This window comes from Hyalella azteca, unplaced genomic scaffold (genome assembly GCF_000764305.2).
Source record: "Hyalella azteca isolate HAZT.00-mixed unplaced genomic scaffold, Hazt_2.0.2 contig2499, whole genome shotgun sequence".
Classification (NCBI taxonomy): domain Eukaryota; kingdom Metazoa; phylum Arthropoda; class Malacostraca; order Amphipoda; family Hyalellidae; genus Hyalella; species Hyalella azteca.
In genome coordinates, this window is record NW_025932772.1 from 137,956 (window position 1) to 191,732 (window position 53,777).

General features: G+C 35.5%; 2 protein-coding genes across 2 annotated transcripts; both read left to right on the forward strand.

Annotated features, from left to right (window-relative positions):
- The first annotated feature begins 2,961 nt into the window (after positions 1 to 2,961).
- On the forward strand, positions 2,962 to 20,316 carry LOC108680392. The gene is made up of 10 exons (XM_047885601.1): positions 2,962 to 3,060; positions 9,698 to 9,827; positions 13,021 to 13,077; positions 13,429 to 13,533; positions 13,929 to 14,063; positions 15,331 to 15,468; positions 16,477 to 16,561; positions 17,136 to 17,278; positions 18,270 to 18,305; positions 19,114 to 20,316. The coding sequence occupies exons 1-10, from the start codon at positions 3,026 to 3,028 to the stop codon at positions 19,231 to 19,233; spliced, it is 984 nt and encodes a 327-aa protein (XP_047741557.1). The 5' UTR covers positions 2,962 to 3,025; the 3' UTR covers positions 19,234 to 20,316.
- An 11,561-nt stretch (positions 20,317 to 31,877) lies between these two features.
- Positions 31,878 to 46,570, forward strand: LOC108680389 (uncharacterized serine-rich protein C215.13). The gene is made up of 4 exons (XM_018169198.2): positions 31,878 to 31,980; positions 42,596 to 43,758; positions 44,297 to 44,470; positions 45,093 to 46,570. The coding sequence occupies exons 1-4, from the start codon at positions 31,953 to 31,955 to the stop codon at positions 45,372 to 45,374; spliced, it is 1,647 nt and encodes a 548-aa protein (XP_018024687.1). The 5' UTR covers positions 31,878 to 31,952; the 3' UTR covers positions 45,375 to 46,570.
- The last annotated feature ends 7,207 nt before the right edge of the window (positions 46,571 to 53,777 follow it).

Consider the following 53,777-nt stretch of genomic DNA (forward strand, 5'->3'; position numbering starts at 1 on the left):
TTCTATTCAGCGTTCGTACGTCGTCGACACGAGCTCTTGCGTCCGTCCGGACTCCGCGGATTTCCATAGGTTAGTTGGTGTTGTTCTGGTGGAAAGGGAGGTTGTGCGTCACAAGTTCTTTGAGCGACCCATGTGCTTTGGACGCCTGCAAAGAGAACTGTATTCTAGTTAAAAATTGTGAACAAATGGCGTGCCCGCGCTCTCTCTTTATTGTGTCTGTATGCTCCAGTTAACGTTGTTGTGACGCATTTGGTTCTGAACGAGTTAAAAACGCGTATAGCGTCGATTCGGATCGTTCTGACCTGAAGAGCTTCCAATGCCACGTCATTTGCATTGGCCAGCTACCTCTAAATACATAATTGTGTTGTGTTCAATATGGGCATAAATGTGTCATTGTAAACACCGCACTTCATGTAAACAAAGGAACACGTTCATTTCGTTTTATATCTCGTTTTCCATGCTTCTCGTGTCTGACTCAGCAAGACTAGGGGTAGAGGTGAGGCAGGATTACGATAAGGTTTGAAGCGGACGCCGGAAAGCGGTTCGTTCTTAGGCTATATGTTTTATTTTGACAAAGAAGCCTTTTGCTTCTCGAGTGTATCATTGAAATCATGTGGGCTTAGATATTGTTTCTATGTTATTTACTAAACTTGAACGCGAATCGCTTCCCAAAGAATTCAATTGTAGAGTTGAAGCTATTAGTGCGATCAAATAGTCTTAGACTCTAACCATTTTTCAGTTCGCTGTTGAGTCGTAAATTTTCTATTCATTTATGAATACTGTCGCATCAAGGCTATTCGGCTAAATTATGAATAGTTTAGTTCATATCTTGATCTATCCATCTGCCTTTATTTGACGTAGGTACCTACATAAGATTCCGTGAGAGAAGTCAGATAGGGTAACTTGATCTTAATTTGATGATGCTATAAAGATTAAAGATTATAAAAAGATTAAAGATTATGAAACTTCCAAGCCTCCATTATCGACGTCTGCGTGGGGACCTCATTGAAGTATACAAGTATACTCATGGCTTATACAAGGTCCCAGAAGGATTACTAGAATTTGAAACAAGAATAAAATCTGACACTACACCTTGAGATCACAGACGCGGAGAAAAATGCAAGCAGTCTAATAATAAATTTTCAAAAATGAGACGCTTTTCTCCAAATGAGACCGTCTTTTCCAAAAATGACACCTTTTTACCTAAATGAGACCGTTTTCTTGAAAGTTAGACAGTTTTTTTCAAAACTAAACCGTTTTTCACCGCACGAAATTATATGTGCAGTGACCGGCGGCAATGTCCGTCATCAGCGAACCACATCTGCTACTATCGATCATTTGAACGTCGATAATACCGCAACGATAATTTCTGAAACGTTAATAGTCATAAAAAAATAATGTAAATAAAAAATCACTATGCCACTGATTTCTCAAAACTCATCCCGATTGCCTTGATCTTGATAATTTTTTTTTATCATCTGCAGGTTTTACATTGAGAAATCCACCTCGTTACGTACCGGACAATTTAATTACATTTAGTAAACGTAATCAAATTTACATTAGCATAGGCTCTGAATGCTGTACAAAAACAGTTAATTACTGTAAATATAATTAAGAAGTTTTAATAAATTTTATTGAGCTCCTAATAAATGCTCTTGAGCAGCAAATGAATAAAAGCAAACCGTATTTCAGCATAAAGTTGATATAGGTAGTTATAAATTAATTCTGCTGGTAGCATTGCCGAATGTACCTGATATACTGTGACGCTAGGATATACAATTAATATCATTGGTTTACAGCCAGAACTATAAGTATATAGTATCTCATTAGTAATCATTGCGTGTACAAGACCACAGCCTGCTAATAAATCTAGAACGGTTATTTTGCTACAGTCTTACCTGTTGGATATAATAAAGGGAGGAATCCATAAGGTCATCTACAAATGTCGTGTATATAAAATACACTGCTCGAATAAATACAATGATTTTTTTTCAAATATTAAATGAGGATAAAAAAAATACTTTTTCTTACAAGAATGCCGACCAATTTAAGGCTATTTGTCAAAAACCAATTTTTGTTTGACGGTCTGGCAATAGCTTTATAGTTAAAATCTATTCTTATATAAATTTTCCCGGGCAAAATTCTTCAAATAAAAGAATATTAGAAAACATTCTCTTCCGAAATCGAAATTAGTAAATACCATTATGGAAATTATTGATTTGTAAAGACGTCAGCGTGAAGTTGCTGCCGATAACACCAGTTAGGGATTATTGATGCATTTGAAGTCGGATACAAACTGGCTTACAGGAATCATTTTATCAGTAGCTAATGCAATGACTAGGCAGGGATTTAAGGGATTTAAGGAGTAAGTTGGCCTTTAAAGTAGCAATTATTATTACCAATACAAGATAGCAGACGGAAATTTCGTGTATTGATACATTTATCATACTTCCCAAAGTACAAAGGCGCACTCTTTGAAAATTGACTTTTCCCAAGAAATTACATTAGGCTTTGATTAGTTACGAGTAAATTTATTTTTTCATCGGTCTTTTGGTCACATTCGTTTGATAGAAACTTGTGTTCATTACTTTGTGAGCTGGAAAATTCATTACTTTGTGAGCCAGAAAATTCATTACTTTGTGAGCCAGAAAATCAGCCGAAAATTCGCGCATCCGAGAGACCGCAATGTTTTTCTCACATACTGTATGTGCAACGAAATGTTACTATTCCAGATAATGTATTTAAAAGTTGCATAAGGTACTCGCCCACTCGGAGAAAATGTGCAAGTATGTATAAATTGTGATGTATAAATCTTTTGTTTGAAAGAAACCTTCCTTTCCCGTTGCCTTTACAGATTTTTACAGCATTTCCTCAAGATTTTGAATCAACCAATAAAACGAATGTATTTTTAGTGCACTTAGCAGTGATAATTTTTCATTTGATTTTTTTCTCGAGTTTGTTTCGTAAAATCGCAATCATTGCGGCGTCAGGCGAAGACTGCTTCTCGGTCGAGCTTTGGAGCGGCATGGACACTTGCTTCAAAGCCTTCGATAAGGATGAGTAAGTTGTCTGTTCATTTAAATACTACAAATATTTGAAGCTTTCGATAAAGATGAGTAAGTTGTCTGTTCATTTCAATACTTCAAGGTTTCAAATCTTTCGATAAGGATGAGTAAGTTGACTGTTCATTTAAATACTGCAAGGATTTGAAGCTTTCGATAAGGATGAGTAAGTTGTCTGTTCATTTAAATACTGCTTTCTTTCAAATCTTCCGACAAAGATGCGTAAGTTGTGGATTCATTTCAATAAAATAAAGATTCAAAGCTTTCGATAAGGATGAGTAAGTTGCCTGTTCATCTAAATACTGCACGGTTTTGAAGCTTTCTACAAAGATGAGTAAGTTGTTGATTCATTTCATCACTATATAGACTCAAAGCTTTCGATTAGCATAAGTAAGTTGTTCATTTAAATACTGCAAGCTTTCATAGCTTTCGACAAAGATGAGTAAGTTGTCTGTACAATTCAATACTGCTTGGTTTCAAAGCTTTCAACAAAGATAAGTAAGTTGCGGATTCATTTCAATACTACAAGGCTTCTAATGACGATTAATTTGTCAATGCTGTTCAGTTACACAGGCTGCAAATCTTTTGACTAGGACTAGTAAATAGTCAATGCTATATACCTTAATACTATAGGGTTACTGTACAAAGCTTTCGGCGAAGACGATTGAGTTGTGTGAGTCGGCAATAAAGTTCTACCATTTCTGAACAACTACTTTGGGATAAATTTACACATTTTAACTTCAACCTTATCTCTGGTTCGCCTGATTTGCTTATCATATATAAATTTATTTATATAGGTATTATATTACACTTTACTGATTTACGTACTGATGTCGCTTCAGACATCTATGCTCGTCTTAAGCTGAAGCTCAATAAAAATATTTGATTCCGAAATATTTTTTTCCGATTCCGATTACATATTTATTCATGTGCCGTTTTCAATATACCTACTGGAAATCATTTTAAATATCTTTAATGAATCATAAAATTAGTAATGGGTGCAACACGGACGCGAGATCAAACGAACAAATTAAACACCAGCTAGTGGGGATAGATCGCTGCCTGTCAAAGCCTTGTCCAAAGACGTGTTGGGTCGAATTTCTTTAAAAAATTACTAACTACTATTCTTAAATTGCTATTACTATTATTTATTATTCGTGCTGTTTCCATTGTAAGGATTCTTTCTGAAATTGGTCGGAACTGTTCAACTGCGTGCATTCGACCGTTAAATTATGTTGTTGTGATGCCCAAACTTAGGAGTTGTCTTGCTACTCTGATTGCTGATCATTCCTACGCCAAAATCTCATCATTCACGAGCAACAAATTGAGGGCTGATTAAGCTTAAAATTTGAGTTATAATCAGCAAATATCATAATTTGAGGTACGATTATTAAAGATAAGTCAAGATATACTTTAGAAAATGCATCTTCAAACGTGAATTATTCAATTCACGATAATGTTAATTAGAAAGGATAATTAGTTTCTAAAANGCTGCTAGGCTATCATGAGACCATCATCAACTTTCTTTTGAAACTCGCGAGGTTTGCTGCCTTCATTCACAGTCGATGAACAGTTGCCCACCTCCCGCTGACCTTTGACCTCATCAAGTGTTCGATAGTTTTCAGACCCTCAACTAAAATTACTGTTATTTTTTTTAGAGGCGTTGCAAAACTAAAAATCATCGTGGTATTTGCAAACATCGTGGTTATTGAAAATTATCTAACGGTATTTGTGAGGACATTTTATTAGACTGGCAAATGGTAAATGAGAATTAAAATCAATCTTCAGTGATCTTGAAATAATTCTCATAGGCGATAACCATTAATGATGGGAACTTTCAGAAAATTAATGCGTACAATAAAAACATGCACGATATACCTTCTTACAAAAATATTTTAGCGATTTTAAATGTCATCGTCAACATCGCACGAATGGCAAGCTAGAATGCATTTCTGCAGTCTTTTGATCCGGTTTAAGGTTTAATACTTTATCTATTGCATCTGCATTGCCCTGGTTTAACAATTAAGTATAATATTTCATAGTTAGAAAATACCTCGTCTTAATTTGTATTGCTTCGCATTTTGTGATTTATTTTGAATATGTTTGACAATTAAAATATCTAGACGTCACAGAATTTTCATTCAATTTCTTCGAACTACTACGCTCGCTTTTACCTACCATCTAATAGCAAGTTTTTTTCTCCATGACAATTACAAGTTATTTTAAAAATTATTGGTAAGATTGTCATAGACATCACCAAGATTGGTTCCATCTGGATAATTTCCCGAAGCAGCTACGTACTTAGAAACATTTTATCATCCATTTCGGATGACGAGTAAGCGGAACGTTTTATGTCTTTCTACCCTTAAGCTTTGTTACCATGTTAACGATGAATTCCTTCTACTGAATTCTCTTTTTCTAAATTCTCTTCGATTACCCGATGTGTATTGCATGCACGGGTTATTTATTGCCGTAATTCTTCGATCGTAAGGTGAATAAGGAACATTGAAACGTTGATGCCTGCTACACGCCCTAGACAGGGGGCACTCTCACGCCGTTGTTCGTTGCGTCTCTACCACGTAATTGTTCTTTATAGAGAATCTGACAACGTCAAGGGATCAATATGTTGCGTCACGAGTTGCCGTGTGATGGCCTACTTGCCAGACGTACCCTCCCCTTACCAGACGTACCCTCCCATTACCAGACGTACCCTCCCCTTGCCAGACCTACCCTTCCCTGGCCAGACCTAATACCAATTGCCAGACCTAATACCAATTGCCAGACCTATCCTCACCTTGCCAGACCTATCCTTCCCATGCCAGCATTACCCTAATCATGCAAAGCTTTGCCCGCTCTTGCACGACTCTTTCCCTGCTCTTCTAAGATTTTTACTGCATTTTTGTGCTTTCCCTCTACAATGATTCTCTGGCCTAATATTACGTTGCCTTTAATTTCTTTTTTTGTTTCATCTATGTCATTTGCTTGTGCCGTTGCGTAAATATCCCCTTTTGCGTAAATGTTGAAAATCAGAATGGCGTTCGCACTACTTATGATAAACCTCGCTCAAAGCCATATGGTTGTTCGGACACATTATAATCCTTAACTGAATTCAATCTAATCCTCTTAACGATCTACAATATCGCGCTATTTAACTTGAAACGTTTCCATTTTCCATATTTACCCTGCACACGTAAGTTTAATGATAATTAATTTGTGAAACGATTTGAAATTACTCTAGTTAAGAGTTATCACATATTGCTAAGACCGCTTGATCCATGTAATGTGCATCTCTGTACATGAATGCTTTTTTCATGAACCATATTTTATTGTAAGGTTGTTAAAGTTACATATTAGACACCAAAAGGAAATCGTTCTTACGAGAGACTATACTATGCGTTAGGTCAGTGGTTAAGAGGAGGTCCTGCCGTGAACAACCCATTTCTAGGCCTAGTTGACCTATATTGCGTCACTCTTCTGCTGTGCTTTAAGTCATCTTACACTGCGCGTTTATTGGTGAGCTGCTATATTAGACCAAATGTACCCTAGCAATAAATTAGCTATTTCTGTTACATGTAAATTGGTTAAAGAGTGATCATATATAGAATCTGTTATGCAAGTGCTTAAGTAAGTAATATCAGTCAGTATGAAAGTATTTATTTCCAATGTAGGGTTGCGGGTCACGAGAGTAAGCTGCCTCCGGTACCGTGTATTCCAAGTATATTTGCTTGGAAGGATCTTCGCGCGTGCTCCCAGTATCTGGGACGTGCTACGACCTTTGTCACCTATTGTGAACTGTTGGAATGGGCACTTAGCTTGTCTAGAATCGTGTCAATCTTTCCAGCAATACTGTTTAATTATTGTTCTTGTTCAATAAATTAGTTTTTGGTGGCTGATGTTTGATGCACATGAGTAACGAACCCGATGAAGTACAAGACTTCATTACAGTGAAACAATTTGAAATTACTCTTGTTAAGAGTTATCACATATTGCTAAGACTGCTTGATCCATGTAATGTGTATCTCTGTACATGAACGCCTTTTTCAATTTATCTCGATTCATTACCGTGTTGCGGTAATGCATGATTAATGATGCAAGGTTACTATTAATTAGGTTGTATGGAGATCTTTTGAGTATTCTGAAGTGTACAAATGAGCATAACGATCAAAGCTTCCTTCTCAAAAGCCCTCCATTAATTTTAGTCGCCTAAATTTTAATCAGTTTGATGCGAGTCTTCATCCATCTTCCTTTTGTTCGAAGTGTTCGTGGCTGGAGAGCTCGATTGATCGAGGAAACTTTAAATGCACTGCTGGAGCACGGCCACTTAATACTTAGTTTAAATGGCAAATGACTTCGTCAATATTAAGGTGAACATCGATGAAACTTTGAGGAATGGGTCTAATTAAAAGGTAAAAAAGCGTGCATGAGCACGCTACAACATGGTTTGGAGTATTGTTTTCTTAAAGGCAAATTTAAGGATGAAAAAATATAACTCAGTACTCTCTACAGTGAGTGACAGAGAGCGCATTTTTTCGTCGACGAAAACGTGAAGTCACGGACGGACGGACGGACGGATGGACGGACGGACATGGCGAGCACAATAGCGCCTTTTTTCCATTAATGAGAAAATGTGCTAAAAATAATGCCTTATGCTCTAAAATTTGCTCTGGGCTGCTCCGAAGTTGTTAAAGCGTCCTTTATTTCACTTTTTATTGACTGGAAATTTTTAAATGATTTTGTTTAGTTAATCACACGTAAACAACGGAATTACCATCAGCTAGCATTTGCAAAGTATTACATGTATATTTTATATTATTCTACTTTATGTAAAAACTTGAGTTTGGGAATTGCTCAAAATTTATACCTATCAATATTTCCTCGTGTTTAGGTGATCGCTTAGAAATTACAATGAGTTATATGCACTGCACTTGATTCATTCTGTTCATGGTATGTCATCATATAATATCATATAATATACTATTTACGTACCTATAAGATGCTTATTGTTAAAAAAATCACAAGCGTGTCCCATTTCTCCACGATTTTTCAAAGCATTTAACATTAAGTACTTATTCTACCTCCGTGTGAGCCTCATGTTTGCTTGAGGTAAACATGCGGATGCATGACGCGGTCTGCAGTCGTCTCTTGATGACATGCAGCGATGTGATTTTACCTGTAAAGGTCAAAGAAAATTGGTGGTTAATTTTCGTGTCACGGGATGAGATGATGTCAGGCCAGATCCATCGAGCGAGTTGCGAGGCTGCGCTCATCATTGGCTGCGGTCACGGCATGCGTGCCGAGTGCAGAAGGGCCTTCTGGAGTGCCTTGGTCTTTGTGCCTCTTAGGCTTTTTTCTGGTCCTTTTTGGCCCAAACTTGGGCCTTCATAGCGCATTTTCTCATTATTGGAAAAAAGGCGCTATTGTGTTCATGTCCGTCTGTCTGTCCGTCCGTGACTTCACGTTTTCGTCGGCGAGAAAATGCGCTCTCTGTCACTCACTGCAGTGAGTACTGAGTAATTATTTTGTTTTTACATGGGCTACTTGAGCCTTTTCGGCTGTTCTTACAAGGATTATTTGGGCCTCTTAGTTTCCCTAAAGTTTCGTGGACATCGATATATTTTGGATCAATGCAAAGATAGAGTTTGCCTTGATAAGAAGCTAAGAAGTTTAGTTTCATCATTACCTGCAACTGTTTACTTTTATTGTACCACATCCTTCTAAATTACAAATTCTGTTTTGTGCAGCTTGCATGCTGCTGTGTTGGTCATAGCTTTAAAAATTTTCAATCACTGGTTTTATTGTTTTACAGGCAATTCGTTTCACTAATCTCCTGCATTTTAGACCCGGACATCTTTAATTTTCGAGTCACGCACTCTGCAGTCACGCTTTCTCTGCTTTAACGTATTTTTTTAATGGTGAATTCCACGGGACGATGCAGTAACCTCACATTATCCAGGTCTGATAAACAATTCTTGAAAAATCACAGTTCATCTTAATTCTAGAATGAAGAAATAATGGAGATTGATGACACTTTAAATTGCTTCTTGCTCAGACTTGTTACGTGGAATCAGATTAGAATGGAGACGGTAGCACTAAAAATACTCGCGGAATGATCTCAATCTTCGTATACAATTGTTTTGCTGACGCTAAGTGATTCTTTCACGATGCCCCTATTTAAATGTTGTGGTGAATCGTCGGCTTTGCATTACTACAATTCTTGCAGTACTGAAACATTCATATTTTGCTGATCCTCTAATTTATTTAATGCGAAAGTAAAAATTATATTTATCGTCAAGGTGAAACGGGCAGATTTCAAAGATTATTTTTTTTTATATAAGAAGCATCTATTAAAAAGATGTAAATTTTATCTTTGTTTCTTAAATATAATCGGATAAAATTATTATTTCATTACTAACGTTGTAAGACGCACATTCAACCTTTCAAACCCCACCGAGGGAACTTCAGCCATTTACAATTTCATTAAGTAAATGTTCACTTCTGACTGAAAATACGAAACTTCAGCCTATAAAATTTTTATTTTATTATTATTACCTTCAATTGAAAATATTGAACATCAGCCTCTAAATTTTTATTTTATTATTAGCTTTTCACTGAATGAAAATACTTGTACTTTTCAGGGACGGGTTCCTCAACCAGTCGGAGTTCAGCGCTCTGTGCCGAGCTCTGTTCCGTAACGAGTGCGGCAAACCTTATCATATCGAGCCCACCATGCTAACAAAAATATTTCAGATCTTCGACACCAATAAAGTAAGTCTACACTTGCAAGATAAAAGTCATTTATGGTATGTGCATGAGAAAGTTAAACTAAAATATTTTAGATCTTCGACACCAATAAACTAAGTCTACACTTGCAAGATAAAAGTCATTTATGGTATGTGCATGAGAGAGTTAAACTAAAATATTTCTGATCTTCGACACCAATAAAGTAAGTCTACACTTGCAAGATAAAAGTCATTTATGGTATGTGCATGAGAAAGTTAAACTAAAATATTTCAGATCTTCGACACCAATAAACTAAGTCTACACTTGCAAGATAAAAGTCATTTATGGTATGTGCATGATTTTTATTAGGGCCGCTGAAACAAGCAATGTCAGAAGACACCAGAAATAAGAAGGTGGCCTGATTGGCCTCATTTTAGTCATCCCTAATGTTGCTGCATAATGGGCCGTTTAGTCTTAATTGTTGTCATCAGTAGTTCCAAATATTATGTTCTCGTTAAATTTAATGACCTATTATTAAAAACTATGTTCGGCTATTTAAATGCCCAACGGCAAAAGTACGTAATTATATTGGTTCGAATATATACCGAATTGTTCCTTTGCATCGTTATCGAGTTTCTATTTATACAGTATTACGGAATATAAATAACCACGTAATGTATGTTAACGGAAACTTATTGTTTTGCTTGCATTTTGGATAAAAAATGCAGGCACGCCTCGATTTTCAAACGCTTTAGCACATGGAATAAAAGAAAGTGATATTCTACATTTTTTTGCTTATGTTATTGTTATTGTATTTGTCTAGCTATCATTATATATGATTGAAATTTAACTAGAATCTGAAATTTTTCACTTAGTTTAAGCTAAAGTTTCTATACGTTTAAAAGATCACCACCGCATTATGTATTATTACATAATTACTCTACAGAAGTTAACTAACGATTGTTCGGCGAAGAGTTTGTTAACAGTGAAATTGTTTAGTATTAGATTTTTATCAGTTTTCACAGTATCTATTGATACGGATACGAAAATCATGTGGTATTATAGCAGCATTTATTGTGCAACCATGACCTGAGCATTTAAATACTTAAAATATATATTTTTTTATAATCTTTATTCTCCACGCATGCATGAGAAAGATGCACTTTTACGACCACGACACGCATCTTCCGTTTGCTGCGTGCACGATGCCTGAAATTAACATCATTGATTCCTTTGATGTCCATCACAAACCTCAGTACTATTAAATGTTTTGATGACGATTTAAATGGTGTAATCTGTGTGACACTAATTACTTAATCATACTTCAGTAATCATTTATTGATTGCATTTAATGTACGGCATTCAAATGAAGTGATGAACGTACAGCTCATATGTTTTTTAGAAATGTTTTTCAAATTTATTATAAGTAGAATTGTATAGCGCATCCCGAATGTCATTAATACTGCAAACTTACCCGCGCACGCTAAACCTGTGCATGTTAAAATAGATGGCAACCAGTTTCCTCATAATAATAGAATATGGATCGCACGAGCTTCTTATTGAATAATTTCCTTTGTGGCTAAAATTGTGAGGTCCTCGGGCTGCTAGGCTATCATGAGACCATCATCAACTTTCTTTTGAAACTCGCGAGGTTTGCTACCTTCATTCGCAGTCGATGAACAGTTGCCCACCGCCCGCTGACCTTTGACCTCATCAAGTGTTCGATAGTTTTCAGACCCTCAACTAAAATTACTGTTATTTTTTTTAGAGGCGTTGCAAAACTAAAAATCATCGTGGTATTTGCAAACATCGTGGTTATTGAAAATTATCTAACGGTATTTGTGAGGACATTTTGCTGTCTCTTATACACATCTAGATGTGTATAAGAGACAGAACCAGCAGCATTAGCGTCTAACTAACCAGCAGCATTAGCGTCTAACTAACCAGCAGCATTAGCGTCTAACTAACCAGCAGCATTAGCGTCTAACTAACCAGCAGCATTAGCGTCTGCCTAACCAGCAGCATTAGCGTCTAGCTAACTAGCAGCATTAGCGCCTAACTAACTAGCAGCATTAGCGTCTAACTAACTAGCAGCATTAGCGTCTGCCTAGCCAGCAGCATTAGCGTCTGCCTAGCCAGCAGCATTGGCGTCTAACTAACCAGCAGCATTAGCGTCTAACTAACCAGCAGCATTAGCGTCTAACTAATCAGCTGCATTAGCGTCTAACCAACCAGCAGCATTAGCGTCTAACTAACTAGCAGCATTAGCGTATAACAAACTAGCAGCATTAGCGTCTAACTAACCAGCAGCATTAGCGTCTAACTAACTAGCAGCATTAGCGTCTAACTAACCAGCAGCATTAGCGTCTAACTAACTAGCAGCATTAGCGTCTAACTAACTAGCAGCATTAGCGTCTAACTAACTAGCAGCATTAGCGTCTAACTAATCAGCAGCATTAGCGTCTGCCTAGCCAGCAGCATTAGCGTCTGCCTAGCCAGCAGCATTAGCGTCTAACTAACTAGCAGCATTAACGTAGTCTGCCCTGCAGTGCGGCTCTAGGGCGGCTGATCTCAATAGCGGGGCGGCGAGACACGCAAGCTCTGCTGCATGCATGGGCACGCTGCATTTGCTTGCCTTACTTGTGATTAGCAAATAAATTATGTATATAATGGATTATAATTAACAAATAAATTGTTTAGGTTACAAAATGTTTAATAACAAACTAGTTATGTAGATTAATGATCATGATCGACAAACAAATTATTCAGGTTATTGATTATTAATAACAAATAAATTTTGTAGATTAATAATTAGGTTAAACGACCGAATAATGTAGATTGATGATTATGATTAGAATTGTGCATGAAATTGTGGAAGAATCGCTATTACGTGCTTCTCGATAAATTACCTAGTAAAAATAGCAGGATACGATGGTTTATTAAGCTGATATAATTATATATTGTGTTACGTGATAAACCAAAGTTTTTTCTCATATTCCGTCAATTCCATGCATCCAGGCGAGAATCAAGTAGTCGGGAATCTGTAAACATTATCTTGAATATAAATGTTTGATTCTGTAAGTCTCCAATGGATAGACAAAGGTAGAAAGTGTCTAGGATACTCGTTGATTTAATTTTGTGAGCTTTTAATCAACACAAAAACAAATATAAAGTAAATATAAAGTTATTAGATTTATACCTTACTTGTAGTTAATAATACGTGTGTTCTGGCCTCCAGGACAATGTGATCGATAAGGACGAGTTCCGTTTCTGCTGGCAGCGCTGGATAAAGCAGGTTAGTTATGTTCTATTTTCTTGGCGCATTTTCTCATTTATGGAAAAAATGCAGTATTAATTGCGTTCGTCATGTCCGTCCGTCCGTCCGTCCGTGACTTCACGTTTTCGTCGACGAGAAAATGCGCTCTCTGTCACTCACTGCAGTGAGTACTGAGTTATATTTATTATTAAATTAATAAATAATCGCAGGTAGTTCGGCCCGTGACGGCTCTGTTTGTGGTTGACGTCCAGAACGACTTACTTCATCTATTACTATTATATATTATTTTATCATATTACCATGAACTATAATTATCACCTGCAATCAATTAAATATTATAAATATTATTAAATTAATAAATAATCGCAGGTTGTTCGGCCCGTGACGGCTCTACTTGTGGTTGACGTCCAGAACGACTTCATCTCAGGCAGCCTCGCCATCATCAACTGCCCCGCCCAACACCGCGGCGAGGAGGTGCGAACCCTGCAAAATGTACAGATTTCGTACAAAGAACAACGCAGTTTCATCCTTTTTTTGGTCGTACTGACTCATTTTAACCCGACAAAAAGGCATTTTGCCCCAGTGTTTTTCATGTGTTAGCATTTGTTTCATGTTTATCGTCTCGGGCTAAGAAACGCAGAAACGCCTGCCTATGCAAAGTAATTTTTTAATTTGTTTACTCGTGAATATCTTAGGCATCACAAATTTTTCATCAGGGAATGATTCTATGGTATTATAGAATGGAGATTAAAATAGTTTTTCTACAAACGTGTCGTCAGGTCATTCCTCCTATCAACAAGAAGTTAGAGGAGGTGTAGGGTTATATAGAATGTAATTTAAAGTGTATTTCTCTACATTTGTTTCGTCAGGTCATCCCTCCTATCAACAAGATGCTGGAGGAGGTTAAGTTCGACACAGTCGTGTACACGCTGGACTGGCATACCACGGACCACGTCTCATTCCTGGACAACGTCACTCTTAGGACGTTACACGAGACGAATAAGGTATGATTATTATGTTTATTTATTATATTATAATATCTGTTTAGTATATTGCCATATATTATAGTATTTATGCGATATAATTATTAGGTTATTAATTTATCCTTGGACAACGTCACTCTTAGGACGTTGCAAATAAGGTATGATTATTATGTTGATATTTATTATATTTTAAAATAGTATTATTATATTGTTATTGATTATAATATTTATGCGACATACTTATAAGGTTATTTTATTATTTCTGGACAACATCACTCTTAGGACTTTGCATGAGACCAAAAAAGTGTGATTATTAGTATTTTAATATTGATCATATTATTAATATGACATGATTATTAGGTCACAATTCGATAATGGTCCTTTATACTTGTGTTCCGATTTAGTTTTTATAGAGTAGTTGATGATGCATGTTGAGAGAATCTTCTATAAATAATCGAAACATAACGTAAAAAAATCTGATGAAAAAGACCTTGGTGTCAAACAATTTTTTGACCGTCGAATTTAGTTTGCGACATTCTGTCCAGGCATTGAAGTTCACGCACAAAATTTGATATTTTCCGTTTACTTTAGTAATACACTAAAACGAAGTTAACGAGTTTCAACTCAACAACGCTGGGAGCTGTAATTTCAACTCGTACATTAACACATTTTGAGGTCAGCAACGAAGATCTGGGGTCGCTGGTGGAAGATGTTTACTAATTTATAATTTGTTTAAAAAGAACCTCTTAATGGCATTCTTTCAAGCAAATTTATGTAATGAATAGCTACCTATATCCTAAATATGATGTATGATAGCGATTTATTGTATCGCCGCTAGCTGCCATACGTCGCGGGTGTGAATATTTACTAATGCATTATTTGTTTAAAAAGAAAACAATTTTTATTGCGAATCTCATTTTTATATTATTTTTAAACAAGGCTGTCTAAAGCTGTCTCTTTCATAAATATGATATATAATGATGTGATGTATTGATTGCTCTCGCTGCCTGGTGTCATGGGTGAAGAGAACGATATATTATATCGCCACTGTAGCAGTCGAGTGTAGCGACCAAACGGTATATAATAATTTATAATGAGGACTATATTTTATATCGCCACTACAGCAGTCATGTGTCGCGACCAAACGGTATATGCTAATGTATAACGAGAATGATATCGCCACTATAGCAGTCATGGAGGGTATATACCGACCGGAGGGTATATCTCCATGCGACCGGAGGGTATATAATAACGTATATCGATATATTATATGTGTTTTGACATGCAGGTATCGCCGGAAGACGCGAAGGTGTACGACGTGATCGTATTTGACGTGCACCGAAACGGCGTGCCTATGGAGCAGAAGATGTGGCCGAGACACTGCGTCCAGGGCACCTGGGGCTCCCAGCTGCATCAGGACCTTAAGGTCAGCGGCTTATCGCACCTGTTTCAATTTTGTTATCTAGCAAAATATTTATAATTCAGATGTAAATGATGGTGTAGATATTATTATGTTAAAGTCAGCTGCTTATCTTACAGCTTTTAGTTTTGTTATCCAGCAAAATATTTATAATTCAGATATAATGTTGATGTATATTTTATTGTGTCAAAGACAGCGGCTTGTCTTACAGCTTTTAGTGTTTTTATCTAGCAAAATATTTATAATTTGGTTGAAAATGATGATGTAGATATTATTGTGTCAATTTTTGTTATTATTATGAGAATAATGATGAGAATAGAATAATACTGCTACTAGTATTTTTAATACTACTAAGAATGATGATGAAATATCACTGCGCATAGTGTTTATAATACTACTGAAAATAATGATAGCAACACTATTGCAAGAAGTATTTTAGATACCGTACTACTGAGAATGATGATGAAAATATTACCGTTACTTTGCATCCAATTCAGCGGCCGGCCTATTAAATTAAAGGACTGTAAATAGTAGTTGAAATATCTGTGCGATATGGTCTCAAAGTTAGCCGCGTTTTAAGTTCGAGGGCTTCATTAACTTTGTAAGGTCCGCATGACTTTAAATTGAAAAATGAAGTTCAAGCTATTTTTTTTTTTTGGAATTCAAACTGCTGTTTTGTTGTCAGTTGCACGAGTTCAAACTGTATGTTTGTATGTTTGTTGACAGATACGCGAGTTCAAACTGTATGTTTGTTGACAGATACGCGAGTTCAAACTGTATGTTTGTTGACAGATGCACGAGTTCAAACTGTATGTTTGCTGCCAGATGCACAACTATTGGTTTGTTGCCAGCTGCACGAGTTCAAACTGTTCCTTTGTTGCCAGCTGCACGAATTCAAACTATGTTTGCTGACAGATGCACAAGTTCAATCTATTGGTTTGTTGCCAAATGCAAGAGTTCAAACTGTTCCTTTGTTGCCAGCTGCACGAGTTCAAACTGTATGTTTGTTGGCAGATGCACGAGGACCCGATCCTGATCTACAAGGGCACGGACCCTGACGTGGACTCGTACTCCGCGTTCTGGGACAACAAAGTGTCTTGTAATAGTAACGTAATCTGACAACATACGATAGAAATGTGAAAATGTTAGTTTACATCGATTTAATTCATGAACTCGTCTTTAGGTTTCTATTAGCATTATAAAGTTCATTAAAAATGTATCATTTTTAGCGTTTAATTAAGTTCAAGCTGTTGTTTTGTTGACAAATGCACGAGGATCCCATCCTGATTGCATTATTAAATTTCTTAATGATATATCATTATTAGCGTTTAATAAAATGAATAAAGGAGCGTTAGTAAGCTGACATATGTATATTATTTAAGTGACTAGAGGGACTTAAATAAATTGACTTATGGATATTTAATAAAGTGACTAAAGGGATTTTAATAAACTGACTAATGTATATTTAATAAAGTGACTAAAGGTACTTTAATAAACTTGCTTATGTATATTTAATATAGTGTCTAAAGGGACTTCAAATAAAATGACTTAAGGTAGTAACCATTAACAATAATAATGATAAAAATTATAAGTAATAATAATAATAATAAGCAATAATAATGATAACAATGATAAGTAATAATAATAAGTAATAATGATAATGTGGTGATTAGCTGCGACGGCGAAGCACGCGATCGAGGCGGGCTACCGCACGCTGGTGGTGGACGACGCGTGTCGCGGTGTCTGCGCTGACGACATCTGCAGCAGCAAGGAGCAGGTGCTGAGCACCTACGGCATGGTCATTAAGACCTCACAGGTCAGCCTACAGGTTATCTTGGTCATTAAGCAGGTCAGCGTACAGGTTATCTTGGTCATTAAGCAGGTCAGCGTACAGGTTATCTTGGTCATTAAGCAGGTCAGCGTCCTACTCATTTGTGCTAGAAAAAGACTGTGAAATTACTTTTAGATTCGTGCAACTATTTCTATTTCGAGGATTTGCTAACTCATATTAATGACCTCAGGTGTTATCTTGTGAAAAGATCGTTATTTCCTGCCAAATTTTTGCCAAGCAAAATAATAAAGCCAGTGCTTCTGGTGGCCCGCAAATTTTATATTGATAATTAATGGCAGTATAAATAATGCTTTATTAACTTACTTAAAGGAGTTACCTGCATAAAAAAAATTATAAATTATACAAACTGAAATTGTTTATTTTTTTCATAGAATCCCGGCTGATAAATGTTTGCATGCTCGGTAAAGTCGAATGTTTCTTAACAGTTCTGCAAGTTACCTTCTTTAGCATCAGCGCCGTTTGCGTGTAGTTCTGGACCTTTCTTTAATTAACGTGGTTGATAACGCGCACCATAGTTACGTATAAGTGAATGTATGAATATGTATTATTAATATATCCACATATATAATATATGTATTAAATAAAGTGAATGAATTGCGTGTATTTTACATGTATTATTTGGAGCAATTGAAGAGCCTTGTATCAGATCGCGTTCACTTTGTCAGATGTAGCGGTTGACAACACGCGTGTTAGTTACAAATAAGTGAATGTATTACTATGTATTACTAATACATTCACATAAATACGTATTACATAAAGTGGATTTTACATGTATTATGTGGAGCAATTGAAGAGCCTTGTATCAGATCGCGTTCACTTGTCAGATGTAGCGGTTGACAACACACGTCTTAGTTACAAATGAGTCAATATATTACTATGTATTACTAATACGTTGACATACCTATGTAATATATGTATTAAATAAAGTGAATTTTACATGTATTATATGGAGCAGGTGAAGAGTCTGGCGTCGGGGCGTGACCGTCCTCCAGTACNTCTTTAGCATCAGCGCCGTTTGCGTGTAGTTCTGGACCTTTCTTTAATTAACGTGGTTGATAACGCGCACCATAGTTACGTATAAGTGAATGTATGAATATGTATTATTAATATATCCACATATATAATATATGTATTAAATAAAGTGAATGAATTGCGTGTATTTTACATGTATTATTTGGAGCAATTGAAGAGCCTTGTATCAGATCGCGTTCACTTTGTCAGATGTAGCGGTTGACAACACGCGTGTTAGTTACAAATAAGTGAATGTATTACTATGTATTACTAATACATTCACATAAATACGTATTACATAAAGTGGATTTTACATGTATTATGTGGAGCAATTGAAGAGCCTTGTATCAGATCGCGTTCACTTGTCAGATGTAGCGGTTGACAACACACGTCTTAGTTACAAATGAGTCAATATATTACTATGTATTACTAATACGTTGACATACCTATGTAATATATGTATTAAATAAAGTGAATTTTACATGTATTATATGGAGCAGGTGAAGAGTCTGGCGTCGGGACGTGACCGTCCTCCAGTATATTATTAATATATCCACATATATAATATATGTATTAAACAAAGTGAATGAATTGCGTGTATTTTACATGTATTATGTGGAACAGGTGAAGAGCCTTGTATCAGATCGCGTTCACTTGTCAGATGTAGCGCTTGACAACACACGTGTTAGCTACAAATAAGTGAATGTATTACTATGTATTACTAATACATTGACATATATAATATATGTATTAAATAAAGTGAATTTTACATGTATTATGTGGAGCAGGTGAAGAGTCTGGCGTCGGGGCGTGACCGTCCTCCAGTACTGGGGTATAAGCTGGCGCTGGAGCTCTCCAAGGAGCTCGCCTCCAAGCCCCCGCCTCCTGGCGCTACCAAACTCGTCTGAGCTACGCAAGATTGCCACGTGTGACATGACCGTGTTAGTTCCCGTTTGAATACCCATGTCATGACCTGTGTTACTTCCCGTGTCAAGTCCCATGTCAAGACCTGTGTTAGTTCCTGTGTTACTTCCCGTGTCAAGTCCCATGTCAAGACCTGTGTCAACTCCCGTATCATGGCCCGTGTTAGTCCCGTGTCAAGTCCCGTGTCAAGACCTGTGTCAGCGCACGTATCACCGCCCGTGTTTAGTCCCGTGTCAAGACCTGTGTCAGCGCACGTATCACCGCCCGTGTTTAGTCCCGTGCCAAGTCCTGTGTCGACTCCCGTATCATCGCCCGTGTTTAGTCCCGTGTCAAGACCTGTGTCAGCGCCCGTATCATGGCCCGTGTTTAGTCCCGTGTCAAGTCCCATGTCAAGACCTGGGTCTTGCCGTATCATGGCCCGTGCTTAGTGCCGTGTCAAGTCCCATGTCAAGACCTGTGTCAACTCCCGTATCATGGCCCGTGTTTAGTCCCGTGTCAAGTCCCGTGTCAAGACCTGTGTCAACTCCCGTATCATGGCCCGTGTTTAGTCTCCTGTCCAGTCGCGTGTCAATGCCCGTGACTATTCCCGTGTCATGGCCCATGACGAGACCCGTATTAAGTTCATTATCATGTCCCGTATTTAATACCCGTGTCTAGACCCAAGTCAAGTTCGCTACACATCTGCCTAATTGATAAAGAAAATCTGCATACATTATCGCCTCTTTGACGCCTTGCTTACGACTCACTAACAGTTTGGCGCTTAGAAGATTTCACACGAATGACCTAAGCGTCTTTGATAGCAATTGGTTTTATACGATTTTTACATTGGAATACGACATTTTGGAATACGAAACATTGGAAAAAAATTAGCAATTATTGCGCAACGATACTGATGGGCGCACGTTCTCTAATACCGGAGATTACGGCGCGTATCAACGATGCAAGAGATGACAGCTGTAAAGTTTATCAACGAACATGAAGAAGTTTATTGAAGCTATAAATGAACCTGGTGTGATAATGAGATTTATATTAATTCAGGTTCATAATTCCAGTATTTTATTAATGTACCTAACTGATAAATGAGAATCCCTACTTTTTTGTTTGGTGCATTGTACTTAAAACGAATCTTATGTACTTACATTAATTGTACTAATTGTACTTAAAAACGAATCTTATGTCCCCCTAGACAAATTCTACCCCAATCAAATCTGAAGGAAAAATTACCCTTAATGAGAAAGGTAAGTAGCATCCAACACCAACATATGTAACAAACATTAATTTTAACCATATGTTGTATCCTTATGAATATCTGTAACCATATCATCGTATATAACCAACCGCTTGATGTTTAAACTTAGTTATGTTCATAAGAAAAAATTTGCGTTGTGAGTGAAAAATTTGTTAATAAAGTATCACTTTATTTCTATATTAAGAGGGAACACGTCCATGCAATAAAATATTCAATAATTCATAAGCGTTTTGGAATAAGTTTCTTGCGAAGCAATAGGAAAAATTCAGTTCCTTTTCATCCATTTTCTTGTAATGTATTGCATTATTCAAACGAATTTTGTTCAAACAAAAAATTATTATTGAGCTGTTTTTTTAGTTTCAACTTCTAAACTGTAACTATTTGAACATAAGCTATTATCCCTCGTAACTCCAACTATCTTTTAAACTATTCTTATTTCCTCTTTGAAACCTCGAAGCAAGAAGACATTTCACGGTACAAAGATTTCGTTGTAATTTGTTATTTCTTTGTTGGCTCAAGTAATTCTTGAGATAATGTTATCGTTGATGGCAACAAACGACATAGAATAGATAAGATTTTTTTACGTTTGCAACGAGCGCTTTGCCATAGTTCAACACTGCATCAGTTTAGTTAGTATCAATAATAGTTTTTTGTTTAAATGTAAAGCATAGGTATGTTTACTATTGCACTTTTATTTTCTAAATTATCATGTGTGTGTTTCGTATAATTTAAGTAGGTTACAGTAATAAACTGCATTAGTATCATGTTACTAACGTAAGGAAAAATAAATGTAATTATATTAGTGAATATATGAATACTGTATTACCTTTGCGAAGTAAGTGCCTGTATAATGTTCCTTGTCAACTTACTTTCATTCCTAAGTTTACTGACAAAATTTCTTTTCCAAGTTAACTTACAAAGTTTTCTTCCTAAGTGATACCAGAAAATCAGTCATTCCACTAGGTAGGTAATCAACACATGATCATGATTCTTCAATTTTATAATAAATTTGAAAATCAATTTTTAGATTTTTTATATAATTTAGAAAAGTATTGATAAATAATATGGATACCCGGTTGAGTTAATATACAAGTTGCCCGTTATCGAATTATTTTCATGTTTGATAATAATTTGATACTGCTTACAATTTTCATTTTGTTGAAAATATATGTACGATTGTTTTAATTATTTTCCTGTTGATTTATGCTATGTGTGTTACGTCAACTATTCTTTCATTCCCATGGCATCACACGATTTTGTATGAGAATAAATTCATTTTTGAATAAATACAGACATGTATTCTATATGTTGACACGATTTGTTGTTGCTTAGTGAATACAAGTTTGAAAAACGACTTTGTTGAATGAGTGTCCGTAGTTAAAAGCAGATTACCATGTGCAAGCACTAAAAAAAATCAACACCATAGGTAGTTGACTAGCGTGTGTTCAGTGCAGCTTGTTATAGCTTATGTATGATTGTAGTGTTTTATGTATTGTGTCTTGTGTATGAGAGTGTTCAGCACATAGTCCTACATAATCGGTTTTTCAATCTCATGATCTCTTGATTATTATATTTTTTGAAACGAAACTAAGACCTGTTGGGTAAAATTGTTCAAATGTGATTATCATTTATACACTGGTATTTTTATTGTAAGTTATTAATTTTTTCTTACTTTCATTAGACACTTTAAGTCAATTATCCGTGCCGATGAAACAAATCGGGTGTTGTTGATGATCCGAACGGTTAGATGAAGCTTCTGACAATATCAATAAAAGTAAAAGTTATTTCAAGTTCTGAATTTTAAAATGAAACCAATTTCGATCATTTTAAACAACTTTATTTTTGAGTAGCCTTATTGAAACTGTCTTTATGAGTTCAATTCTCGTATTGTTTTCAAGAAAAAATTGTATCTGCGACGCTTATAAAGTGCTGAGGAATTCTGACATCCGTAATTATAATTATTATAACCGTAATAATTAACTATTATAACGTTCGTCCATCACCGTTGTTGTGTTCCCTATAGGTGCCTTGATATGCATAGACATGCACGTTCGCTGCTTTGTGGTATACATAAATATGTTCTGAATAATTGTTTTTCTTTACCCCTGATTGCGTGCTGAGAAAATTTATTTAATTTTTTGTTTCCGTAGTGAGTGAAAATGTGAAATTACACACCTAGCCGTTGAAAATATTCTAATTTTTAGTGGATCTAATTTACATATTTTTCATCGTCAGTGTAATGAAAACGTGAACACATTATCTGAACTGGTAACCCTGCATTTCTTTTCAGAACTTACTCAATTTATCAGTGAGTATTAAATGCCAATCTGTAATTTTTACCGAAGAATAATGTCACTTGTTTGCTTTAATCGCAAATTCACTAAAAACTTAAAAGCAAAGAAAACTCCACAAAAATTCATAGTATCTTTAAAGATAACGTTTTGGAGTCCAGCTCCATCATCAGTTCGAAAATTCTAGAACACAGATAAATCAGTAATTAGTACAGTCATGATTGCAACAAAAAACCTAAGCTGTAAAACCTATCTATTTACAATTTCAAGCGGGTAAGAGCTAAAAGCTAAATTCAAACTAGGCCTCTGTTTAAAAATGTACAATGATTCTAAAATGCGTAAATCAGTAACAAAGAGTTTTACCGAAGAGTTTCAATCGATATTTCTTCCTCGTCCAATATGGAATTGCTATCTATTGATGGGATTTGAATGGCATGGCGATGTATTGATCGTGATTTCGGCGACAGCTTTCGAGAATTACCGAATTTTTCAAATGTTTTAGAAAAATTAGTGTGTCATATAACCGAAACAATGACACACAACACGAGTAGAGACCTGACTTGGCATTGATATGCCATTTTATAGGTCCAAACTGTGTCAAGGTAACCGACGCAATAAGTGTATTATATTCAGGTAATGTCTCACACATTTCTCCAAGTCCAATGGTCCAAACATTGAAATAATTATTCAGGTAAATGTTATCATGAATACTATCATTGTTGAAAGCAGCCGAAGCAAAATCGCGTTGAAGCACGCCCTGAACCGATTATTATAAAAAAATTGACTTTTTTTCGAAAATGCACTAATTGACATAAATTAGTTTTAGCCTAGCTTCACGCTAGTGGCCTCCCAACACCATGATACCAATCAGTCATTTTAATGTACCTGTAAAGAATGTTATAATGAGAGTGAAAGTAATGTAAAATATCAATGTCAGAGAAAAAAATTAGCAACAACAGTCAGTTCTGTTTTTACATGTTCCAATAACGACGGGAAAATTTGCGATTATATATAAAGTCACATTTTTCACCTTGACTCCTCAGACCAACAAACAAATATGGAGCGTAGCGTCCCTAGCAACGGCCTAAATATGCCCCTAGCAACGCCTCTAGTAGACTGGCGCCAGATTACCCTAGTTTCGTCGCAGTACCGCTAACAATCCAGTGGTTGTGTTCGAGTTGTGTTACAGTTCAGAGTACCAAGATTGGAGCAGAGAGTTGCGGGTTCGATCCCAGCTCTGTGCGTCACATTCTGGTCAGAATCGGCAAGGAGGCCGGGCGGTTAAGCACAGCAGAATTGTAGCAGAGAGTTGCGAGTTCGAGACCGCAAATTGCTGTGAATGTTCTGCGATGTTAAGAATCGGCGACAGGCCTATGGCCTACTAAACGCTGAAACCGCTATTATTATTATAAAAGCGTAAGCCATTGAACTGTAGCGGTGCATAGTTCTGCAACGTTAACCCACGGTACACTGCGTACAATTACTCCTGTAATTTATTGATTAAAAAAATAAGATGTAATTCGACGTACGTCTAACTATATATTTCTGTTGGGTGTGCACGACGTCGTTTTTTCCGGTTGTTATCCATCTCTTATTCTCAGCATTTATTCCTAGTTTGATCGCTCCTAGTTCTACTCCCTAGTTAGACAATCGTCTGAATTTCTTAATGCTAGGTAATTTTTAGCTTATAATGAATTAATAAATTTTACTTTCGTATGAAAAATTATCGCAGTGGTATATTGTGTGTATTAACTTTCACAAAAGTGCTGCCTGTCTCTATTTAGACGTAAAGATATTGAGATATTTACATTCAGCCAATCAGTATCTCAATTGATAAGGTGTTTTTTTTTGCTCCAGACGACGACTGTAATAGATATTTAGTAGAGAGACAATGAGATTAAACGCAGATAACGATTTCACTTTCAAAAATGTAAACTTTTCCACGGAAGGAAGTTCCCTGAACAATGAGAATTAAAACATCTTGGAGTCGATTTCTTATGGCGTCAGTTTCTAAGCTACATGTCATCACATGTCGGTAGTCAAAGGAGTTTGCACGACTCGTTTGGACTAGTTACATAACCCTTTAGCGACCAGCTACCATCCTAGTGCAAAATACTACATTGTATCCATACCACATTGCTGAAATTTATTCATTGAAAAAACTGAGCTTGCAAACTGCATCGGGGCCTGGACAGACTGTGAGGCAGACTTCTGATGACGTTTTGTGAGGCAGACTTTTGGTACTTTGTAAGGCAGACTTTTGGTACTTTGTGAGGCAGACTTTTGGTACTTTGTAAGGCAGACTTTTGGTACTTTGTAAGGCAGACTTTTGGTACTTTGTGAGGCAGACTTTTGGTACTTTCTAAGGCAGACTTTTGGTACTTTGTGAGGCAGTCTTCTGTCGATTTGCTAGCTTTTTTATATTTTTCCCGAGTTCCATGAGCATCCGTGAGGCAAGATCTCATTACATCTGATAGCTATCGCGATGTTTTTAATGTAGATCCTTCACTGCAAAGTTTACATGAACTTCATTTCTTTTCTCCTATTTCAAAACTTTTTTTACGTTTTGCGCAAATGAAATACATTAAGCAATAGAAGGGATTATTGTTTCCGAAAAAAATGAAAAAAACTAACCAGTTGATTGTTTTTAATAAATTCTGAAGAACTGTATTTTGTGAGAATTTGAATTAAAATTTTGAAACTCGATAGATTGTCATGTTTTATAATTTTACCCACCAATTTCAATTTTTAAACCTTTAAACTTTTACAGATAAAAAGTTAACTAATTCCTTTATCACGAGTATAGAGGAAGCTTACGATCATCAAACTCCTTGTGCGCCAAATGTGTGAAAAATTTAACGAAAATTTATAAGATAGAAAAACCTCGCAATTAACACTCACATTTTTCAGCAATTGATATATATAAAAGTATTTGAATGGGATATCGACGTGACTTGTAATATATATCATCATGCAGTGTCAACGATTTCGCAGGTGCGTTGATTGTTCAGATGATGCAATTGAACCTACTACTCGGTACTACTCTTCACTTGCGTTGGAAATTAATGTTTTAACATTTAAATATTAACTAAAACATAATATTCTTGCAGTGGTGCCACTCCACTTACGTTGAAAATCAATGTTTTATAATTTAAATAATCACGAAAACTTAATATTCTTGCAGGGGTACACTCCACTTACGTAGTGTTACTGATATTATTGATTACGTAGTGATTGCACTTGAACCTATAGCACTCGATACTACTCTTCACTTACGTTGAAAATTAATGTTTTACAATTTAAATAATCAATACAACTTCCGGCAACACCATTTTTTAGTGAATTTAGGATAGGTCTGCGTTTGCAAAAAAAGTTTTTCAGAGGCGGCAAAAAAGTTAATTATCATTCGGAAAAGAAAAAATTAGAAAAATTACAAAATCTGTAACTAAATTCTCTTGATTTCACAAAAATAAATTGAGGAACAACATTGTTCACCAAATTAATATTCAGCAGTAAATGATTGTACAAAATAGCATGATATAAATATTCAAATAAGCCAGTGGTTCCCAAAGTGGGCGATATCGCCCCCTATGGGCGGTGGAAAGATCTGGGAGGGCGGTGAGGAAGAAGGGGGCGGTAGGGGGGCGGCAGTCCGCGAAGTCGAAGTCAGAAGTTCGTACGTTTGTTTGACGATTTGCACACAACACGTGCAGAACATGACTCCGAATCGAATAAATTTTCACTAGTTAAAAATCACCGTTTGGTAGTTAGGAATTTATATTAAAAATTTCGTTCAAATCTGTTGAGCAGTGCATGTGGAAGAAATTCTTTGATCACTGCGAATTTTGGCCCATATCGCCATATATCTCCCGAATGAAGGTGAAATTTACAAATTTTTCACGAGCTAAACATCACCGTTAAGTCCTAATGAATACGTGTTCCAAGTTTTATCGAGCTGCGTTCATTAGTTTGGGCGATATTCCTTGGCCACTGAATTTAGAGATTGGCCGTGAGACCGGCTGCGAGACCGGCCACGAGTCCGGCCGTAAATTTGTCCGAGCCGTCTTTAATTTCTAGTGCTGAAACAGTTAAAACTGTAAAAAAATATATTGATTTACTAAATGGGGCTCTATTTGTGAAATACACATATGTGTTTAATCTTTCTCTTTTAAAATTACGGCGCACAAAATATCAAGAAAGAGGTTTTGTTTTTATATGTCTGTCTAGGGGGGCGCTAGAGATTCACTGGAGGGCCTAAAGAGGCCAATGGAGGGCCAACCTGAAAAAGTTTGGTAACCACTGAAATAAGCCATCATTTATTATGCCTAGTTTACAGTCAAATAATCTGCTTTTGAATAGTTATTACCCAAAATATTGCTACATGAATGTTTATTTAGTTTAAATTTTAATTATCAAATAAATTGCCGAAACTAGTCCGTAATGATCATGCATTTTAATAACGTTAAAATCCATTTTTTAATAATAATAACGATAAATGCAATCGATTTAAAACCAAAATTAGATTCACATGAATTTATTTCGAGCATTAAACATGATACCGAACGTCATATTTAAGTTACCAAAAGAACGCAGCAGTGATCAACAGTAGACTTTTCCCGATTACGATCTTTCTTCTTCCAGTGCTTCTATACCATATACCTCCTGAATTTACAGTCACTTAAATACGTAATTTCTGTCCGCAGACGCCAAGAGCGAGCGTTAGACCACGAAGACAACCGTCGGGAACATTTCCTACAAACTACACGCGGGACCGCGCTGCGACGAAGCATTGAACGCTGGACCTTCTCGCATTTCTCTGAACGCGACTGCGATCACATGCACAACTTGAGCAGCAAGAAACAGGGAGCGGTGCCCCGGCCTAAGAAACACGGCGGGATAAGCGACCGACGACCCGGTGTTGCTGACGGGAAAACAGGGCTACTCTTCGCTTGTAAACATATCTTAATTTGTGCAGGATATAAGTGACAGAGATGTGGACGCCGACCTCCGATCGAGAATTTCAAAGCTCCTGCGTGCACCAACAGACGCTGATGAAAAAACCAATACTCGCGCTCAGGACCAAAGTACCGATTTAGAATGTAAAAAACACACGATAGAAGAAGACGAAAATGAGCAAGATAGTTCTTCTTCTCCCGATGTTGATGATTTTGAGCTAAGTTGTTCAAGCGCGATAGTTGAAGGGAAAAATCCATACCTGAATTTTTTGAAGCACAGAGCGCGCCGGGAAGCGGTAACCATTAATGACGTGACTTCTGGTCACGAGGTTGTTTCTCCAAACGTGGGTGATGAAGATGATGAAGAAGATGAAAAAATTGACGATGGAGATGAAGAAACAAATTGCGTGAAGCAACAACCCTGCATAGAGAAGCATTCATCAACTTCTTCCCAAGATACTCGTACTGAAATCTCGGAAGCTGAACTCGGCAATAACGGAAATGCCACAGAGAAAACAGATGCAGCGCTAGACAGCGTTCCTGATGAAGTTAAAGACAAGGAACTTGTCCCTAGCACCAAATTTATTACAGGTAATAGAATATGCAAGAATGATCCTCAAGGAAGCGTTGCGTCAGTGAAAAGAAGGAAAAGGTCGAAAAAGACGCCCATTGCTAAAGCCACCAAGCATGAAGATGGATGCCAAGAAGAAAGTGTTGCTTTAGAAGACAGTGTTGTACTGAGACTCTTCAAAGAATACTTGATTTCGGAGAGACCAGAAAATTCGAAAGATCTTCTGACAAACTTGATTCTTAACTCCTCATTCCATCCGGAATAAATTATGTTTGTCGTTGCAATTAAGAACTGGACTTGGGAGAAAAATTGTGTGTAGAATTTTATTTTTCCGTACATTGCTTGACTGTTTACAGTCAGATTAAAATTATTGTAATGGTTCCAAGACTACGGTGAAACTACATACAACACTTCAGATTTCATTTATTGTAAAATCCGTTTTGTGTTCCTCTCGAGAGTTTTTTTTGGCTTTTACCAAAGACAAAGTTTAATGTTGAATTTAAGATAGTATTATTCCAGGCGTAGCTTGTTTTATTATCATTATCATAGTTATCTATAAAAAAAAACAAGAATAATTTATCTATCATGAAACTACATTGAAATCAATTGTGATAAAATTATGTGAAGGTATTCTTAATTCAATACTGCATGACAGTTGACTATGCAACGAATCTGATCATTTGAATCAATAGCTTCAATTTATTAAGTTGAAAAAAAAGATATACTTAAAATTAAATAAATGAAAATGCATATTATTTTTCAAAATGTTAGAATGTAGTTTTGCGCGTCGTTAACGGGAGATTTGGCCATCGAATGTTTTTTTTTGTGAACGGAAATTAAGATTGTTTGTGTTTCAAATACCAAGAATGTTAAATTAAGTTTCGGAATGTTGATTAACTAACTAAAAATTTTTTTAATTAATTCGGAATGTTGACCGCAGTATCTCAGATACAGAAACCTCGAGTTGATAGGTATGTGTCACTACTTCTACTGATATTCAATAAACGTGCTAACCTAAAAAAGTATTTGATGTATTCTATTTGCATTCATAACATGCTAGTTCAATCAATTAGAAGCAGGGTTTGCTATACATTCTAACTAAATCAAGCTTAATCCGTCTACATTCTAACTAAATCAAGCTTAATCCGTCTACATTCTAACTAAATCAAGCTTAATCCGTCTAAAGTTCTAATTAATTCATCAGTCTACAGTTCTAATTAATTCAAGCTTAATTCGTTCATAAGTCAAGCTTGGTCTCATTCAAATGAGCAATATAATTTTCAATTGAACGTAACTATCTCATTACGATTATTTGCTCAGTACGTACACGACGATATATATAAAATGTATATTATCGATCCCACAATATTTAATGAAATAAATTGTACGTTCCTCAAACAGCAGGTAAAAGAACACCGTTTCAAATATTTCATTGAATGAGGTACTTTATTCGAGTTTCTCATATTTCGAAGTAATAAGCATTAAGACTAATATGCGATTTACTCAAATACCTCTCAAAGTATTCGATCAAGGCATTCGACTACAGTTAAGTGAAATATTTATATTACTGTTATATAATGTCTTAAAAGTTAAATCGTAAACCAAATGAATATTAATTGCAAAAAAAATATGAAGAAAAGTAGTCACATTTTTAGCCGAACAAGTTTCGGGACTCTTAACTCCATCATCAGTTCAAACTTATGGATTTGAACAGATAATGAAACTCTTCTCTAAATAATTTTCAGTGAAAATATAACTTATTTTTTTTAGCGTTTTGTTGTCGATGAATAATCAGTCAGTTTGTGATATATTTATTTTTACAGTCATGAAAAGCTGGACAATATTTCATTGGTATTATGCTGTTTCAGGGGCTAGATCGAAGAGCAGAATCTCAGCGTGTTCACCAATATAGTGCAATTTTGTTAACAGGTGTGCCTCTATAATTACACTATATCGAAATATCGTTTTATTGTTCAATTGTAATTTCTAACGTATTAACAATATTGTAGGAATATTAATATATTAGCGAGATTATCATGATCTCACCTGAGATCTTGAAACTTAAATTAAATCTGAAACGTTTACTTGCCTCTGTTCCCTAATTTTTTTTCCAAAGGGTTTCAACGATCACTTCTAATCAGGAGTTAACTATGAATTTCAAAAGTCAAAATATACTGTTATTATTACATCATACCAGATCAGGTTTCGTTTTTCAGTTAATATGATTCAAATGAAAGAAGCAAATAAGTACCAATAGCATTCTTTGTTTTGCCCCGCAGCCAATCAGTATCAGAGGTCCGGCTATTCATACATGACCAATAGAGAAGCGATGTGAGAGGCTGTGGGTGTTCACGCATTGCTGTTCTTTACTGCTTGTCCAGAAGCGGTCCGTTGTAGTGAGACGGGTTCTGCTCTCTATTGCATCGTGTTTATTATATATTTAGGAACTACCCAGTGAAAATTTACAGACGCGGCAGCTTCTGATTTGGATTACCAGAAGCTGGGGCGACTCTAAATTTTGTTACCCAGTGAAAATTTACAGACGCTGCAGCTTCTGATTTGGATTACCAGAAGCTGGGGCGACTCTAAATTTTGTTACCCAGTGAAAATTTACAGACGCTGCAGCTTCTGATTTGGATTACCAGAAGCTGGGGCGACTCTAAATTTTGTTACCCAGTGAAAATTTACAGACGCTGCAGCTTCTGATTTGGATTACCAGAAGCTGGGGCGACTCTAAATTTTGTTACCCAGTGAAAATTTACAGACGCGGCAGCTTCTGATTTGGATTACCAGAAGCTGGGGCGACTCTAAATTTTTTTATGGTTCCCAGCGAAAATTTACAGACGTGGCAGCTTCTGATTTGAATTACCAGAAGCTGGAGCGACTCTAAATTTTGTTAGGGTAATTTCCTGAAGGATGCGTAATATTTTCATGGATTGGTGTTCTTTATGAAATGTCTGATAATTTTTAGAACTAATGTTCTATGTTGAACTTTCTTGTCTGAAATGACGGTTTTTTCGGATTTAAGTCATTAAAAATTAAAGAAAAATAGCCTTGCTCATAGAAAAAAAACCTTGCTTTATATTTTAAAAATTAGCACAAATTGTGTAATTTTAAGAAGAAATATTGCCTGCATTTCGTATAACTTCAACATTTACTCTCAGTAACGCTAACATAAGAAATGTTTCAGCTTATCTCAATTTCTACGATACCAGAATAGCCCTTAAAACGATTTAGTTCGAAAATATCTTCTTCGTATTTTAATAAATTTATATTTTATAACAAAGATCACTTGTGCGAATGGCAGCGATTTAGAGTTCAAAATTTCAAACTCCCCGAGTGAAATTATTTCAGGGTTGTTTCTGAACCAAATTTGTCAAAGTTTTCTTACCTTTCTTTCCTTGAATCGGAACAATAATTCTGTATAATTTCACAAAATTTTACAGCATTCTAAAAATAACATAATAATATTAATTTAAAATTCAAAATTTGAGATCCGTGACATATGAGGGAGGATTGAGAGGGCCAAGTTACGTCGCGCAATCATACCAATAATACCGAATTATTTTCAGACGTGTAAAAGGTTTTATTTTATAAAATTTCACAGATTTCATGGAAATAAGAGTAACGAAACGCCATGGGTCTTCGATTTTTCATCAATGCAGGTACGTAACTTGCAGATAAGCCGGTGCTTTTGAAAAAAGATGTAGCTATTTTTTGTGCAAACGCATGTATGTCTCAATTTACGCATCAATGTTGTTTGCGCGGATTTGAAATTTGAATTTGATTGCGCGTGTTTTGTACATTAATCCGTAATTAAGTTGCCGGGATTTCGCGATTCACGCCCATTTATGTTATCGGAACAGCTTAGTTAATAACTGCATACTAACTACACTTGACTCATAAATTTTGAGCATTTTTGTTTTGCTCGGCGTTGGAATTTAAAAGTACAATTGTATTGTAAAAGCGCACCTATTGGAAAAAAAATTATATATGTTTAAAAATTACCTTTTAAAGACAACACTTCTAAAGAAACCAGTGTCTCCAATGTTAAAAATGTACAATTAATTTCTCATTTTATTTTCGAATATTAAAAAATTTTATTTTCTAATTTTTTAATATATAAATAACTTTTTCAAAATTATTTATTCTGTCAATTGATTCATGCATTGCCTCCGACTTCACACAAGTTTGCAAAAGTTCAGATCAATTGGATAGGTAAAAGTGTGTCAAATATCAGTTATAAGATTTGTAGCTGATAAAATTATTTTTTAAATTTTTTTAATATTGAAAAAATTGTTTTTAATATTTTTAAAATCTTTTATTTTGTCATTTGATTCTTTCATTTTCTCTAACTTTATGCAAGTGTGCAAAATTTCAGATCGATATGATAAGTAGAAGTGTGTTAAATTTCGATTATAAGATTTGTAGCAGACAGACAAACAGACAAACATGAAGTGAAGATAAAGAGAAGTGTTGTAATAGAGCGACAATATCACAAAATACGGAGAGCTAAATCCTACTCACACCTCACAGAAAAGAAAAACTTTCTGAAATTCACATGAGACTGAATTTTCCTTTAATTCCGGATTGAACAAATCGTCTTAAAGGAATACCCGATCCACATCAAAGTTAGCGGTATCGTCGGTTCATAAACGCACTGATGTTCGCAAATAATAATATAAATCAGTAATTTAAGTATATAAACATATTCATTTTATACACAGAGAAATGAGTGATATGTTTTACAAATAGAGATGAACTTTTTTGCCATGTAGCGGTCATCCTAACCCAGTTTGTCCCGGCAAATTAGCGTATTAGTGCTACATGCAAAATGTCTCTCAATATTTAGACTATCTAACCCACTATTTTTAATTTTTAGCCGATCCAACCCAGTCATTTATGCTAGTGATGAGTTATGAGTTCAAAAGAGGTCAGAAAGTAACAAGGGACTTTGTATGTCTCTCACTATTATATATATAGACTATCTAACCCACTATTTTTAATTTTTAGCCGATCTAACCCAGTCATTTTTGCTAGTGATGAGTTAAAGTTTTCAAAAGAGGTCTGAAAGTAACAAGGGACTTTGTATGTCTCTCACTATTATATATTTAGACTATCTAACCCCCCACTATTTTTAATTTCTAGCCGATCTAACACAGTCATTTTTGCTAGTGATGAGTTATAGTTGTTCAGAAGAGGCCAGAAAGTAACAAGGGACGTTGTATGTCTCTCACTATTATTTAGCCGATCTAACCCAGTCATTTATGCTAGTGATGAGTTATAGTTGTTCAAAAGAGGTCAGAAAGTAACAAGGGACGTTGTATGTCTCTCACTATTAACGATCCACATCAAAGTTAGCGGTATCGTCGGTTCATAAACGCACTGATGTTCGCAAATAATAATATAAATCAGTAATTCAAGTAAATAAACATATTCATTTTACACACAGAGAAATGAGTGATATGTTTTACAAATAGAGATGAACTTTTTTGCCATGTAACGACAATCCTAACCCAGTTTGTCCCGGCAAATTAGCGTATTAGTGCTACATGCAAAATGTCTCTCACTATTTAGACTATCTAACCCACTAGGTATTTTTATTTTTTAGCCGATCTAACCCAGTCATTTTTGCTAGTGATGAGTTATGGTTAATCAAACGAGGTCAGAAAGTAACAAGAGACCTTGTATGTCTCTCACTATTATTTAGACTATCTAACCCACTATTTTTCACATTTAGCCGATCTAGCCCAGTCATTTTTGCTAGTGATGAGTTATGGTTAATCAAAAGAGGTCAGAAAATAACAAGGGACGTTGTATATCTCTCACTATTATACATATTTAGACTCTCTAACCCACTATTTTTAACTTATAGACGATCTAACCCAGTCATTTTTGCTAGTGATGAGTTATAGTTGTTCAAAAGAGGCTAGATGTACCAAGGGACTTTGTATGTCTCTCACTATTATTTCTACTATATAACCCACTATTTTTAACTTTTAGCCGATCTAACCCAGTCATTTTTGCTAGTGATGAGTTATAGTTGTTCAAAAGAGGCCAGAAAGTAAGAAGGGACGTTGTATGTCTCTCACTATTATTTAGCCGATCTAGCCCAGTCATTTTTGCTAGTGATGAGTTATATATAGTAGTTCAAAATAGGTCAGAAAGTAACAAGGGACGTTGTAATGTGATAGACTGCAGGTAGCTGTGCCAGGTCAGTCAGTGACACGCCAAAGGATTGTTGACGAACTTGACTCTCAACAAAACCCAGGAGGCCACCGCGCAGGACAGGCCGTTGCCCTCAACGATGGATTTCAGCATGAATTTTATTGTTTTTGGCGAGGTTATGATAGCGTAAAAATTTTGAGACTTGAGTATAATTCGACTTTCGAGTTATTTTATTTTATTGTATAATTCGACTTTCGTTTTCACTTGATAGCGCGAAAATTTTGAGACTAAATTATATATTTCGACTTTCGGTTTTATTTTATTTTATTGTATAATTCGACTTTCATTTTCACTTAATAGCGCGAAAATTTTGAGACGCGGATAATTCGACTTTCGTTTTCACGTAGAGTCGTAGAGATATAATAATGATGATGTTTGATTCTATTATCGTTTCCAGAAAGCTGATTTAATTATATTATATCATTTGAGATGCTTATTCAATGCTAATAAGTGATGGAGTCATGATGGACTGACATGGAGTCATGATGTACTGACATGGAGTCCTGTCTCTTATACACATCTAGATGTGTATAAGAGACAGGACATGGAATCATGATGGACTGACATGGAGCCATGATGGACTGACATGGAGTCATGATGAACTGACATGGAGGCATGATTGGACATATATACGGAGAAATTAATTATATTAAATATCATGAAACTACGCAGTATCTCCATTGACGGCAGTAATTATGGAGAGAAATTATTTTATATATAATTCGTAGCTACAAATTTATGAAATAACGCGGAAACCGATACTGACGCAGGATTTTAGATCTATTATAGTGTTTGACGAGCTTAAAATGTTATATTCGTCGTTAATTTAAACTTAAATGTTAATAAAGAATTAATGTTTTAAACTCTAGTTTAACATCTATACTCAAATATTGCATTACATTCGAGAACCAATTTTGCAAGAAAGCATTGTAGCTGTCTACTCATTTTGGTGATTTTGATAAGACTTTGGCTCAAGACTTCGTTACTGAATGGTTCATGTAAGAAATGTTTTAGAATTAGGAATTCGTTTAGAATTAGAATTCATTAGAATTCGTTTAGAATTAGGGCCATATGAGCAAGACTGAAAAAAACATCAATCGAATAGCTGAGCGAGACTTTGGCCGAATAACGATATACTTCATGGCCTTGTATAGATCAGGGCCTATACTTTCAAAAAAAATTAAGAGACCGTAAGTTCATCAGCCAATCATTAACGGCCTTTCAAGCAAAATCCACCAATCGTAGACAAGAAAATAGAGCGTAAGTACTTACGTTCACTTAGCGAATTTTGAAAGTATGGCCCCAGGCTGCTCAATTTTGGATGCACTGCTCAATGATCTATCAGTGCTACCGTCCGTTCTCTCCTCGTGCTGAGGGTGAAAGTGTGTCATAACACGGACAATATGACGAATTCATTTTTCTGGGTGATGGTGAACTGAAAATGATGAAAAAATGGATCGACAAAACAAATTCACTACTTGAGAGCTCGTCCTTGAAGCGAAATAACTTAAATATTAGTATTATTAAAGCTTTGCTTGTAATTATATTCCAATATAGAAGCTTCAAAGCGGACACATATAAATTTCAGCATACAATTCGCAATGAAGTGAACTGGATAAGTTAGATGTCTGAGCTGTAGAAACAATCGATGGTATATAGCTGAGCTGTAGAAACAATCTCAGTCATCGATTATATGTTCGATAATTGAGCTGTAGAAGCAATCGATGGTATATAGCTGAGCTGTAGAAACAATCTCAGTCATCGATTATATGTTCGATAATTGAGCTGTAGAAACAATCGATGGTATATAGCTGAGCAGTAGAAACAATCTTAGCCATCAATTATATGTTCGATGTCTGAGCTGTAGAAACAATCGATGGTATATAGCTGAGTTGTAGAAACAATCTTAGCTATCAATTATATGTTCGATGTCTGAGCTGTATAGAAACAATCGATGGTATTTAGAACATGAGAATAATAATCGATGAGAAACAATCTCAGCCATTGCTTATAAGTTCGATGTCTGAGCTGTAGAAACAATCGATGGTATATAGCTGAGCTGTAGAAATAATCTTAGCCATCGATTATATGTTCGATAATTGAGCTGTAGAAACAATCGATGGTATATAGCTGAGCTGTAGAAATAATCTTAGCTATCAATTATATGTTCGATGACTGAGCTGTAGAAACAATCTATGGTATATAGCTGAGCTGTAGAAACAATCTCAGCCATCGATTATGTGTTCGATGTCTGAGCTGTAGAAACAATCTATGGTATATAGCTGAGCTGTAGAAACAATCTCAGCCATCGCTTATAAGTTCGATGTTTGAGCTGTAGAAACAATCGATGGTATATAGCTGAGCTATAGAAATAATCTCAGCCATCGATTACATTTTCGATGTCTGAGCTGTAGAAACAGTCAATGGTATATAGCTGAGCTGTAGAAACAATCTCAGTCATCGATTATATGTTCGATGTCTGAGCTGTAGAAACAATCTTAAAATCTTAGCCGTCGCTTATAAGTTCGATGTTTGAGCTGTAGAAACAACCAAGGTCTTTCTTGCATGGTGCAAGCAAAAGCCTCGATTGCTTGTTTAGAAGGAAAGCAAGGCGGCCAATATAGCCGCGCTGTTCTCGACTACCCGCTTCCGCAGCCTGAGTCATGCGGTGTAATCAATGCACACGAGCTGTGCTGCACTTCAAGATATGAACTACACGTAGTTTTTTACAGATAAAGTTTTGTATGCGATTTTTAAAACGTACTATTGAACACTATTGAACATTTTCAAATAGTGTTCAATAGCGTTCAATAGAGTTCAATAGCCACTATTGAACACTATCGAACAGTATTTGAAAGTGTTCAATAGTATTCAATAGTGTTCAAACTTGAAGACTTGGTTTCAGTATCATTTTTTAGAGATAAAGATTTATTTTTACATATTTATTTTTACAGATAAAGTTTGGTATGCGATTTTTAAAGCGTAACTTGAAGACTTTGTTTCAGTATAATTTTTTTGAGATAAAGATTTATTTTTACATATTTATTTTTTACAGATAAAGTTTGGTATGCGATTTTTCAAGCGTAACTTGAAGACTTGGTTTTCAGTATCGATTAATGATGGGTTGAATTAAAATTGATTGCATGCAGTTCGATATTTTTTCATTGGCCAATCTTTTTAATTAAATGTATGTATCCGAAAGACAGCAGTTAAACAATCGAAAACAATTTTTGCTTTTCTCCACTAATTAGGATAATTATGGTTGGATTTCAATACAACTTCTAATTGAATTGTAATACTCACCTTTGCAAAAGAAAAAAATTCATTTTATACGCCATGGGGAGCTGTAACTTTTCAGCCACATCCACATATTGTTTGCATTGTTTTCATATGAAAAGCACACGTGTTCTCTGTGTTTTAAATGGCAACTGCCATGATTTTACACCCGCAAGTTTACCAGGAATTTGAAAGCAAAGAAAATCGCCAAAAAGTTCGCCATTTCATATAAGAGAAAACGTTTCGGAGTCCAGCTCCATCGTCAGTTATAACCTAGAACACAGGTACAAACAATTAGTAACCTAAAATTCACATTCAATAAAAATCATTTAAACTTGAGGACATTAGAACCAAAATCGAAAATAGAACAAGCATAAACAAGCTATTCCGGGTAAATTTGAGATTTAAGCAACCGAGTGATCTTAATACTCAAAAGTGCAAGTAATCAAACGATGATGTTTGAATACAACTTCATTTTCTGCGTTCATTTATTACTCAACACGTGACCTTCCAAGTGACAAGTTTTACGCATCGCAGTCTGCATTTCCGGGTTCTTTAAATTATTTTACAAAACAAATAAAAAATTAAGCTTGTGTCATCAATTTAGTAAGCTATATAATGTATATAATTCATAATCGCATATCAAGAGATGCATAGTACGCGAAACCCTTTACGTTTCAGAGGCGGTATGTTCGTTCCCAGGCGATATATCACTAAAAGAGATCAACAATTGCTTCAACTATAAATTCCTATAGTAAATATTTTGACCCAATTAACGTTGCAAACATTTTGATTTCTCTAGATCGAAAGCAAAAATTATGAATAATTAGTTTTAAAGTATTCATGATTCCATTAATACTGAAAAATAATCTCAAGTGCGCGATATGCACAAACATTTGAACATTCGTAAGCGCAAAATTCCTAAAAGAAATTTAAAACTTGCAAGAAATTCCAATTTTGTGCCTAATGGGAGAATTGCTGCAAAATTTTAAGGGTTTTATTGTATTAGGTTTTGGATTAACCAGAAGCTCCCCAGTTTTATTATAACAATAAATATTATATAAACTCTGTACTCAGGAAGCTCTGCGCAAAGAACAGANTAAGAGACAGGGAGACCATCACTGCAGGGAGCACGCAATGTCATTCGCCGCGACTGAGTTTCTATGCAGATTTTGTGGCACGCACTCCTCGACGCTGGATGCAATTTGCGTTTAAAATAGGTAAAACAATGCAATAGGTATAATAGTAGTAACGCAATAGATATAATGAGTATAGTACAACAAATATAGTAAAAGTGATGCAATAGGTATTATACAATAAGTCTTATAGGAGTATTCTTATAGGAGTATTGTAATGGATATAGTTGTAGTGACGCAATAGATATAATGAGTATAGTACAACAACTATATTAAAAGTGGTGCAATAGGTATAATAAAATAAGTCTTATAGGAGTACTGAAATAGGTTTAGTTGGAACAACGCAATAGATATAACGAGTATAGTACGATAGATATAATAAAAGTGACGCAATAGGTATAATAAAAGAAGTCTTATAGAAGTATTGTAATATGTATAGTTGGAGTAACGCAATAGATATAATGAGTATAAAACAATAGATATAATAAAAGTGATGCAATAGGAATAATAAAATAAATCTTATAGGAGTAATTCAACAGGTATAGTAGTAGTAACGCAATAGATATATCGAGTATAGTACAATAAATAGAATAAAGGTGATGTAATAGGTATATAATAAAATAAATCTTATAGGAGTAATTCAACAGGTATAGTAGTAGTAACGCAATAGATATATCGAGTATAGTACAATAAATAGAATAAAGGTGATGTAATAGGTATTATAAAATAAGTCTTATTGGAGCAATGCAATCGGTATAGTAGTAGTAACGCAATAGATATATCGAGTATAGTACAATAGATATAATAAAAGTGATGTAATAGGTATAAAAAATAAGTTTTATAGGAGTATTGCAATAGGTATAGTAGTAACGCAATAGATATACCGAGTATAGTACAATAGATAGAATAAAAGTGATGCAATAGGTATAGTTTGAGGAACGCAATAGATATAACGAGTATAGTACAATAGATATAATAGAAGTGATGCAATAGGTATAGTTTGAGATAATAAAATAAGTCTTATAGGAGTATTGTAATAGGTATAGTTGGAGTAACGCAATAGATATAACGAGTATAAAATAATAGATATAATAAAAGTGATGCAATAAGTATAAAAAATAAGTCTTATAGGAGTAATGCAATAGGTATAGTAGTAACGCAATAGATATACCGAGTATAGTAAAATAGATAGAATAAAAGTGATGCAATAGGTATAATAAAATAAGTCTTACAGGAGTAATGCAATAGGTATAGTAGTAGTAACACAATAGGTATTTCGAGTATAGTACAATAGATAGAATAAAAGTGATGTAATAGGTATAATAAAATAAGTTTTATAGGAGTACTGAAAAAGGTATAGTTGGAGTAACGCAATAGATACGTATAACGAGTATAGTACAATAGATATAATAGAAGTCATGCAATAGGTATAGTTGGAGGAACGCAATAGATATAATGAGTATAGTACAATAGATATAATAGAAGTGATGCAATAGGTATAGTTTGAGGAACGCAATAGATATACGAGTATAGTACAATAGATATAATAGAAGTCATGATGTATAACGGTTGTTCCGCTATACCTCGTGACGCAACAATTGCAATTCATTATTATTAGCGTTGCAAACATTCGCGCACAAGATGCAATTAATCCATATTAACTTATCGCCCACAGCTCGAGCAATGTCTTGTATTGTCATTTGCAATTTATAACTAAATGGAAACAACTTCATTAAAGGCAAATTATTCCATGGCATATATGTATGACACAGGTGTAATTTTGTATCATTATTGATTAACAGCCCATATTGCATATAAAAATTAATTATTGTTTGAATTAATGCTCATATATATGTAACACCAATTTTCAAGTACGTATTGTTGATTATCAACTATGATATTGTTTGTGATAAGTCACAAACAAACCAGGATTGGATTAAACGCGTAATGTGAAAAAATCCTATCTAAGAACAAACACATGAAGCTATTATATACAATATATTCAAATTTCGAAATGATCAACGTGTAATAAGAAAAAATATAATATCTAAGAACGAACACATGACGCATTTCTATATAATATATTCAAATTTTGACATGAATTCAAGTGGGCAATATCGTTTTTCCTGTAAAGAAACCTTGGCAGAGGAAATAAATAGACTCGTTGTCGAGAAAAGCTTTGCAAGGCGAAAGAGTTTATTCATTATTTATTTATTTATTTATTTAAGTTTAAGAATTCTGTACACTATAAAAGTGTACAGAAGTCGCCAGGGGAATTTATTTACAGCTGGCGAGTATAGGCCGGAGCTGGTCGTATTACAAGCGTGTTATTACACACCTACACACCCACAACTGGCCCTCACCGTCACTGCACCAACACACGGCCTGTTTGTTTAGTTACTGCACCAACACACGGAATGTTTGTTTAGTTACTGCACCAACACACGGCGTGTTTGTTTAGTTACTGCACCAACACACGGCCTGTTTGTTTAGTTGCTGCACCAACACACGGCCTGTTTGTTTAGTTACTGCACCAACACACAGCCTGTTTGTTTAGTTGCTGCACCAACACACACTCCTGTCAAATTCACCACTTTCATTACATCACTCCATTCACATTTATCAGATACATAGATTCATATCTTCACATCGCACATATTCACCATCTTTATTTTTTTTCACCACTCACCTTCACTTTCTCCATTGCTTCACTCACCTTCGTGAGTGATTACTTGATTCGTGTCTGTAATTATATTCATCATTTGTTGCGTATACATGTTATGCGTATGTGTACTTTGCACTTACTATCACTTCAATATTGCAGTTATTAATACTAATTGTTAATATTAATAACTCATTATTTATTTTTAAAATAACTTATTATTATTATTAATAATTGATATTTCTTACTAACAGTATTGATCATTTGATAACCTTAGATGTTGGATCCGTTATCTCTGTAAATATTTAACTGTTTCAACTATGGAAATTATGTATACTCGTGCGTGGCTCGGAGTAAGCTATGCAGTTCGTGTAAACCATAGATTTTATCTTCAAATAATTAACACGTTGACTTCGATTGCTTCGTCTTGGACTATTATTTCATTTTTTTAATATTATGAATTACCATTAAGTCATAAAGAAATACAGTTCGGAGTCAACGTGTTAATAAATAAACGTAACAAATTTGCCAAGCAAAATTTTTCATTATCAGAGAGACTGCTTTAGTTCAGTGAGGTCAACGAATCTATTCAACAACCTGGCTTCAAGGAACCTTGTTTATACAATCCAACAGCCTCGTAGAGACCACAAGTTTTGTTTCCACCACGTGCCTAGCTTGAGCGTATATGCGTAGTCTTAACCTGAGAGACAGGAAACTATGCAGTCAACACTCGGAAAAACGAGGGTTCCCATGAACCTTTTGTGTTTTTCATCCTGTACAATATTTTTCAAACAATCTTTATGAATATACAAACATTTGTCATACAATCTCTCCAAACAGGACGCAGCTACATTTACATAGACTCGATATGCTTGGTCGGCTCTCTTTATAATCTAATATTAAATTCAGATTTTTTTGCAATTAATAATTTTTTCCTCTAACGTGAAAGTCTAAGTATTCATATTTTTACTTTTTTAGGCTTCCTCCTACTTCTGTGCACCGTGGCAGTGGTTCAAGTTACATGCGACGCATCAATCGAAGGTGTAACATCAACTGTCGCTCCAACTGATGATGTAGACCGAGAATTGCACACTACAGCTGAAACTTCCGTTCATGAAGGAAGGATCGATACGGCAGAAGCTGCTACCGAAGTTTCAGCAAACGATCTTGCTGAAGAATCCGGTCAATCGCAAAATAACGTTACAAGTGGCAGGTCTCATGCAACAACTGATGACCAGAATACTCGTATATACACTAATTTAAGTGAAGAAGATGCCATAGGGACCAATTTTTCGGCTGGAGAATCATCTACTTTACCGTCAGAAATTTCACATGTTCCAGAATCCAGTGATTCAGCGTCATCAAGTTCTACTTCAACATCCACTCCTTTAACAACACCTGCAACAACTTCTAGTATCGTATCGTCATCATCATCAAACCCGACTGAACGAATCACAATAACAACAACTTCAACTCCGTTGATAACGCCGGTTCCGAATCATTCAACTTCATCACAGTCGCCAGCCATGAGCTCCGAATCGCCGTCTACAGCCACATCCTTGACAGGTGCAGACCAAACTTTGACGTCATCCTTACTTCCAGGCTCCTCCACTGAGCGAATGGAAATATCCACAGAGCCAATGGAATTATCCACTGAGCCACTGGAAGTATCCACTGAGTCGTATCAGCATACAGGTGATGAGCGGTCTCTGACGCACACAACTTCCGGAGCACCATCAGGAGATGCGGCAACGAGTGCGGCCAGTGCTGCAAATTCTTCCACTTCCACGACACTTCAATCAAACTACACAGATGAAATTTCTACTAACTATAGTCATCAAGCATCTAATTCCAGTGGAGGCGCAACTGAAGCCAGAATTTCAAGTCATCCAACATCGCCTAGTTATGCAGAATCATCCAGCGATAGTGTGACGCATATTCCTGAATTGATACCCAACGCAAATGGCACAAATGGTGGAAATGTAACAAGCTATGAAGGTGGCACGGATAATGTAAGTGACACGAACGACTATACTAGTCCAACAGACTTAGATGACACGAGAGCTGCAACTCTGAAGAAGTCAAACACTGAGGACTTCGGCAATTCAACGGCTACTCCACCTGCAGGCGAACGAGATGAGGTATGTGCAGTTATTTTTGAACACCGGGGCACAATATTATTTTTTATTTGTAGATGAGTTTATAGTGTCACAATGAGAAATTATATTATAATTACTGTGAAGAAAATATTTTCTTTGTATTAGGGTATGATTGATAATTCTAAATTCTTCTATAGTAGTGGATATTGTAATTCCAGAGAATGAATAAATATCACCGACTACTTAGTATACTTGCCGAAGAGAATAATGTAGCAAACTTGTCAAAAAGTTAGAATGGTGATAGATTATTATTATAATGCAAAATAAAGTCAAAAAATCAATTTACTTTTTCATGATACTAAGCCAAAGGTAAGCTTCAATCTTACACCGTCACTGTTTCTTAAGATCAGCTTTTCAGAGTTTTCTGATCGTTTAACCCTAAATGAATTTTAAAAATATGTAGAAAATGTTACGAACTTTCTCAAACATGTCACGTTTGCAAGAATTTCAAAATCGACTCGTATCGTATTTGAAACACATTTCCCAACGGTGATACACAATTCCTTGCTTCACTCAACAGAAAGTAACGGCAGATAACAATGACGCACTCGCTCATCATTTCTTCGCCGTAACCGTGACCTCAGCGTTCGTGATCAACGCAGCGTTCTTCTTATTAACGTTGTTCTGTGTCTACAAGATCGTCAAGCGATACCACACTCGATCCTGGAGTCCGCAGCCCGTTAAATACCAGGCGGTAGGATCTTATATCGCCCATATTTATTCTTCTTCATCTATTGTTCATTCATCAAAATTCAAATTGACAGATTTAGCTATAAGCCCTAAAATAACATTTTATAAATTCACCCTGATGGAACAATTGCATTATAGATGACTTGATAATAAAAAAATGTAACTCAGTACTCACTGCAGTGAGTGACAGAGAGCGCATTTTCTCGTCGACGAAAACTTGAGGTCACGGACAGACGGACGGACAGACGGACAGACAGACAGACAGACGGACATGGCGAGCACAATAGTGCATTTTTTCCATAAATGAGAAAATGCGCTAAAAATGAGTAAATTTGTGAAATATATCTCTCTAGATATTAATGATCACGAACAATCAGATGAAACTATTGTACGATGTTTTAATGTAGAGGTTTTGTGATTCAGATTAATAAATTATAATTCGAAAGTTAAGAGTTCTACATTGTTAAAATTGACAGAATTAACTCGTAATGCTCGACCTTAACAAGACTTTGCAATAAACTTTAACGCAAATGAACCTCGATACTCTGAAGATAAGTCTGTCTTTCAAAAAGATTCATCATGAGTATCCGAGCGCAGGAGTTTACCAAATGTTAAACTTTCGTCAGGTTGACTATGGTATATCGATGGGCAGACAGAACATGGGCTTGGATCTTTCCCCAGAAACCCACGGTGGCGTGCCAGCTCCACCAAAGGAAACTCACCACAAGGATACGCCTAAAGGATACAAGGATACGCCTAAAGTTCCTATAACGATCACCAACGAGGATGGTTGGTGCGTTCCGTACGCGGACGACATCAACGACAATAATTCCAACGCTGGTCCTGCTGATCGTAACAGCCATCAGATGCACGAGATGAACAATGAGCAACGAGGACGAGCACACTAAATGAACTTAACAAAAACTCTGCATTTATATGGTCTATGTGTGGTCATATCATTATTAAGGGAAATGAAGTTTCAGGTCTTAACATAAATAATATGTCGAGAAATGTTACCACAAGAATCCCCATAAGGTTATGGTCGTATTGATGCTAGAAATGCGGTCACTTTTCTTCTTAACACTCAGTTCTTTTACAGTAGGTATGACACAATTTTTTACAGTAAATATGATGGAATAATCTTTTAAATTACGATACATCATGTAAAAATATCATTAATCTTTAGGGCAATATAATTTTTGTAAAATTTTAACGTTTGAACGGTGCGATGTAACATTTCCAACATAATCTTCTGTTGACGAAGCGTTATAATTGAATACAGCCCATGAGGCAAATTTTAATCGTAAACAACATTTCAATTGGAATTGGAACAAGAACAACATTCCAATTGTGTATTAATAGGACGGGTGCAATTGGTGAGGTACAGAATGTACCCCACACTGCAGACGCTGCTGTGTGCATCTTGTAATTACATCACGCAATTCAAAATTATGATGCAAATATTAAATCATCATTGATAAGGAGCTTATGTCCACTATACATTGTGTGATTCAAAAATTAATTTATCGCTAATTAATGGTGAAAACGATGTTTATACGAGCTTTTTTCATAGTTTTCGCTAAAAATGGCACGCCTAAATATATATAAAATTGCCGTCCTCACATTCACGCAATACGATATCATACTACGATATTTTCATATTGATTTCACCATCAACAACGCAGGTGTGAGAATAATATCTTGCGCATGGAACTATCAGCATTTCCAAGAAATCTTCTGCTGTTAACAACTGCTAAAAAATAATCCAGATATTCGGAAAAAATAGTAAAAGTTACGTAGATGTAATCTGACTAAAAACGTTAAAAAATGAGTAGTAAATCAAGGCAATTAGCCTGGCTAAACAAAAAGTAGGCGGTAAGGTAGACTTCATTTAAAAGATTTTCCATTAAATTAGCTGATTATAAATAACATTAATGCTATACATTTGCATCGTAAATAACCCAAGTGATTTTGAGAAATAATCTTCGCTGGACGAGTTTTCAAACAACTGCAGAGATTCAAGCACAGCAGCACCAACTACTGTATGCAACTAATAATGGAAATTAAAGAAAAAATTAATATATATGTATATATGATGTTACAGGACGTTCATTTAATAATATGCAAAAATAAGGGTTCAATTGATGATGAAATATTAAAGCAATTAATATGTCAGGGATTTATTAAAGTTACCTAACCCGCTCCGCTGCGAAAGAACTGTAAGCCGCAATTACATGTGCAAAATTTAACATGATAATGTTAAATTTTGTACACTTTTTTTGTTTAAATTTAAATGTCCCTGACCACTGTAGAGCAGTTTGTTCAATAATGGAACATATTAATAATGATGATAGTTTCGTAACCTAAGCTACCAAGCTTCGTGCACTGTTAACCTGCTAGTGCATTAAAAGCAGCTTCTAATCGATGTACTTGTTCTATTATTAATTTAATAGTCCTGCATGAATTATTTGAGGATCTATTGTTCCAGGAAGCAAGGAAGCAGTGGCTTGAAGATTTAACAATAAATATTGCTTATAAGATTTATTTTACAGGGTTTCAATCACTAATTAAATTGTTGCCTCTTATGAAGGTTAATGAAATTGGGCATTGTCCTTGACAATGCAAATCCATATCGGTGATCAAATAAGATATTCCGTATTTAATTCATTTTGATTCATGAATAGAAAATTTTATTCATAACTCCTAGTTTTTCATTATTAATTTACATTAATGTTTAAATATATACGCGACCTTCAAGGACGCGTATAAATTCGTATAAATTCAAAGGCGTATAAATTAAAATTGCGTAATATTTAACAGCGACACAGTAAGCTGTCCTAAGATGCAACATATGCACTGTGTTATCTGAATATATTGAGTATTTTTATATGATATGTTTGTGTGATGAATCTAATACCGTCGAAAATACACTAAACTTTAGATCTGTGATTAATATTTGGGATAAAATCTACAGAGTGGTTTGATATGCTAAGGAGAGAAAAATAAAAAGCGGTTGAAAATTTTTCTACTTAATGATCTGTAGGTTCAATGAAAAAAAAATTTTTAATTCGTTTGTAAATAGTTCATATTGTTGACCATAAAAAAATTATGATAAATGCTTTTAATCATAAGACATAATAATAAATTTCACTTCTTGTACTTAATATCGCTGGATAAGAAATTTGATTATAAATCTGTATGTTTCACGAATTGTATTGTACGTAACGACAAGCTAGAGTTTAGAACCTATTTCATGGATTCGAAAATTCATAAATACGGCATTGATGGTGAGATGTGTCTGTTCATGAAATAAATAAACGAATCAAAGCAACGTATTTCAACCCTGAGACAATTAGGTACTTTAAAATTCTAAATAAAGTGATAACTATATAATAAATATAAAGTTGATTGAGGAGTCTTATTCTTCAGCGCGCCTGACAATGAAGAAGTCAACAGCCATGCACTATCATTGGAATATTGATTTTTATTATTAATATTGACTGATCACGATGCCGAATTTGAAGTCACTATTAAAAATTAAAAATTAAATTAATTATGAAAATTAATTATAAATTAAAAATAAAGTAGCAGGCGATTAGGTGATTTACGAAAACTCTTCATTCTCGACAGTTAGGATAGAGGCAAGAGGAATAAACAACTGTTCCGTTACACTGGAATTTATTTTAGTAATCGCTAATAACCGACAATTAGTGTTTATAAAATAAATGATAACCGATAATAAGTGTTAAAATATTCAGTGTCGGTGGAAAAAGGAAGGCAGAGCCAAAATTTTTGGTATACGAACATAAATAATTTAAATCATGGCATTGAAAAGCAGCGGTAACTGCGTTGCGTTTGAAGTTCGCGTGAGGATCACAGCTAATTTATGGCTCTGCCGTCGATATCGCAGCACGCCACCTCAACTGCCTGCTGCTTGAAAATAAAATCTTTGTTTACTTGAACATTTAAAAATAAAAATTCCACGTGGTTTTATCTATTAGAATAGAATAGAAGTGTCGGCGCTGAAGAAATAGGCCCATGGCCTGTTGCCGATTCTTGAACTTTTCGTGACTTGATTCACAAGGGATCCGGCCTTTGGAACCCGATCTTTCCTTAACTGACGATTGATTGACATAGCTGCTGGACTTATTGCCTGGTCCGTAATTTGCTAGGCATTTTAAGACTGAACATATGCTCCTGCATAGCTTCTGCTATCAATAATAATAATAATGATTGATGATAATCTTTGTTTTAAAACTAGCTCCCATTGATATGTAGCACAATTGGTACGGTAATATAAAATGCGATGAATTGTTATATACATATGGATTTGATTCTAACTTTGTAAGGCGACCTGATAGTTAGCAACTATCAAAAATAAAATAACTCTTATATGCAATTTCCTATCTCTAGGTATTTTTATGCACAAAAATATTTGACAATGCTTGTGATGCTATAATCTTCCAATATGTCCCTTGCAAAAATTTCCAAGGGTCCGTATTATTTAACGGCATATCTAAAATGATGTGTCTCTACAATTATGAAGAGTCTTATAACCGTGTTCTTAGACGCACGAAAACTCTATCATTAAATGGTAAATGATGAATTTACTAGTTTAATGCCAAGCCTTTTCTTTGTTGTCGATAAAAAGCTCGACGATTGAAGGACACATACAAGGTTTTCCAATCATCAAGCGCTTCTTCCGGGAACAGAACAAATACTTTCGACCGGAAAAAAGAGAGTCGTTGACTACGAAGAGAGTCTTTACTTTCTTTGGAACTCAGAGAGGTTATTTTTCAGTAGCTTAACTTGACGTTTTTGACTCGGAGCAAACTCAAAATTCAAATATCTGAATTCATGTGGCAAATTCAAATATCTGAATTCAAAAGCTTCTTAATTCCTGAAGTTATGATTTGAATAGGTGAGAATATTCAAAGGGCAATTGTTCCTGCAGGTTTAAAGTGCATGAAAGGATTATTACTATAATGTCTTGAATTAATGTCTTAGAAATATGTAGATGTTGCCCGTTATCCAGGAAAATGAATAGTTTTTCCCGGTTCAATGAATATTTTTACAGACGCATTGCAGCAGAGAATTTGTCGCATAGACGAACGCGTGGACGTGTTCGTGAACAAGTTAAACATTCACGATCAATACTGTTAAAAATTGTTATAAATAATAAAAGTATGAGCTTATTTTTTGAGTTATTTAAGAGTGAGCTCCTGATTGTGCACGCTTCATAAAATCTTCTTCATATGGTTTCTCATTCACGCCATAACATGGATATTACATTATTTGATATCGCATTTTGTGTGTTTTTATAAGCTATCTACACTGCGTAAAAAATATGTAAGATATATAGCAACCAATAATTCATATACTAATGGAAAACAGTTATGGACATGACAAAAAACTGGACATGACAAAAAACTTATTCACAAAAAACAGTTATGGACATGACAAAATTCGTTAGTGTCATAGTTAGTTATTATCATATTTCCACTTAAATAAATGAGTTATTCTCTTTCTTTTACAAATACCTGTTCCACTGTAGCTATGAGGACTATATTACATTTTAGATAATAACCTCGCTAGTGCACTGCAATAAACAGATAAACTGCAATTAACAGATAACAGATAATTAACAGATAGATAATGAAGCACGGCCGCATTCAAGCGTAATGTTATACCGAGTGCGATTTTCTGGCACGTTAGTAAGCTGAATGACATATATTATTTGATATCAAGTGAGAAATAATGATTATATTTCTCATTGTTATCACAAGCCTTCGTGAGTTGCAGTTAGAATTGGTGAGTTGCAGTTAGAATTCGTGAGCTGAACTCAGAATTCGTGAGTTGCAGTTGGAATTCGTGTGTTACAGTTAGAATTTGTGAGCTGAAAGTTGAATTCGTGAGTTGCAGTTAGAATTCGTGAGTTGCAGTTGGAGTTCGTGTGTTGCAGTTAGCCACGCCGTACAGTCAGGAGCCAAAGTCATGCCACACAGCTCACCGTATTTAGGCCGGCCGTGGCTTAGGCCAGATTCTTTTAAAGGTGGCACAGCGCCAAGAGGCCTATATGCCGGCACCGGCATCGCAGGGCCTCTTAAATAAAATAGGTTCCCCTAGATTCCCCTGGAAATAACTGTTAAAAATAAGGTTCTCAGTGAAAATATTCTTGCAAGAACCTTATTTCTAACAGTTATTTCCAGGGGAACCATATTTTTTGAGAATTAAATAAGGAATATATTTAGGCCGACTGTGGCCGTGGCCAGATTCTTTTAAAGGTGGCACTACGCCAAGAGGCCCATGCCGGCACCGGCATCGAACAAGTGCAGCGCTGCAGGGAATTGTGTTCCGCAGACCCGCCTCGTCTTCCCGCTTGTAGCCAACAGCCACCGACTCTGCGGGGGTGAAGATTATTGAACGCGGCCACCGCCACGGTCAGGGCCATCCGCAGTAGCGATCTACGGTGCAAGCTCGGTGTCATCCGCACTAGTGATCTACAGTGCAAGCTCGGTGTCATCCGCAGTGGTGATCTACAGTGCAAGCTCGGTGTCATCCGCAGTAGTGAACTACAGTACAAGCTCGGTGTCATCCGCAGTAGTGATCTACGGTGCAAGCTCGGTGTCATCCGCAGTAGTGATCTACGGTGCAAGCTCGGTATCATCCGCAGTAGCGATCTACAGTGCAAGCTCGGTGTCATCCGCAGTAGTGATCTACAGTGCAAGCTCGGTGTCATCCGCAGTAGTGATCTACAGTGCAAGCTCGATGTCATCCGCAGTAGTGATCTACAGTGCAAGCTCGGTGTCATCCGCAGTATAGTGATCTACAGTGCAAGCTCGGTGTCATCCGTAGTAGTGATATACAGTGCAAGCTCGGTGTCATCCGTAGTAGTGATATACAGTGCAAGCTCGGTGTCATCCGCAGTAGTGATCTACAGTGCAAGATCGATGAAGGGCATTTATTTAGTTATTTTATATATCTCTGCTCTGCAATGAGGCAGTTTACTATTATCGATAATATAAATTTAAATGTATAGACATATATTTTGAGTTTCTAAATTCTCTGCAAAGGCTTGAGATCGCTCGCGTTGATCCATAGTGTGAACCGGCTAAACACAAAAAGAGTATATGTCGCTTAAATGAGAAATTGTGCAATTCATAGAAAAATTCGACAATAAAAAATATAAAATGTTCAGAAAGTTATTTGATAAAGTCTAAATTTTAATATATATCCATCAGCAGGCTTGGATAATCGACCGAAGAACCATCATTTCCGGACATCAAGTCTACACAGTGGAAGAAGAAACCCTTAAAACCTGGTGAAAACTTCGCATCTAAAGTAAAAAGACCATAAAAAGATAAATATTTCGCCGAAGTCTTCAAAAAGTTACCTCGAATTTTATTGGTTGTCGGAAGAGGAAAAAACGCGGTTGGAAACATCGTCCTGAAGTTTTGTAGCCATTGTGAAGGCCCATTTATTTTTGTAGGGATTTGTTTGAATATTTTAGTTACAGGTTTTCTACTTGAAGGAAATACAATTTTACCTTTCCAAATAAAAATTTAAAAAGCCTAAACGCCATCTTGTTCTGCGCTCCGTTAGTAACAATAGATGTGCGTTCATCCATAAGATAAAAATTCTTTGCCATAAAATTTTTGGATTTTTTGCTGAAAAATAATACAACTTATTATGTTGTTAAAAATACAAAAATTTCTAAAAAATATCTGTCCATCTATTTTGAATGGGAAGATAAATCCCTCTTATCAAGTAAATTGTAAACAGTAATATTGTCGTATGCTAGACAATTTTTGTATACTATTCTTATGTAAATCTCAATTATTATTGCGCCTTCTAATAGTGTATAATAACATAAATACAGGCAAGTCTTGAATGTACAGGTATTCGATATCTCATTACGCCTAAGTACGTATAATTAATACGTATACAATACCAAAAGGTTAGACTCAACATATTCTCTACGAAAATACAAAATCTGCCCGTTTTCTATAAATATTAAATACAAACTACCCGTTTAATACACAAAGACAATGATAGCCGTGGATCTACTCTGCCGTGTTGAACCCCATTCAGCTTTGTATAAAAGATGATGTTAAATTTACATATATTGTTTAGGGAATCTATGTCATTTAACAACGATGTCAGTTTTCGTACGAGCATCCGGGTTAGGAGAGAAATTGAACCAATAACGCAGTCACACATGGCGAAATTAGTGAAGTTTAAAAGACACGACTTGTATTTGTCAAAAATCGCAATTTGTACTGTAGTGAAAATTTTTTTATATAAAATTTAGCGGTTTAACGGCCCGTCATTTGAGTTCATGTCGGAAATATTTGAGTATTATTATTATCCAATTATATAACTCTTGATTAAATTCTAAGGTTTATAAATAATTGCCCCAAGAAAAATTCATCCCAAATTCATCCGGAAGTTGCTTCTTATCGTTGCCAGATTAAATATAATTATCTTCTGTTGGCAATACGAATTTATGTGCTGCAAAATTACCTTTAAAAGAAGTTGAGGCGCTGGCGTAATTGTAGGCGATGTCCCAGCTATACAGGGAACTATTTTCAAGTACATTATAAACAGTAATATTGCCGAATGGTAGACAATTTTTGTATACTGTTCTTATGTTATAAACTCCACTATTATTTTGTGTTCTATTATAGGTTTATAATTTGCAAATCTTTACAGTAAACTGGCTTCCAAAAACACAAATATACGTCCATAAATTATCCGATTCTTCGCAAACGTCGTCAAAAATTCACGCAAGTTCAGTCCACTATCTAAAAATTACTATCATTTGCAGTGAAGATCCTATGAACAGAATTTCCTTGAAAATAAAAATGTGCGTTGATACCAACACGTGTAGTGCGGTGATACAAAAATTCTACTCGAGGTTTGAAAACTTTTGAAAAGCTTTGTGTATGTTTTGGAAAGAGCTCAACAGTGTTCGGAAGCGACTGAAAGTTATTTCAGGTTTTTTAAAGAGTTCAAACTTGGTGAAAAGTTTCAAGAAGTGCTTAATTGTTGATTAATAAAAATAAAGCATATTTTTTCCAGGGCCATCCGCATATATATATATATAAAATAATTACACTCCCTGATAATATAAATTAAAGGAATTCTCTGGTCATCTATCTCATATGTTTAAACAAGTAAATTCTGCCATCTAATACTAATTTATAAAAATGTGCACAAGGGTTTAAGGGTTTATAAGTTTTAAGATAGAAGGAGAATGTTAAAGATCGAGCGGGTGTTAACGAAGCCGATTTGTTGTGGCTATAGCGCTA

Bases quoted from the DNA above. Each gene is read 5' to 3' on its own strand.
- LOC108680392 (XM_047885601.1), top strand. From the start codon at position 3,026: ATGGACACTTGCTTCAAAGCCTTCGATAAGGATGA. The intron at 9,828-13,020 runs GTAAGTCTACAC...TCTGGCCTCCAG, and splicing joins AGATCTTCGACACCAATAAA to GACAATGTGATCGATAAGGA. The intron at 16,562-17,135 runs GTAATAGTAACG...TGTGGTGATTAG, and splicing joins CTGGGACAACAAAGTGTCTT to CTGCGACGGCGAAGCACGCG.
- LOC108680389 (XM_018169198.2), top strand. From the start codon at position 31,953: ATGGGTCTTCGATTTTTCATCAATGCAG. The intron at 43,759-44,296 runs GTATGTGCAGTT...TTCACTCAACAG, and splicing joins CTGCAGGCGAACGAGATGAG to AAAGTAACGGCAGATAACAA. The intron at 44,471-45,092 runs GTAGGATCTTAT...AACTTTCGTCAG, and splicing joins AGCCCGTTAAATACCAGGCG to GTTGACTATGGTATATCGAT.